Below are 71,708 nucleotides of genomic sequence, written 5' to 3' on the forward strand. Positions count from 1 at the left end.
AAATGTCACGAATGAATGCCAAGTGGCTGTATTTTGATCACGTGCCCGTCATAACTGTGAGGACCAGACAAAATACTTTTTTTCCAGTGCCGTTGTCACTTTGAAATGGTGGCTAAATGAATGCTTGTTAGATTGAAGACTATAATTGCAAGCTCCGCTTTGAAAGAATACCACTCTCCAAGAAAGCAGCCTTTGATTAGAGGAGCTCAAAATGCAACTTTGGGGACAGTGTGTCTCAGGATTGGCAACTTTAAGACTGTAGACTTCAACTCTCAGTTTTCCCCAGCCAGCCAGAAGAACTCTGGGAATTGAAGTCCACATATCTCGAAGCATACACACTGGGAAATTCTGGGAGTTGAAGGTCACATGTCTCAAAGCATGCTGACTGGGGAATTCTGGGAGTTGAAATCTATAAAAATCTATGGTTTGAAATCTATGATTTGCTCCGCCTTGACATCCAGTAAGGCCAGCATATAACACCAAGGCAGCCTGGCCATTCTGGAACCCGCTGACCTCAGCTGCAACCCGCAGGCCAGTTCACAAAGAGGGATTCCATCTCGGGCGGGCGGTTCAACTGCCGAGCTGGGCAAGGCTGTCATGCAAGGGGCTCAGGCCGGGACCTTCCGGAATTTCGACATGGATGAAGGCAGCTCAGGTCAGGGGGCTCCTCTGCCCATCAAAAGGGGAAGAGTGGGATGGTCAAAAACACCAAAGATGGCAGCCCAAATAGGCCTGGTTTTTATAAGCCATGATTACAGGCATAATAATAATAATAATAATAATAATAATAATAATAATAATAAAAATAAATGTTTATAACAGAACATTAGCAATAGCACATTTTAAAAGAGACAGCATATTGCCCTCATAATCTGGGCCCTCATTTTACCCACCTTGGAAAGATGGAAGGCTGAGTCAACCTTTGGGAATGGTTGAAAACAGGGAGCGTGGTTCGTGCCACCACCACCCCAGAAGGCATGACTTCTTTGGGGGAATCTAGGTTTGGGTCCACCTCATCCAGGGAAGATTACGGATGTCTTGCACCAGTCCACCTCGCAACGGTTGTTGGCCTGGATTCAAGACAGACAAAATAGAAACATAGAAGACTGATGGCAGAAAAAGACCTCATGGTCCATCTAGTTTGCCCTTACACTATTTGCTGTATTTTATCTTAAGATGGATATATGTTTATCCAGGCATGTTTAAATTCAGTTACTGTTGATTTACCAACCGCGTCTGCTGGAAGTTTGTTCCAACCATCTACTACTCTTTCAGTAAAATAATATTTAGTTCATTTGGAAGACAATTCAAAGTTTATTTGTTAAAATCTATTTTGTTCAACAGTTCTATCCCGGGCTTAGTCCCAGCAACAGGGATAGGTAGTCCTCCAGGTCAAAAAAGACAAGATAGCGGGTGGTGGGTGTGGCTATAGATGGGTGGTAGAGTCATGGCCATTTTTTTTATATATACTGTACTACATGTGCGACTCGTCACGCATTTAAAAGAACTAGAGCAGTGTTTCTCAAGCTCAGCAACGTGGGTGGACTTCAACTCTCAGAATTCCCTCAGCCCATGCTGAGATGCAGTCCCATGGCACCACTCCCCTTGCTCCCTTTTAGGTCACCTGTACATTTTTAGCCCCGTTCTCCAAGCGCCATAGATCCCTCAGCGGCGCTACACCGCCAATTGTCGCTGAGGGGGATGTAGCCTTATAAGGGGGAGGGCTTCCAGTGGGGATAGGAGCCAATCAGCGCCCAAGACGAAAAACTTTGTAATGAGGAATACGCCCAGTGCTGTGGCTGGGCAAGCGGAGAGGCGGGAGCCAATCAGAGCCGAGAAGCAGGGTGATGGCGGAGAGCGCGCGGCCGCCGGCGGACAGGAGGAATCTGGGCTAGCGGGGCGTGTCCCTGGCGGAGGCTTTTTAAGAGGAACATCCCCTGGGTGGGCGTGGCAAGGCGGATGGAGAGCGCGCGGCCGCCGCCGGGCAAGAGCCAATCGGAGCCGGCGGGGCGTGTCCCTAGCGGAGGCTTTGTAAAGGGCGCCGCCGCGGCGTGCGTGGCGATTTGCGTGCGGCGGGAACTGACCGGCTGTTTCCTCCGCACCAGGGCTGGGCTCGGCCATGTTCAGCTGGGTGAGCCGCGACGCGCGGCGGCGCAAGGAGCCCGAACTGTTCCGCACCGTCTCGGAGGGGCTGAAGCAGCTCTACGCCGGGAAGCTGCTGCCGCTGGAAGAGCACTACCGCTTCCACGACTTCCACTCGCCAGCGCTGGAGCCGGCCGACTGGGAGAGCAAGCCCATGGTGCTGCTGGTGGGGCAATACAGCACGGGCAAGACCACCTTCATCCGCCACCTGCTGGAGCAGGACTTCCCCGGGATGCGCATCGGGCCTGAGCCCACCACCGACTCCTTCATCGCCGTCATGGGCGGCGAGAGCGAGGGCGTCGTCCCGGGCAACGCGCTGGTGGTCGATCCCCGGCGCCCCTTCCGCAAGCTCAACGCCTTCGGCAACGCCTTCCTCAACAGGTGAGGGGCCGGCCCTCCGGCGGACGGGGGGAAGGAGGGGGAGAAGTTGAGCCTTGAGGACTAGAAACGCCGCTGCTATAGCTTTCCAGCTGCAAGAGGGGGGCGGGGCAGTAAGGAGGGCTGATCTTGAGGACTAGAACCAGTCTTCGGAAAGGGGCGGCATACAAATCTAATGAATTGAATTGAATTAAGCTTTCCAGCTGCAAGAGGGGGGCGGGGCAGCAAGGAAACGGAGTCTTTGCATCTTGGGGACTAGCAATACCGTTTAGGTTTTGCAGATGCGGGGTGGGCAGGAGGGAGGGCTGATCTTGAGGACTAGAACCGCTGTTTTAAGCTCTGCAGCTGAAAGGTGGGCGGAGAGGAAGGAAGGTCTTTTGACTCTGAGCTTTAGAAAGACTGCTGCTAGCTTTCCAGCTGCAAGAGGGGGCGGGGCAACAGGGAAGAGTCTAAACCATTTAAGTTTTGTGGATGCGGATGGGGTAGGTGGGCAGGAAGGGGGACTGATCTTGAGGACTATAGAACCACTGTTTTAAGCTTTGGAGATGCAGTGTGGGCATCTCCAAAGGAGAGTCTTTTGACTGATCTTGAGGACTAGAGCCACTGTTTTTAGCTTTCCAGATTCAAGGTGAGCAGGAAAGGGGCAGCAGGGAGGAAGGGAGGGTCTTTTGACTCTGATCTTGAGAACTAGAACTACTGCTGCTGAAAACCTTGGTGGCTTTAAGACTGGTGGACTCCCTAACTCCCAGAATTCTCCAGCCAGCCATGGAAAAATGGTCCCAAGTCTTTTCCTTTGCAGCCTAAAGAAGCACTTGGATGTCCTCTCAGTGCCAAGCTAGTGCCCAGGAGGTCAGGGCAAAGTAGAATGCAGCATTGCAGAGTTGGAAGGGCCCTCGGAGGTCTTGTAGTCTAACCCCCCCCCCCTTCTAGTCTAGCAGTCTGTTCCTAGAAAGTTGTTTATATATTTAATTTATATGCTGCCCACATTACTGATCAAGAGGCTCTGGTTTAGTGTAGAGCTGGATCAGAGGACAAGAAGAGGCAAAGGTGTGTCTCTATCCACTTACGGTGCCAGGCCAAGTTGACTTAAACCCAGTTAGTGGCTTAAAACTGTTCAGTCAATGGGGACATGTGAGTCATTGGGTTTGGCCGCCACAGCCTGAATAACTAGATTAACAGAGCTGGCAGGGACCTTTAAGGTCTTCTAGTCCAGCCCGCTGCTGAGGCAGGAGACCCCTATAGTGTTCTGGACAAAATGCCTGTGCAATCTCTCCTTAAAATCTTCACAACCTCTGCAGGCAAGCCCTGTTCCTTGGATTTAATTGTTCTCATGGTCAGGAAATTTCTCCTGAGCCTTGCCTGAATTGGCATTTGGAAAGGGGGGGTCAGAGGTCAGCAGGCTCTCTTGCAAAAACATCTTGAGTAATGCCAGCCCCCCTGGGTGGTGTAACTACACTGGAATTCTCTGCTCTCTGAATCACTGCAAACCATGGGTGTGGCTGCTTGCTGGAGCTTTGCTTTTTTGCTGCCAGCCTCTGCCCATCTCGGTGGCCGTTCGCTTGCACCATTGCAGGCATCTCCTGCCCAGCTGGAAGATGGATTCTTCTTTTTCTATTCGGCTTCATGCTTTGATTTCTCTCTCATTGGCCTCACCACATCCGGTGGCACCCCCACCCAAAAAAGCCTTTGCAAACTGAAAAAAAAACTAAAGAAAAACAGATATACAGTAGATCTTAAGTGGGCTTCCCTCCACATTGTAAAAAATCCATTATCATTCCTTTAATTGATGCAGGCCCATTAAAAAAAACTCTGCTTTGGAATGCAGGGTGCAAAAAACAAATCCTGGTGTGGGTTAAAAGTCTCATCCAGAGTTGGTCCATTGTTCTCTTTTTATTGCTGGTGCTCGGAGGCGTCTGCCAATTGTGTTGGCCAACCAGCGTCCTTAATTCACAAAAGAAAAAAAATCCCTGGAATGCTGGCTTTGCAGCTGTAGAAACATGACTTTTTAAGGAAGGAGGGGTTGGGGGATGGCTTTTTTTGAAGCTCTGGATATTTACAAATATTAAAAATAGCTCAGCGTGTTCTGAGCAAAGAGTCCAATGGAAATACATTTGCTGAGTGTTGTCAGGGCTTAAAATCAGGGATATAAGCCGGGGAAATGCAGGCCAACCCTGGCTTCCATATGAAAAGGTTTGCAACTTTTCTGCTGTGTCAGATAATTGCTTTTGTGGTCTGGAAAAGACTTTGCGGGCCTGGGATTAGCCCATCAATTCATGGACCTTTCTGAAGCTTAAATTCTTGAGTTGTGTTCACATAACACAAACTGAACCCATTTTTAAAATTGTTGCAATGCCTTAGACTGCTGCGTTTCAAAATTTGGCAAGTTTAAGATGGGTAGACTTCATTTCCCAGAATTCCCCAGCTGGCTGTGCTGGGAGTTGAAGTCCACTCATCTTAAAACTTGCTAAGTTTTTTTGGGGGGGGAGGGGGGGGGCTGCTTTGAATTACAAGTTGATCAAACTGTTAACTTTCTTCCACAGATACACCAGGGTTTAAAAAAAAGATTAATTTAATTTGTTTGACTTTTATGCTGGATAGTGTAAAATAATAAAAATGATAATACATATGAAAACAATAAACCCCCCTGCCAGCCTTAGTATGTTATGTGGGCACTGTATCCTTTTATTGGTGGTGAAACTCATCCGGCTGTTATGTTTGGAACTCAAAAGCACTTGGGCAAAGACCATTGGCCTTCTCCAGGTCCTGTCGACAAGACCGTTGGTCTTTTCGGGGTCCCGTTGCTCTTCCCCTGCGGGAGCCAGGGGAAGAGCCTTCTCTATGGAGGCCCCAGCCCTCTGGAATCAACTCCCCCCAGAGATTAGGACTGCCCCCGCCTTCCTTGTCTTTCGCAAACTCCTGAAAACCCATCTATGTCACCAGGCATGGGGAAATTGACATACCCCTAGCTGTTTCGATTTACGTATGGTTTGTCTGGATTGTATGACTGTTTTTCATAAGGATTTTTAAAAACTGTTTTAATATTGGATTTGTATATGTATTGCTTGTTGTGAGCCACTCCGAGTCCTCGGAGAGGGACGGCATACAAATCTAATAAATTATTATTATTCATTATTATTAGTATTATTACTTGGGTAGCTTCCCCAGGATTTGCAAAAGGCGAATTATGGTTTTTGGGACCTTTGCTATTGGGCAGAGTTTGCAAAAAATAATGTAAGGCAGCCTTCTCTCTCTCGTGGCTCCTGTGGGTTGGGCCATCTCGCACATACCAGTTGCTGTGCGTGTTAATTCACATTTCAGTCCTGGGCAGGCACATTTTTGCACCAGTGCGTGCAAGTGTCATTTCTACACCCTGTCCATTCATCGGGGAATGCCCGGCTTAAAGAGAAAGTGATGATTCTGACATTCTCCATGAGGCTCAAGGGAATGGAAACCCCCACTCTCCTCCCCACATTCAAGTCTAGAGCTCACAGAATCAAAGCTTTGGGTTTGGCCTGGTTAAAAAGTAGCCCCTGCAGATTGCCGCGACAATCGCACTTTATTGGACAGGGATCCCCAAACTTGGCAACTTTAAGATTTGCGTACTTCTGGCTGTAGAATTCTGGAGTTGAAGTCTACAAGTCTTAAAGTGGCCAAGTCTTCAACCTCTGTCTAAGGGCGATGTAAGAGAAATTGGAAAGCAAGCTCAGGTAAGAATAAAGGAGAATATTTGAACTCAGGGTTAAATTGAGGCAGCCGCTGTGCTCTCTGAGCTTGGTTGTTTTGCTACCCAACTAGAGAACATCAATGCTGGAAAGGGAGTGAGGTTTGCGAAGAGGGGGGAGGAGGACTTATGGGTCTTTGGTGTTCTCTGATGTTGGTCATTTTCTTGCAGATGTTTCATTACCCAACTAGGTGACATCAGGAGTAGAAGAGAATGTAGAGTGGAGGAGGAAGCGTAGTTAAGACGCTGAAGGCCATGGGGTCCTTGGTGCTCTCTGAGCTTTGGTTGGTTTATTGAAGATTTAGAATAGAAACATACCACCTGGTGTATCTCTCACCCTATGGAAAACTAACATGTGGAATTCATTGCCACTATATGTGACCGCTAAATTGGCTTGCATGACTTAAAAAAAAAAAGCTGGATAAATTTAAGGAGACAGATTCTTTATGGCATCCAGTTCCAGCACAGAAGATATAAAGAGGGTAGCTCTCAATTTACTGCAAGGCCAGTTGAATAAAATTGTGCCTGATTGAACAGCCGTGGTTGTTAATTAAATGAATCACATTTAGTAGTTAATTATGCAGTCATGAAGCAAATGTGACTTCCTCTATTGACTTTGGAAAGCCCATCAAAATCTTGAAGGCCCACCAGAGTTTCAGTTTAACAGAGTTGGAAGGGACCTTGTCATCATCTAGTCCAACCCCCAGCCCAAGCAGGAGACCCTACACAATTTCTGACAGAAGGCAGTCCAATCTTCCCTTGAAAGCTTCCAGTGATGAAGCTCCCACAACTTCCAAAGGCAACTTCTGTCCCATTGGTTGATAGTTCTCACTATCAGAAAATTCCTCATAATTTCCAAGCTGAATTTCTCCTTGGTCAGTTTCCATCCATTGTTCCTTGTCTGGCCTTTGAGTGCTTTGGAAAGCAGCCCGAGCCCCTCTTTTTTATGGCATCCCTTCAAATATTGGAAGATGCTCTCATGTCTCCCCCTGGTCCTTCTCTTTACTAGGCCAGCCATTCCCAGTTCCTGCAACCGTTCATAGTATGTTTCAGCCTCCAGTCCCCAAATCATCCTGGTTGCTCTTCTCTGTACTTTTTCTAGAGTCTCAACATAGAAACATAGAAACGTAGAAGACGACGGCAGAAAAAGATCTCATGGTCCATCTAGTCTGCCCTTATACTATTTCCTTTATTTTATCTTGCAATGGATATATGTTTATCCCAGGCATGTTTAAATTCAGTTACCGTGGATTTACCAACCACGTCTGCTGGAAGTTTGTTCCAAGGATCTACTACTCTTTCAGTGAAATAATATTTCCTCACGTTGCTTTTGATCTTTCCCCCAACTAACTTCAGATTGTGTCCCCTTGTTCTTATGTTCACTTTCCTATTAAAAACACTTCCCTCCTGAACCTTATTTAACCCTTTAACATATTTAAATGTTTCGATCATGTCCCCCCTTTTCCTTCTGTCCTCCAGACTATACAGATTGAGTTCATTAAGTCTTTCCGGATACGTTTTATGCTTAAGACCTTCCACCATTCTTGTAGCCCGTCTTTGGACTCATTCAATTTTGTCAATATCTTTTTGTAGGTGAGGTCTCCAGAACTGAACACAGTATTCCAAATGTGGTCTCACCAGCACTCTATATAAGATCACAATCTCCCTCTTCCTGCTTGTTATACCTCTAGCTATGCAGCCAAGCATCCTACTTGCTTTTCCTACAGCCCGACCACACTGCTCACCCATTTTGAGACTGTCAGAAATCACTACCCCTAAATCCTTCTCTTCTGAAGTTTTTGCTAACACAGAACTGCCAATGCAATACTCAGATTGAGGATTCCTTTTCCCCAAGTGCATTATTTTACTTTTGGAAATATTAAACTGCAGTTTCCATTGCTTTGACCATTTATCTAGTAAAGCTAAATCATTTACCATATTACAGACCCCTCCAGGAATATCAACCCTATTGCACACTTTAGAGTCATCGGCAAATAGGCAAACCTTCCCCTATGTCACTCACAAACATATTAAAAAGAATAGGACCCAGAACAGACCCTTGTGGCACACCGCTTGTAACCTGTCTCTGCTCAGAATACTCGCCATTAAGAATAACTCTCTGATGTCTATGCTTCAGCCAGCTTGAAATCCACTGAACTATCCAGGGATTAAGTCCAATCTTCACTAATTTATCTATCAGCTCTTTATGTGGAACGGTATCAAAGGCTTTGCTGAAGTCCAGGTAGGCTATATCCACGCACCACCTTGATCCAACACCTTTGTGACATAGTCAAAGAAATCAATGAGATTAGTCTGACATGATTTGCCTTCAGTAAAGCCATGCTGATTTGGGTCCAATAAGTTATTGTTTTTTAGGTGCTGATTTATCCTCTTTTTGAGTAGAGTCTCCATCATTTTAACTACAACTGATGTCAAGCTAACTGGCCTGTAGTTACCAGCTTCTTCTCTACTGCCCTTCTTGTGGATAGGCACAACACTGGCCATTCTCCAATCCCCAGGAACTTCTCCTCAACATCTATTTTGTAGTCTGGTGACCCAAACTGGATGCAGTACTCTAGGTGTGCCTTACCTAAGACTTTACAGAGTTGGGATTAGTACCTCACTTGATCTTGATTCTATCCCTTGATTCTATCTCTGTGAACGCAATCACCCCAAACAGGATCAAGGTACGTTTTTCTCATGCTTTCCAATTTCCCACGATGAAGTTCCTGAAACAAGGAGTTGATTTCTCCACTCCGCAACTTGGTTTTCTTGTAAGAAACGTATGGATTTGGTCATCCTTCCTTGGCAATTTTAAAAGGAAGGGAAGATATTTCTTCAGAAGCCAACTCAGCAAGTCTCACTTTCCAAAGTAAAGAGTGTTGAAAGACGCTGGCCTGGTCCCTGGGTTCTTCATTTCCACAGCTTTTGGGCCAAGGGGTGATTACAACCCCCACGTGTGGTGGACCACAGCTCCCACCACCTTTCCTGCCAGCACCAGCTTGGGGAAGGCAAATCTTCTGAGGGAAATGTCTTTTCCCCATCACCTCTGCTGCCTTTCCTAGCCTGAGTTTTTGGTCCGCCTCATAGGGGTTTTCGCGTGCAACTTCCCTTCTGCCGAAAACCGGAAGCATTTTGTAATCCCGCAAAGGATGTGGTTTTGTGGCTAACTGGGGGGGGGGGGAGTGGCGGACGATCCTACAGTGGTAATCCTGGACTTACGGACAGAATTGACCCCAGCATGTCTGTTCTTGAGGGTAAATGGTTGCTGGGTGAATTCTGCTCCACTCCATGTCTTTTTCCCCCCGCTATCGTCGTCGTGCGAGTGGCAGTTGTTTTAAGTTAGTGATGTTTTAAGTGGCTAAGTGAATGTGGATGCCCCATTGACTTCGCTTTTTTTCAGACAGTCACAAAACAGGATCATCATGTGTCCCCTGGACACTCCATAATACTGTCATGTGTATGAGCCAGGGCCAAGCATCTGTTTTTTCTGATCAGGTGACCTTGGGATTGGGAAGGGTTTTTTCAGTGGCGTCACTTCGAACAATCACTAAATGAATGAATGTAAGCCGAGGATTACTTGTAAAAAAAACCCCTCTCCAGACTTTCATCTCTTAAGAAAAACCTCCCTGGACGGTGTTGTGGTTCCGCCTGAAGCAGATCAAAGACCAGCTGCGTCTCTGCTGGCTCCATGCCCGGAGGAGGCTGACAGCGAAGAGGAGGGGTCTGGGCAGTCGGACGGGGGAGATTACAGTCAGGAATGTGACGAGGAAGAACAGCATGGGAGCCCTGGGGAGGGGCTCTCCCCAGCCAGTAGCTTTGAGTCTTTGGAGTCATTAGGTGACGAAGCACAAGCTGTCATTAACATGCGACAGAGACGTCTAGATCAAAGGAAGGCTCAATTGAAGAAATATTATCAGCATGGTGTGGTCCTCATTAGCAGGGAAGGGTTTATAAGGCAGGCAAGCTCTTGAAGCCATGTGGAGTGTTATCAGTTTGGAGTTGCTGTAACCTGCATTGTTTCTCGGCGTTTCTGTTCCTGGCTTGTGGCCCAGCAGTTTTGAAGACCCGTAGGAGGTGTATGTCTGTTATCTGCAGCCTCGTATTGGCAGCAAGGATCCTATATTTATGTTCCAGTGTTTTCCTGCTTTGTAAGGACATTTTCTGTTGGCTTCGTTTCTCTTTACAATTATAAAACTGTATTTGGATTCTACCGGTGTGTCTGGCTTATCTTTTTGGGTTGGTCATAGCTTCCGGAGTGACCCAGAGAGAACAGATGGGATTGGGGGAAGAGGTCTCGTGTCTGATCAGGCCTTGTTTGTAGGCAGGATGGACCAGTGGTTGGATCCACTGGCGGTGGCTGTCTCTGCTCCTCCGGAGGCTGGTTTCTCTGCTCTTTGAACCCGCTTGGCCTGCAATTCCTCTACACTGCTGCTTTTGCTAAATGCTTTTGCAACAGAGCCAGGAGCGCTCTGCTATGCCAGATAGCCTGGACTTGGGACCGGGAAGCAGAGAATTTGAAGAATGCCCAGAGCCCTCGAGGTTTCTCCTTCATTCTAGGTCAGATCTCTCTCCACTTCCCTCCATTACTTCTTAGTATCCTAGGACTATCGCTAAGGGTTGTATCTTATGATTCTTGATGAATGTACTTTTTATGTACAGTGAGAGTTTATGCCTCAAAGACTTTGCGTCCAGTCACATTTGGCCAATAAAGAGTTCTGTTCTGTTCTATTTTCTGTTCTACTTTCCGTTCTATTCTATTTTTTATTCTGCTTTCTATTCTATTCAGTTTTCTCTTCTATTTTCTTCGGTGTCCTTCTATTTTTTGTTCTGTTCAATTTTCTTCTACATTCTTCTGTTCTTTTATATTCTATTGTTTCATTTTCTTCTCTTCTATTTACTTCTGTATTCTATTCTCTTCTAATTTTCTCTTTTCTGTCAGTGGAAGCAATTAACCAGTGGAACAACTTGCCTTCAGAAGTTGGGGATGCTCCATCACCAGAGGTCTTCTAGAAGAGATTGGACAGCAATCTACTCCAATCTCTTCTAGAAGACCTCTGGTGATGGAAATGGTATAGGATTTCCTGCTTGATACAGTAGAAGAAATAGTTAAAGGAACTATGATAGCATGGTCACAAAATTTTGGATATACAATTAATTTAAATGAATGGGGAAAAATTTGGACTGTTAACTACAAACTAACGATGGCAACTTCATATAAGGAAAATCATTACAAAATGTTGTACAGATGGCACCTGCCACCTGCTAGACTTGCAAAAATGTATCCAAACTTATCACCACTATGTTGGAAGTGCAGGGAAAAACCAGGTACATACTACCACATCTGGTGGACATGTGAAACCACCCAAAAATATTGGTAGAACAAATCACCTCCCAGACCATCCATGCAAAACCTGAATTATTTTTATTAGGAATCATAAGACAAAACTTTAATAAAGAGAGCAGCGAGCTGGACTAGATGACCTCTGAGATCCTTTCCAGCCTTGAGAATCTATGTTCTATGTCTCAGCTCATTCTCTGGAGCGTGAAGCTTGCCATCTCAGGGATGTTTTGATAGTTTTAAAGGGTAAGGACCCTGGGGAGGAAGAGGAGTTATGAATGGGGCTGGGGTTGTACACATGTGCACACACACCTCACACACACAACTTGGGGTATCCTCCTTTCCAATGCAGAAGCAGGCCTTTTAAAAGAGACTCGTGTTTTCATGCCTTTCCAGGCATGAAAGGTTTGGCTCAGCAAGCCAAGAGTTTTCAGCACTTGACTAAGGAGATTATCAGTCATCCAAGGTCCAGGTTGTCCCAAAAGGTGTTTTGTTTAAGGGGCAACTGGGCTTTTTGGTTTTTCTTTGAAGACACTTTGCTTCCCATCCAAGGAGCTTCTTCAGCTGTGGCAGGATGGTCACGAATGGAAGGATTTATAATCCTTGCTGGTTATTTGCATCCTTTTAGAGAGGACACTTGGAGGTTTATCCGTGTCTTCGGGGGGGTCACCCAAGTAGTATAAATTGGCCGCTCTTTTGAAGACAGCAAAGTCCATATTTTGGAGAGAGAGGAGCACTGGTTTGAAAGAGGAGTCAAAGAGGCCATCTGTACCAACACTCTCTCAACAGGTACGGATATGACATTACCTACATGTGTTTCCCTGGAAATAAAACTGGGTCTTATATTAATTTTTGCTCTAAAAGATACCCTAGCCTAGGGCGTATTTTTCTGGTTAAGTCTTACTTTTAGAGACATATGGTACTCAATGCATCCATCTGGCTGATGATCTTAACGGGAGCTTATTTGGGGGATAGGATTTATACTCCGAGTCTACGGAGAGGGGTGGCATACAAATCTAATAAATAAATAAATAAATAAATCTTGGAAAAAATCATGCTAGGGCTTATTTTCTGGTTGGGTCTTATTTTTGGGGAAACAGGGTATCTTCAGTCTACAAAACAGTCCTTTTAGCAGTTCCACGAAGGCTCCACCCCCATTTGCACCACTCAGGTGACCGTGAGGACACAGGCAAACCTCCAAGTGGCCTCAACTGCCGTCTAAAAAGGTCGCAAATGACCAGCTGTCTGCAAGAAGTATCAATCCTTCCACTCTCCACCATCCAGTCAGAGCTGAAGAAGTTTTGTGGATAAGAAGCGAAATGTCAAAAGAAAAAACAAGGAAGGCCAGTTGTCTCTTGGGGACGAAGAAAGCACCTTTGGGTTTTCAGTTCTCAGTATCTACATGTTGTGGTTGGCTCTGGGCCAGCTCCTACAACGGGGAATTTGGATGTTGGTCTAGGGGAATCCTCAGGTCCACAGAGGCTTGTATTATTGCCAGCAGCTTCTGATAGTGAAGATTCATTGCCAAGGTCAGACGGTGGGGAAGCAGAATCAGATGGAGAGATGGGTGCAGCCAGCCCATTAGTTAATGACTCCATTAGTGAGACGTCAGGCTTGGAGGAGGATCGGTGGATAGATGCCCGTATGCACAGGCTCATGGCTAGAAGGGACCAACTGCGCAGGTATTGTCGGAGATAAGGGAGAACACCTGTTGCTGAGACAACTAGGTTAATGGGGTTGATGATAAATTACGGGCATTGGGAGTCCGCATGTGGGTGTTCCTTCATTTGGAGAAGGATCATTGCCAAGATTTGGACTATTCCAGGACTTCTGTTTGGACAATTCACAGTTAACTCTTGTGGACTCAAAGAAGGGGGAGCTGTGACGAATCACAGCTGCCTTAATTGCCCTCTTTTGTTCCTACTTTTGACTGCATTCCAGGACTGTTATCTGGGTGAGAGAAATTTGACTCTGCTTAAACCTGTGTGCTTTTAACACTGTTTCAGATAAACTACTTTTATTTCTTCTGAGCCGGCATGTGTGTGTTTGACTTTGCATTCCTCTCCCACTGTTAACGAGAAGCCCGGCATAACACTACGGAGATTTTGATGAGTCAATGGGAAGGCTTGGGGTTTGGGATCTCCAACCATGGCAACTTTAAGACTTGTGAACTTCAACTCCCAGAATTCCTCAGTCAAGCTTTTTTGGTTCAACCAACACGATTATTGTCTGGGGAATTCTGGGAGTTGAAGTCCATAAGTCTTTAAAGTGATCAAGGTTGGAGACCCCTGCTGTAAGTTTCAGGAAAAGAAGCAAGCAGCTGAAGCAGAAATAGCAAAAATGTCACCCTAAGGGACCCCATTTCTGCTCCTGCTTGGACCATCCGCCTCCTAATCCTGTCCCTTCCCTTCTTTGCAGATTTATGTGCGCGCAGCTGCCAAACCCCGTCCTGGACAGCATCAGTATCATTGACACGCCGGGCATCCTATCCGGGGAGAAGCAGCGGATAAGCCGAGGTGAGGCTTAGTGGAGAGTTAAAAGTCCTGGGTTCCCGTTTTTTTGTGGGAGGACGACTTCTACCCTCCACAAGAAAGAAGAAAGTAAATAAATAAATACAGTATAGGTTTTAAACATAGGCAGTCCCATATTTAGTGACAGCCCACTTAGTGCCCGTTCACAATGACCATTCAGAGTTACATCCCTGGGGAAAAAATGATTTACGGTCATTTTTTACACTTAACGACCGTCGCAGTGTCCCCCTCGATTTGGATATTTGGCAAGGGACTCATATTCACGGGGTGGGCTGTTGGGGGTTCGCAGCTAAAATTCTGTGCAGTTCGAAGAACCCCCAAATCCCACTCCTGGCTGGCCCCACCCACCACGGCCCTCCCAGGAGTATCCACGTGGCTCATTTTGTAAGTGCCGGGTGTGTGTGGAGGCTTGGGGAGAGTGAAAAATGGGCCGACTGGAACTTCGGGAAGGCCAGAAATTGGCCTGTTTCCAGCCTCTGGATCCTAAGGAGGCCGTTTCCGCCCTTCCAGAGGCTTGAAAAAAGCCTCCAGAGCCTCGGGAGGGCAAAAACACCCCACCTCCCTGCCGGTAGGGCAACTAGGCCATGGCCACCCAGCAACTGAGTAGAGAAATCCTTGCTAAAATATTTGAAGCCCGCCTCTGCTCATATTTATGATGGTGGTAGGGTCCCATGGGGTCATGTGATCTGTTTGTTCGTTTGTTTATTTGATTTTTATGCCGCCCTTCTCCTTAGACTCAGGGCAGCTTACAACCTGTTAGCAATAGCACTTTTTAACAGAGCCAGCCTATTTCCCCCACAATCCGGGTCCTCATTTTACCCACCTCGGAAGGATGGAAGGCTGAGTCAACCTTGAGCCAGTGATGGGATTTGAACTCCTGACCTACCGATCTACAGTCAGCTTCAGTGGTCTGCAGTACAGCACTCTACCTGCTTCGCCACCCCCTCTCTTTTTGGCCACCTTCCGACGAGCAAAGCCAATGGACAACTTAGAAACCAGGTTGAACAACAGCAGTGATTCACTTAACAAATGTGGCATTTTACATGTCAAGGTTCTAAGTAAAGAGCCGGGGTGGTACAGCGGGTAGAGTGCTGTACTGCAGGCCACTAGATCTGCAGGTCAGCGGTTCAAATCTCATTGCCAGCTCAAGGTTGACTCAGCTTTCCATCCTTCCGAGGTGGGTAAAATGAGGATCCGGCTGGCTCTGTTCAAAAGTGCTATTGCTAACATGTTGTAAGCTGCCCTGAGTCTAAGGAGAAGGGCGGCATAAAACTCAAACAAACAAACAAATAAATAAATAATAAAATCCAAATTTAAATCAGAGTCCAAGTTAAGGCATTCCTCAAAGTTCCAATTTATTTCTGGAGCTAACCTGGCACCTCCACTGGGGAACCCGAATCTGAGCTTCCCACCCAGTCAAAAGTTCACATGCCTTGCCCATTATTATTATTATTATTATTATTATTATTATTATTATTATTATTAATTGGATTTGTATGCCGCCCCTATCCGCAGACTCGACACAACACAACATTGCCTACTCTGGTTGCCTACTTGAAAGAATGCATTGTGGCTGCATCTGTTCCCTCATGAAAAATCACTCCTCCCAAGTTCCCATAAACATTAGGCCTTCTACAGTTGGTTGATTTTTCACCAATTTCTGCATTGGCTTGACATTGTGTTTTACAAATGTAAACTCGCTTAACAAACATCTCGCTTAGGAACATAAATGTTGGACTCCGTTGTGGTTATAGGTTGAAAAGTGACTTTTGGTAATATATGAGAAAGACCTTAGACCTTAGGAGATGGATGGACACCTAGGGCAAGGGTCGGCAACCTTAAACACTCGGAGAGCCATTTGGACTAGTTTCCCACAGAAAAGAAAACACTGGGAGCCACAAAACTCTTCCCGTGGCTGACTATATCCTGAGCGGCCACAAAACATGAATATATAGTAATCCCTCACTACTTTGCGATTCATCTTTTGCGGATTCGCTATTTCACGGTTTTTTTCAAAAGGAAAAGAACGCCAGGGCAGGGACGGTTAGTGTGTGTGTGTGTGTGAGTGGGAGAACTGCAACAGCGGCCTCCTTCAGCCCGTGCGGTAGCTGAGAGAAGCTGGTCTCTCTCAGCGGTCAGCAGCGGTGGGTTGTTAACAATACAGGGAGGGTTTAAAGTCCAAATACTCATTAAATACATTAAAAATACCTACTTTGCGGAAATTTGTTTTTCGTGGGTGGTCTTGGAATGCATCCCCCTCGAAAAGCGAGGGATTGCTGTACAGTTGAACTAAAGATTCTGTTTTCTTCTGAAATTTTTCTTTTCTTTGATTTATCCATGATTGTCCCACCAGGGGTCTAAACTGTTTAATAAATTGTCACTGACTGCTGCACATTGTAATGCATATTTTGAGCAATGGAGCCATAGCAGAGGGATGAAAGAGTTGCATGCGACTCCAGAGCTACATGTTGCTGATGCCTGGCCTAGGGAATAAGAGACCTTTCCTGGCTGGAAAGGAAACAGCGAGAGATTTGTATTTTGTGATGTGATCTGATCACCCAGAGCCAGCTTCTGATAATGAGGGAATCCAGATTTGCTTAATGAGGGAATGAGGGAATCCAGATTTGCTTAAAGACCATACAGTTCGCTTAATGGCCACATGAGTCCCTTGCTTAGGGTGGCCCCTTTACCTTATCTTTTAGCGATATCACTCACCCGCTTCAGTTTCTTCACCTCCCCAGCAACTAGCTTTAGTTTTTCCTTCCCTGTTGACTCCAATCTCTCAGTTCAATCCTTTCGAAGTGACCGTCGCAGCTAGGACAACATTTAAGGTCATTCCGATGCCGCCAGCCGAAGAGGCTGAGCTGGCTCCCTGGGGGGGAGGGGGTTTTCATAAACCCCAGCCCACCGGCAGGTGCTCCTCTTCTCCCCCACCCCTATAGGGTGGTTCTGACCTGGTTCTGGACAAACTGGGTTTCCAAATGAGATGAATATTGGGGTTCCCCTACGGAGTGAGGGGAAATTCCATGGTGCCACGGCAATGGTCTTGCCTTTCTGCCTAAGTATACTAATAAGTATCAAACCCAGAAGTCGTCAGTTCTCCCTCCCCCCCATTTCCTCCAAAAAAGTCTCCATTTCCCACCTCCCCCTTCCCAACTATCTGGGAGCAGAACACATTGGAAGGGGGGACCTTGAAGGTCTCCTAGTCCAACCCACTGCTGAAGCAGGAAACTGTATACCAGTTCAGACAAATGGCCGTGCATTCTTCTTTTTTTTTAATTGTCTATCCACAACTTTTGGAGGGGAAGATGAATTGCAATGTGATTATAAAATAAGCGAGAGCTGAAAGGGCCTTGGAGGTCAACTAGTCCAACCACCACCACCACCCCTGCTGAAACAGGAGAATCTATACCAGTTCAGACAAATGGCTGGCCACCCACAATGTCTTGGAAACAGGTTGTTCCACAGATTGAGCACAGGGATAGACTTTAAGACCTCTGAGGTCCTTTCCAACTTCTGTTATTCTTTGTTCCATGCCTGGGGTGGGTGGGGGAAATGTAGTTTTCCATGTGGTGGGGTGGATGAAGTACATATATATGATACAGACAATATGCTCAAAACAAAAATCAAGAATAATAATTAAGAGAAACATAACAGATAAATTTAATATTGCAGAAGGAGTGAGACAGGGCTGTCCGTTAGCCCCCTTGCTTTTTATATTCGCGATAGAACTGCCATTACAACAAATTCAGAAAAATCATCATCAGAATTAATTTCTGATGATTTTTCTGATGAAAAATCATCAGAAATTAAACAGATCAGGAATATAAATTACAGGCCTTCACCGATGATTCTGTTTTTAACATAGAAGACCCAATAGAAACAGCACCAAAATTAATAGATGAAATTAATAAATTCGGAAAGGTGGCGGGCCTAAAACTTAATAAAAGAAAAACTGAAATCATGACTAAAAACCTATCAAACAAATACAAGAATTGGAAGGTAAATTGGGAATTCAAGAGGTAAAAAGAATCAAATATTTAGGGATAAATTTGATGGCCAAGTGTATTACAATTAAAGAAGACAATTAGGAAGAACTACTTAAACAGAAAGAAATCTAAATACAGTGGTACCTCTACTTAACAACTTAATTCGTTCCATAACCAGGTTCTTAAGTAGAAAAATTTGTAAGTAGAAGCAATTTTTCCCATAAGAATCCATGTAAAAGCAAATAATGTGTGCAAACCCATTAGGAAAGAAATAAAAGCCTGGAATTTGGATGGGAGGAGGAGGAGGAAGAAGAGGAGGAGGAGGACAGTCGCTGCCCAGAGCGAAGGGAGTGTTTCTTTTCTCTGGGCGCTGACAGAGGTTTATTCCCTCTCCAAGTGCCCAGAGAAAGCCCGAGATGACCGGGATTAAAGGGGGAATGGCAGGAAACTGGCCAGGCCTTCGTGCCGCTCTCAAATTTCCTGGAAAATTTTTGCGGGCTCGAGTTCTTAAGCAGAAAATGATTATTGAGAAGAGGCAAAAAAATCTTGAACACCTGGTTCTTATCTAGAAAAGTTCTTAATTAGAGGCGTTCTTAAGTAGAGGTACCACTGTAATTGGAATAAGATGCAAATTTCTTTAATAGAATCAATCAAAACCACAATCAAAAGGTCAATTTTAACCAAATTTGTACACTTATTTCAAACTGTATCAATAAAACTAGATAAAAAAAAATACTTTGATCACTTAATATAGTAATGAAATTTATTTGAGCTGGGAAAACCCTCTGAATAAGATTGAAATACATGCAAGACACAAAATACAGCACCAGCCAAGGACTTGATCGGATAAAAATAGCTGCCAGTTCTTAAATGCTTTTCCTTCCTTTTGACGGATCCTGGCAGTACTCGTCGCTTTGGGGTGGGTGGGGGGGGAGCCTTCCCATCCCATCCCAAGTTCTCCATCTGTGCCCTCTTAACGCATGCACATACACTCCAGCCACCGTTGGGGACACCGAGCGGTGCATTCCTGACTGCGAGAACTCAGGATGGGAAGTTTCCTGGCTGAGTCCAAATTGCCCGGTGCAGGCAGGAAACCCTGCGATCCATGATAAGGCCTGGCTTGACCCCGGCAGGCGAGGAAACTTGGGTGTGGTGCCCAGTGAAATTCCGCGCGGGAGATTTGGCTGTGTTTGAAGCCCACGATTAATCAGGCACCCCTCTGCTCCGCCGGGCTCAATACCCTCTCCTGGGTGGTGGAGAAATGCATGCACTTATTTCCCCAGTGAGCATTTGGCCCCCTTGGGATCTGCCTTCGGACATTCTTCGGACACCCATGGCGCCAAATAAGGGAAGACGTGAAATGCAAACCCTGGTGCAGTGTGTTTTTTTTCCAGGCGGAGGGTGAAGGAGGATCCGTTCTCCTGGAAACAGATTAACAGAGTTGGAAAGGATCTTGTAGGTCATCTAGTCCACAGGTGAGCAACCTGTGGTCCGTGGACCACTGGTGGTCCGAGAGAACATTTTGGTGGTCCATGGAGAAATCTTGGCCCCTGGGCTGGATATGGCCAAGAGTAATTAATCCAGTCCAGGAAGAAGAAAGGACAGGAAAGGAGGAAAGGAAAGGAAGAAGAGGAAAGCAAAGGAAAGAAAGGAAAGGAAAGACTACACCTTCCACTTTGGAATATGGAACTGACTTTCCCAATGCCACTTGGCGGGACCCAGGGGAAGAGCCTTCTCTGTGGCGGCCCCGGCCCTCTGGAACCAACTCCCCCCAGAGATTAGAATTGCCCCCACCCTCCTTGCCTTTCGTAAGCTACTTAAAACCCACCTCTGCCACCAGGCATGGGGGGAATTAAGACTTCTTCTCCCCCTAGGCCGTTACAACTGTATACATGGTATGTTTGTATGTATGTTTGGTTTTTATATATTAAGGGGTTTTAATTTGCTTTTAGTATTGGATTTTATTGTATATTGTTCATGATTGTTGTTAGCCGCCCCGAGTTTTCGGAGAGGGGCGGCATATAAATCCAATAAAAGTTGAAACTTTCCCAACATCAGCAAGCCACCGTCAAATAAGCTTCAATTATTTTGTAATAATTACATTAACCTTAATAATGTTGTTACAATTAAACAAGCTTTAAATATTTTGTTATTCAATAAGCATTTATGATTTTGTTACAATTAAATAAGCATTTATAATTCTTTTATGTTAAATAGGTGCATTTCACATTAATAAAATGGGAATTCTCTTATCATTATTTTACAAATATATTTATCTTTAAAAAAAATATATATTAGTGGTCTGCGGGATTTAAAAGTATGACCTTGGTGGTCTCTGAGGTACAAAGGGTGGGGACCCCTGATGTAGTCCAATCCACCTCCACCCCAGCAGGAGACCCTACAACATTACTGACAGATGGCAGACCAGTCTCTTCTTGAAAGCCTCAAGTGATGAAGATCCCAGAACTTCTGAAGGCAACTTCTGTCCCATCAATTGATTGTTCTCCCTGTCAGGAAGTGTCTCCTTATTTCCAGGTTAAATCTCTCTGGTCAGTTTCCATCCATTCTTCCTTGTCTGGCCCTCAGGGGCTTTGGAAAATAGCTTGACTCTGTTACACTCTGGGGCAGCCTCTCAAGTATTGGAAGATGCTCTCCTGTCTCCCCTGGTCTTTCCCTTCCCTAGGACCAGCCAGGCCCAGTTCCTGCAATGGTTCTTTGTATAGTTTTAGCCTCCATTCATCCTGGTTGTTCTTCTCTGCACTCTTTCTAGAGACTCAACATCTTTTTTATAGTTTGAGCTGTGATGACCAAAACTGGATGTGGTACTCTAGGTCAGTGATTTTCAACCTTTTTTGAGCCGTGGCACATTTTTTACATTTACAAAATCCTGGGGCACACCACCAACCAAAATGACACAAAATGACACTCTAAGACATTCTCCTCTCTTTTTCCATCCCTGTTTCCTCCCCCCTTGTGTGTGTGTGTATACACACTCTTGAACCATTTCCAAAAACAGGTGAGGGCTGGGTTTTTTCTCTCTCTTATTCTTTGGGTGCTTTTTATCATATGCTTTAAATCAAGAGTCACTTCTCTCTCTCTTTTGTTTCTCTCTCTTTCCTCTCATTCTCTGTCTCAATCGTTTTCTCATTTCTCTTTTTTCCTCCCCTTTTTGCTCATTTCTCTGTCTCTCTCTCTCTCCCTTCCTCTCCTTTTCTCTCTAGCTCTCTCTTGCTTTCTTTCTCTCTCTTTCTCTCTCTTGCTTGCTTTCTCTCTCGCTTGCTTTCTCTTTCTCTTTTCTTTCTCTCTTGCTTTCTCTCACTCTCTTTCTTTCTCTCTCTCTTTCTTTCTCTCTCTCTCTTGCTTGCTTTCTCTCTCTCTTGCTTTCCCTTTCTCTTTTCTTTCTCTCTTGCTTTCTCTTTCTCTTTTCTTTCTCTCTTGCTTTCTCTCTCTCACTCTCTCTCTCTCTTTCTCTCTTGCTTTCATTTTCTCTTTCTCTCTCTCTTGCTTTCTTTCTCTCTCTCACTCTCTCTCTTTCTCAGCAAAAAGTTGCAAGACTGGAACCTGAGCTTCCTTCTTCGCGGCACACTGGTTGAAAAACACTGCTCTAGGTGTGGTCTTACTAAGGCTTTACAGAGTGGTGTTAGTACCTTCCTTGATCTTGATTGCTCTAGCTTTGCATGCATGCCAGAAGTGTCCTTTTTCACACGCCTGCTTAGACTGCTTGGCTTGCAGACGTCCTCGGTGTGTATCTCTGGGTATGCCCACATCACACTCAAATGTGGTTGGTCTGGGTCCATAAACTGGGAAGGATTGTGCTTCGGCCAAGCAATAGGATGATGGTAAGTTTAGAAAACACATTTTTTTAATTTTTAAAAAAAAGTTGGGAAGAGAAGTGGAGTTGGAAAGATTTTCGCCACCTCTGGCATTGTTTGCATGGGCTTAGGGTTGCTCCCATCATCCCTTACGCTGTCCTCCCACCCAGGCGATGCAAGGGTGGTGGAGTATTCATGCTGGACGATAAAACACTGGCCAGAAAAATGTTGCTTTTGAGAATTGCAGGACCCACGGTTTTTTAAAAAAAAATTCTCGACCAGTGTTGCGTGAATAAGATGCATGAAGTTCAATTCCCAGAATTCTAGGAGTTGAAGTCACCCATCTTAAAGCATTCTGGGAATTTGAAATCCACCCATCTTAAATTTGGGCAACTGCCTTAACCTCACCATTACTGAAGACAGATTGGGCATGTTCAGTGTTGAAGCAGTTTAAATAACTGCAAAATCAGGGTGTAGCCGAACCCCTACCCATATTTATTTATTTATTTATTTATTGGATTTGTATGCCTCCCCTCTCCAGAGACTCGGGGCGGCTAACAGCGACAATAAAACAGTGTACAATAGTAATTTGGTATTGATGATTAAAAATCAATTAATATAAAAACCAAACATACATTCATACATACCATGCATAGAATTGTAAAGGCCTAGGGGGAAAGAGGATCTCAATTCCCCCATGCCTGGCGGATATGTCGCCTGTCTTTGAAAAAGACCAATTTGGGCGATGCATTTAAGTGATCTATGAGTTTGCTTTGTTCTTCACTACAACTTGGTGTGTGTGTGTGGGGGGGGGGAATCAGTGTTCCATTGGCTGACTTTGAATAAATGCTTAATCCAAGCCAAGCTGGATCCTATTATGGCTTATTTGTTTTATTTAAAATATTTATATGGCTTAAAATATTTACATGGGGAAACAGTCGTAAGTCACTTTTTTCAGTGTTGCTTTAACTTCAGATGGTCACTAAAATGGTTGAAAGTTGAGAGCTGCCTGTAAAAATCACAAAAAACCAATAAAACTCAAAACCTTTAAAATGAAATATTTTTTTTGCATTGTTATTGCAATGTGTGAACTGGGCCATAGTAGATTAGAGTGGTTGTTGTAACCCAGTGAATTTTTGTTACCAAATACTCTCCTCGTGGGAGGATCTTGGAGTCTTACTGGGCAACCAGCTAAATAGGAGCCAGCAGGGTGCAGTGGCAGTGAAAAAAGCTAATGCAATCCTAAACTGCATTAACAGAGGGATACAGTCAGTATTAAATGAGGTAGTAATTTCACTGTATAAAACCTTAGTAAGACCACACCTAGAGTACTGCATCCTGTTTTGGTCACAGACACTATAAAAAGATGTTGAGGCTCTAGAAAGAGTGCAGTGCAGAGCAACCAGGATGATGAATAATGCACTTGGGGAAAAGGAATCCTCAATCTGAGTATTGTATTGGCAGTTCTGTGTTAGCAAAAACTTCAGAAGAAAAGGATTTAGGGGTAGTGATTTCTGACAGTCTCAAAATGGGTGAACAGTGCAGTCAGGCGGTAGGGAAAGCAAGTAGGATGCTTGGCTGCATAGCTAGAGGTATAACAAGCAGGAAGAGGGAGATTGTGATCCCGCTATATAGAATGCTGGTGAGACCATATTTGGAATACTGTGTTCAGTTCTGGAGACCTCACCTACAAAAAGATATTGACAAAACTGAACGGGTCCAAAGACGGGCTACAAGAATGGTGGAAGGTCTTAAGCATAAAACATATCAGGAAAGACTTAATGAACTCAATCTGTATAGTCTGGAGGACAGAAGGAAAAGGGGGGACATGATCGAAACATTTAAATATGTTAAAGGGTTAAATAAGGTTCAGGAGGGAAGTGTTTTTAATAGGAAAGTGAACACAAGAACAAGGGGACACACTCTGAAGTTAGTTGGGGAAAGATCAAAAGCAACATGAGAAATTATTATTTTACTGAAAGAGTAGTAGATCCTTGGAACAAACTTCCAGCAGACGTGGTAGGTAAATCCACAGTAACTGAATTTAAACATGCCTAGGATAAACATAGATCCATCCTAAGATAAAATACAGAAAATAGTATAAGATGGACCATGAGGTCTTTTTCTGCCGTCAGACTTCTATGTTTCTATGAGGGGGCTGGACGCTAAAACAGACGATGAACGGTTGGAGGAATTGGGCAAGGCTAGTCTTGGGAAAAGAAAGACCAGGGGAGACAGGAGAGCATTGTCCAATATTTGCATGGCTGCCCCAGAGAGGAATGGAGTCAAGCTATTCTCCAAAGCACCTGAAGGCCAGACAAGGAATAATGGATGGAAACTGTGATTCAACCTGGAAATAAAGGAGGAATTTCCTGACAATCAGCGAATGGAACAGAAGTTTCATTCTGAAGTTGTGCTTCTGAAGTTGTGCTCTTCAAGAAGAGACTGGACTGCCATCTATCAGAAATGGTGTAGTGCCTCCTGCTTGAGTAAAGGGTTGGATTAGATGACCTACAAGGTCCCTTCCAACCAATAACCAATCTATAAAATCTGTAAACAATTGAGGGAACCAGGAATATCTAGCATGGTAGAGAGAAGGACAAGGAGTGACATAATAAAATCTTTTAATATTTGAAGGAGATCACAGAGAAGAGGGGGTCAACGTATTCTCCAAAGCACCTGAAAGCAGAACAGGAAGCAGTGGATGGAGAGATCCAATTTAGAACTAAGCAGAAATTTCCTGAGTGGTGCAAATCAATCAATGGACCAGCTTGCCTTCAGAAGTTGTGTGAGCTTCATAACTAGAAACTTTGACAAAGAGGCCGGACTGCCATCTGTCAGAAATGGTGCAGCGTCTCCTGTTTGGGCTGGGGGTTGGACTGGGTGACCTCCAAGGTCCCTTCCAAGTTCCTGTAAACTACCATCAGATACCCAACTCAACTCCGTTACTAGATGGGAGATTTACATGCAATAGTTTTGCCTTCCAAGAGGGATATTTTTTTTCTCTGCTGTTGCTACAGTTTTCCACAGGAAAATGTTTGGCTTTTAAAGAGTTTAATTGTTCTATAATTTGAAGCTTGGCATAGATGAAGGGTTTGGAGTGTCTGGGGTGGGTAAAAAATTGTAAGCTTTGGGTGTTTTTCCATGTAGCTGTTCTTTTTTTATAAAAAAAAAAACCTTGCATATTTATGCAAGTGTAAATCTTGCCTGCTAAAATTGATGCCTTTGTGTTTTTCTTTCCTCAATTTTCCATGGCCATTGTGTAAATACTGAGGCATAAGCATGAGCATAAATCTGCAGATGGGTAAAAATATAGCCCTTTATTTTCTGAGTTGTTTGGTGACAGCAGAGGTCTTCAAACTTGGCAATTTTAAGACTTGTGGACTTCGACTCCCAGAATTCTCCAGCCAGCTAATTCTGGGAGTTGAAGTCCACAAAGTCTTAAAGTTGCCAACTTTGGGGTTACAGCATTCTAAAAAAAATAGTACTTTGTGTTGGTTGAAACCCTTGCAATTGAAATGGTCATAAAAAGTGGTCACAAGCCACTCCATCCCAGTAAGTTGGTTTCTGTAATTCAAGCAGGCCTCCACTTAAGACCACACAATTTTGAACCCAATGTTTATGTCACTAAGTGATAATTTTGTTAAACGGGCTTTGGCACTTGTTGAGGATGCCACAATTGTTAAGAGAATCCCTGCAAGTTGTTAAATCAGTAACCCTGGTTGTTAACTTGATTTTGAAGGTCGCAATAGGGGATCACGTAACCCTGGGACACTGTAACTGCCATAAATGTGAGTCGCCAAGCATCCAAATTTTGTTCATAGAAATAGAATAAAATATCAAAATTTGAAGGGACCTTGGGGGTCTTCTAGTCTGACCCCCTGCTTGGGCACGAAAGCCTACACTACTTCAGACAAATGGCTGTCCAATCTCTTCTTAAAAGCCTCCAGTGTTGGAGCATTCACAATTTCTGGAGGCAAGTCATTCCACGGATGAATTGTTCTAACTGTCCGAAAATTTCTCCTTAGAGAGAAATGTACCTCAGGGAGGCTACGTCCTCTTCTAACGTCCTCCACTGAACTATCCAGTCCAATCTTCACTAACTTATCTAAAGAGCTGATAGATAAGTTAGTGAAGATTGGACTTAATCCCTGGATAGTTCAGTGGATTTGCAGCCAGAAGGTGGTTGTTAATGGCAAGTATTCTGAGCAGAGCCTGGTTACAAGCGGTGTGCCACAAGGGTCTGTTCTGCATCCTATTCTTTTTAATAGCTTTGTGAGTGACATAGGGGAAGGTTTGATAGGGAAGGTTTGCCTATTTGCCAATGACTCTAAAGTGTGCAATAGGGTTGATATTCCTGGAGGCGTTTGTAATATGGCAAATGATTTAGCTTTACTAGGTCAAAGCAATGGAAACTGCAGTTTAATGTTTCCAAACTTGGGGAAAAGGAATCCTCAATCTGAGTATTGTATTGGCAGTTCTGTGTTAGCAAAAACTTCAGAAGAGAAGGATTTAGGGGTAGTGATTTCTGACAGTCTCAAAATGGGTGAACAGTGTGGTTGGGCGGTAGGAAAATCTCGGTTCCGGTGGGCAGTCGGAAGGAAACTAGAAGGCACCGCTCCGCCGGAATACGGCACAACATCAAGAAATAGACCATCTAGTTTGAATTGGGACAGCATATTTTGGTGCTGCCTGGCGTGTGAGAGTCGGCGGCTGAGTTTGCGGCTTTTGGAGGCTCTGTTTGAGGCGACTGGGGCAGTAACGAGGAAGAGAACCGGTGAGATCAGCTGCTAGGCGGAAGATGGCAGCTGTCTTTGGGTGCCAGCCCTGCTTCCGTCTTTGCCTCCATCTCCGTCTTTGAGGCATTTGTTGCAGTGTTTCCATGACTCTGTTACCTGAAGTACAGTTGGAAAGGTCTGGGGAACTATGTCTTTGTCTGGGCTCCGTGGCTGTGTTGAGGCTACCATTATAACATCGTATTGTAATCATCATATTGAGGTCGTGGGGGCTGGGGTGATCTAGCAGCCAAGTTGGTGGAATTTCGACTGAATGGAAGCGAAGTGAGCATTGAGGAGGGTATGCGGAACTGAGTGGAAATGAAATGGATGGAAACCAAACCGAAGACTGAAGGCTGCCAGATGAGATTGAAGGTGGCTCGATGGCCCAATGCTTTTGGGATCCAGCTGGTGAGAGCGAGCGGACCTGGGGTGCTGGTCAGTGGGAGTGACCAGCACTGGAAGATCTGTGAAATGGAGCAGCCAGGACCGGCATTTGGAAAAGGAGTTGGCGAGGACAGTGGCCAGTTATATCATGGCCTTTTTAAGTCTCTATGGACCACCAACATTTTATGGACTATTATGTCGTTTAACTGGAAGCTTGAGCCAGAAACTGAGGTGAACCCCACCCCCCTGCCCCCGGCCCATTACTATTGGAAGACAGTCCTTTTCCCCTTTCCTCTTTCCTGGAGAAAACTTACGGTACTCACACACACACACACACACACACACACACACACAGAGTGGGAAGAATTGTGTCTCAACTGTTTCTCTCTTTGAAGGATTGATTAATGAACTGGTCTATCCTGTATTTTAATATTTTAAATATTTTAAATATTTTTGATATTTCTTAACAACTAATTTATATACTTTTAAATATTGACTAATATTAAGTAATATTAATTTTAGAGTACATTTTAGAATTAATTGGGGGGTTTCTTAAATTGATGGATAATTGGGGCGGGTGCGATAATATGTATGAAATGAGTGATTGTTATGGGTGGGATGGGTTGGGTAGGTGGGATTTTGGTATGGATGAGATGAATGCAAATGGTGTGAATTATTTAACTGGCCTACCTGACACTGGAGAGGCGGGAGGGGAGGGGGCACCGATCTCTGGGGTGGCAGAGGGTCGGAATATTCCGGTGTTGTTGGGGAGAGGCAGATATGGCGGGAGCCATAGAGCTAGCCGTTCCAGGGGAACGAGAGATCGCTGCTTAATAACGATTCTAGCTCCATGAGCTCAACCCAGGGCACTGGTGACGAGTGTAATTCTGGCTCTGCTACTCAATGCCAGGTCGGTGGTAAATAAAGCTCTCCTCATCTGGGATTTGATCCTGAATGAGGAGGCCGACCTAGCATGTGTGACTGAAACCTGGCTGGGCCTGGAGGGAGGAGTTCCTCTCTCTGAAATTTGCCCAGCCGGGTTTCAGATCTGGCATCAACCTCGACCCCAAGGAAGGGAGGGGAGGAGTGGCTATTATAGCCAGGGAGAGCTTTTGCCTGCATAGATTCATTGCTCCAGAGATTGCGGGTTGATAGTCCCCTCTTGGTGAAGTGGGACTTAGGGGTTCAGGTGGGCTTGTTGCTCACATACCTGCCTCCCAGCTGCGTGTCAACAGCCCTGCCTATGCTGCTCAAGGAGGTAGCCGGGCTGGTGGTGGGGTTCCCCAGACTCATTGTCTTGGGGGAATTCAACCTACCGTCGCTCGGCAAAACCTCTGGGTTAGCACAGGAGTTCATGGCCACCATGGCAGCCATGGACCTGACTCAAGTAGTACAGGGTCCAACTCATGAGGGGGGGCACGCATTCGACATGGTATTCCTCTCTGAGCAATTGAGTAATGGTCTGAGACTAAGGGGCTTAGAAGTGTTGCCTTTGTCATGGTCAGACCATTTTCTATTGCGGTTTGACTTCCTGGCTCCAATCCTTCCCTGCAGGGAGGCGGAATCGACTAGGTAGCGCCGCCCCAGACGCCTGATGGACCCAGAGGGCTTGCAGAGGGCGCTTGGGGTTATGTACTCGCCCACAGTTCGACAGAGTCTCTTGCTGAGGCCTGGAACAAGGCTGCAGTGGAGGCTCTTGACCGGATTGCGCCGTTGTGACCTCTCCGCAGCACTAGACCCCATCGAGCTCCATGGTTCAATGAGGAGCTCCAGGAGTTGAAACGCCAGAACAGACATCTAGAAAAGCGATGGAGGATGAGTAAATCCGAATCCGATCGAACACTTGTAAGAGCTCATATTAAGACTTACAAAGTCTTACAAAGTCTAATATGAGCTCAAGGCGGCAAGATGCGCGTATCATGCCACCTTGATTGCGTCAGCGGAATCCCACCCGTCCGCTCTGTTTAGGGTGACCCGCTCCCTTCTTAACCAGGGGGGAGTTGGGGAGCCCTTACAGAGTAGTGCCGGGGATTTTAACACGTTTTTCGCTGATAAAATCGCTCGGAACCGGGCAGACCTCGACTCCAATTGAATAACAGAGTCGACTGACAATGAATCAGTCGAGGTGACTGGGGCCCGTACTTGTCCATCTGTCTGGGAAGAGTTTGATCTGGGTCCCTCCCGTTTTTTCCCACCCTGTCCTGCACCTTTCTCCTCTCTTGATCTCCTGCACAGGGTGGGAAAAAACGGGAGGGACCCATGGAGATCAAGAGAGGAGAAAGGTGCAGGACAGGGTGGGGAAAAACGGGAGATTTCACAATCTCTGCAGGCTTTCTGTTCCACTGGATTGCTCTGACCGTCAGGAAGTTCTTCCTTATTTCCAGGTTGAATCTCTTCTTGGTCATCTTCCAGCCGTTGCTCCTCATCCAGCCCTCCGGTGCCCTGGAGAATAGAGTGACCCCCTCCTCTCTGTGGCAACCCCTCATATACCTGTATACAGCTATCATGTCCCCTCTGCCCCTCCTTTTCTCTAGGCTACCCATGCCCAGTTCCCGCAATCTCTCTTCGTAAGTCTCGATTTCTAGTCCCCTAATCATTTTGGTTGCTCTTTTCTGCACTTTCTCCAGAGTTTCAATGTCTCTTTTGAAGTGTGGTGACCAGAACTGGATGCAGTACTCCAGATGTGGTCTGACCAGGGCGTAGTGGTATTATTACTTCCCTGGTTTTGGAGTGTATTCCCCTGTTGATGCAGTTTAGGATCGTGTTGGCTTTTTTGGCCGGTGCTGCACATTGCTGGCTCATGTTTAGTTGATTATCCACCAAGACTCCAAGATCTCTTTTACAGTCGCTACTGCTAAGTGGGGTTTCTCCCAGGCTGTATGTGTGTCTAGGGTTTTTTTTTGCCCAGGTTCAACATCATTTTTGTCCATGTTGAACATCAGTTTGTTAGTGTGGGCCCGTAGTGTTAATCTGTCTAATTTACAAATTAGTACACCCTGATTTGGTGGAGGGACTGAATGTATGTTGTTGGGTGGCAGGAGCACACTTCACTGTACATTGTTTTGTGTTGTGTATATTTGTATACTATAAAAATCGATAAAAATTTATTTAAAAAGAAAAGAAAATTCCTCCTTATTTCCAAGTTAAAAATAATAATAATAATAATAATAATAATTTATTAGACTTGTATGCCATCTCTCTCCGAAGACTTGGAAGATGCTCTCATGTCTCCCCTGATCCTTCTCTTCGTTAAACTAGACATATCCAGTTCCTGCAACCATTCATTGTATATTTTAGCCTCTAGTCCCCTGATCCTCCTAGTTGCTCTTCTCTGCCCTCTTTCTAAAGTCTCGACATCTTTTTTATAGTGTGATGACCAAAACTGGATGCGGGATTCTAAGTGTGGCCTTACTTTACCTAGTGGAGTTAGTACCTCCCTTGATCTTGATTGTATTCCCCTGTTAATGCTGAGAATTGCTTTTCTGGCTAATAAGATGATTAAGGGACTGGAGCCTAAAACATACGAAGAACGGTTGCAAACCTTTTGTTATTTAGTCTAGAAGTTGCAAGTTTGGAGACCTCTGGTGTAGTCAAAGATGAGCAATATGAGTGCCGCCTTAAAGTGCATTAGACCTTTTAAAAGCACACTTAGAAACATTTTAAATACTGCACTGGAGTGTCTCTGAAAAGCATTAAAGGATTTTGATGGAAGCAGCATAACAAGAGAAATTGCAAGTAACTTAGAGGTGGGGAGGGGAAAGGTTGCTTCGACAAGAGTTGTGACAGGTTTAGCAACACACAAGGACAAAATTTTGGGTTTCCCCTGCAGGAAGCTGTAACAGGAAAACATTGAACTGCTGAGATCAGAAAAACCGGGTGGGAAACTGGGCTACACAGCCATCAGAGCCTACGAAATGCTGATGCTCTTTTTCTGGCCCTGAGAAAATTGTGAATATTTTTTTTTTTAATCCTTATGCATTTTGTAGATTTGCTTTAAAATTTCCTTTGTATTTCTGGTCTGCAAAACGGAGATATTTAATTGGGTTTTTTTGTCCAAGCCTCTTGAAACGACTTTCTTTCACTTCTTCTTCAAGTCCTGAATCTGAAATGACAGATCTTGATACAGTACAGTATTTGTTCAGCTTTTGAGGAGTGAAACTGAAAGTCCCAGAACTGCATTTGATTCTTGGAATTCGGTTTCCGACAATGCCGAGTGGTCCTTGACTTATGACCACAGTTGAAGCCAGTTTTTTGTTTAGGGTTATTAATATAGAAACATAGAAACATAGAAGACTGACGGCAGAAAAAGACCTCATGGTCCATCTAGTCTGCCCTTATACTATTTCCTGTATTTTATCTTACAATGGATATATGTTTATCCCAGGCATGTTTAAATTCAGTTACTGTGGATTTACCAACCACATCTTCTGGAAGTTTGTTCCAAGGATCTACTACTCTTTCAGTGAAATAATATTTTCTCACCTTGCTTTTGATCTTTCCCCCAACTAACTTCAGATTGTGTCCCCTTGTTCTTGTGTTCACTTTCCTATTAAAAACACTTCCCTCCTGAACTTTATTTAACCCTTTAACATATTTAAATGTTTCGATCATGTCCCCCCTTTTCTTTCTGTCCTCCAGACTATACAGATTGAGTTCGTTAAGTCTTTCCTGATACATTTTATGCTTAAGACCTTCCACCATTCTTGTAGCCCGTCTTTGGACCGTTCAATTTTATCAATACAGTGGTACCTCGAGATACGAGTTTAATTCGTTCCGGACCTGGGCTCTTAAGTCGAGCAGCTCTTATCTCGAACGACTTTTCCCCATAGGAATTAATGTAAATAATTTTAATTGGTTCCAGCCCTCAAAAAACTCACAAAGTTAGTCTAAATTATGCAGAAAGACATGTTTTTAATGAAGAAATGTACATGTACATATAAATGAATAATGAAGTTTCTTTCACTTAACTTGTAAACTTTCTTAAACTTTTAAATTTACATATGTTCAACTTCTCTGCCACCCAATCCTGTAGGACAGAGGTCCCCAACCCTTTTTGCACCAGGGACCGGCTTTAAGCGATCAAGAGAGGAAGATGGGTGAATGAATGGACGGAGGGTGGGAAGGAAGGAAGGAAAGAGGGAAGGGACAGGAACAGAGGAAGGAAGCAAGGAAACTTATGAAAGGGGAGAGTAAGAGAGGAATGAGTGAAGGGAGGGAGGAGGGAAAAAGGTGGAAGGAGAAAGAAAGAAGAAATAGAGGAAGGGAAGGTAAAAGAGAGAAAGAAAAAGAGCAAGAAAGAAAGAAAGAAAGAAAGAAAGAAAGGGGGAAGGGACAGGACAGAGGAAGGAAGCAAGGAAACTTATGAAAGGGGAGAGTAAGAGAGGAATGAGGGAAGGGAGGGAGGGAAGAAGGTGGGAAGGAGAAAGAAAAGAAGAAATAGAGGAAGGGAAGGTAAAAGAGAGAAAGAAAAAGAGCAAGAAAGAAAGCTGCAAGCCCCCCCCCCCGAGCCCCCCAGCCGGCTGCAACCTTTTAAAACACGCGCGCCGCTTCGCAGCTGTCTCCTGAAGCCGAACGCGGAAGTTAGCGTTTGGCTTCAGGAGACAGCTCCTTGGCGCTTGTATCTCGAATTTGGGCTTGTAAGTAGAACAAAAATATCTCTCCCCTCCCAGCTCTTATCTCGAGTTGCTCTTAAGTAGAGCAGCTCTTATGTCGGGGTTCCACTGTATCTTTTTGTAGGTGAGGTCTCCAGAACTGAACACAGTACTCCAAATGTGGTCTCACCAGCGCTCTATATAAGGGGATCACAATCTCCCTCTTCCTGCTTGTTATACCTCTAGCTATGCAGCCAAGCATCCTACTTGCTTTTCCTACTGCCCGACCACACTGCTCATCCATTTTGAGGCTGTCAGAAATCACTACCCCTAAATCCTTCTCTTCTGAAGTTTTTGCTAACACAGAACTGCCAATGCAATACTCAGATTGAGGATTCCTTTTCCCAAAGTGCATTATTTTACATTTGGAAACATTAAACTGCAGTTTCCATTGCTTGACCATTTATCTAGTAAAGCTAAATCATTTACCATATTACAGACCCCTCCAGGGAATATCAACCCTATTGCACACTTGAGTCATCGGCAAATAGGCAAACCTTCCCTACCAAACCTTCCCCTATGTCACTCACAAACATATGAAAAAGAATAGGACCCATAACAGACCCTTGTGGCACACCGCTTGTAACCTGTCTCTGCTCAGAATACTCGCCATTAACAATAACTCTCTGATGTCTATGCTTCAGCCAGCTTGAAATCCACTGAACTATCCAGGGATTAAGTCCAATATAATTTTGTATTGCTTTTAATTGTTGTTATTAATGTATATAGTAGTTTTATATTGCTTTTTAACTGTTGTTATTTTGTAAGCAACCCCGAGTCTAATTGGAGTTATTTATCTAAATAAATAAATCCAATTTTCTGTTGCTATGTCAAAAAGATGTTGAGACTCTAGAACAGTGGTTCTCAACCTTTCTAATGCTGCCACCCCTTAATACATTCCTCATGTTGTGGTGACCCCCAACCATGTCTAGCATCAATTCTCCAAACAGAGCTTTAAGATGATTGGCAGGAAGGTCAGAAGAACACCCCACTGTAAATGCCTGATTGGTGAGTTTCTAAAAATGTGTTCCAAAGTGTCAGAATAGAAGCTTTAGTACCAAACATCATGGGAAATTTGTCTTTTCCCGTGGTCTTAGGTCACCCCTGTGAAATGGTCATTTGACCCCCAAAGGGGTCCCGACCCCAGGTTGAGAACCACTGCCGTAGAAATAGTGCAGAGAAGAGCAGCCAAGATGACCAGGGGACTGGAGACTAAAACATATGATGAACGGTTGCAGGAACTGGGCATGGGCTGGTCTAGTGAAGAAAAGGACCAGGGGAGATAGGAGAGCATCTTCCAATATTTGCAGGGCTGCCAGAGAGAGGGGGGTCAATTTAACTTCCAAGGCCGGATAAGAAATAATGGATGGAAATTCTTTTTGGAAATAAGGAGAAATTTCCTGACAGCAAGAGCAATCGATCAATGGAACAGAAGTTGCCTCTGGAAGTTGTGGGAGCTTCATCCCTGGAGGCTTTCAAGAAGAGACTGGACTGCCATCTGCCAGAAATGGTGTAGGGTCTCCTGCATGGGTGAGGGGGTTGGACTAGATGGCCTCCAAGGTCCCTTCCAACTCTGTTAATCTGTCTCCTTGATAGCAGAAATGTTGGGCTCAATTTTCATAAGTCGAGGACTGCCCAGACATCGATAAAGTCTATCCTTATGTGCCCGGCTGACCCTGCTCCACATTCTTGGCACATTTTGTGTGACCAAAGTGGATCTGTCCACCGTGAGTGTTTTTTCCTTTCTTCAAAATGACTAACCTCTGGGCGAAACTTTGGAGTTTTCCTGTCGCGCGGATCTTTGGGAGGGGTGCAGTTAAGTGCATGCATCAAATTTTTTCCCCCTGCCTCGAGAAATTCTCCCTGCATCTCCCTCCTGAACGCATATTTCCATCATTCGCAAATAGGTTTGAGAGCCAGAAATGATTTCGACATGGAGCCATTCTCCGTCCCGCCCCGCTTCTGAGAAGACTGGCTTGTGCAACCTTAGATATTTTTTCTGTCCTTTGCCTTCCTGGATTTGAGACAAAAGGCATCGTCTTTCTTCCTCTCTTGTGGCTGTCATAAGCTCTCTTCTGCTTTGGCGTAGCAGCAGAGAAAATAAAGGTCCTAGTCCTCAGAAGAGATTTGGACTTAGTGCAAATCCGGGCAAGGATGGAAATAGCATGGATGGGATTCCCCAAACTTGCTCAATTGATGGAATTTGCAAGAAATGGCTCGATTAAACTTCTTTTGTTTAGAGAGGAAACAGTCTCTGCATTTGTGGCCAAGTGAAAATCCCATAATAGACATTTTTGCAGAAAATGGAAAAAATGCACTAGCAATTTGTGGTTTTGGTGAGTAGAGGAAAATATGGAGAAAACAGGGAGCTCTTTTTTGTAATGTTAGACTAGAGGAAGAGAGAAATTTGAATTTTGGATTTGCTGCAACGAAAATCCCAAACTTGCTTCTTTCCCCCCCTCTCCCTCCCCCCTTTTCCTTCCTTCCTTCCCTCCTTCCCTGCCTCCTTCCCTCCCTCCCTTCCTCCTTTCCCTTCCTGTCTATCTCTTTTCCTCCCTCCCTGCTTTCCTTCCTTCTGCCCTTCCCTCCCTCCCCCCTCTTCCTATCTGTCTCTCTCAAAGATGAGGGGGCTCCACCTATTCTCCAAGGCACCCAAAGGCAGGACTAGAAACAATGGATGGAAACCGATTGAAGAGTGATTCAACCTGGAATTAAGGAGAAACTTCCTAACAGTGAGAAATAATGTTCAGTAGAACAGTTTCCCTCCAGAAGTCGTAGGTGCTCCAACGCTGGATTTTTTGTGAATTTTTTTGCCTCCCCGTACGAACTTTTTTCACCTTACGAACCCGCTGCCGCCAGGATGCCCCACCTCCGGACTTCCGTTGCAAGCGAAGCGCCCGTTTTTGCGATCCTAGGATTCCCCTGAGGCTCCCCTCCATGGGAAATCCCACCTCCCAGGATCGCAAAAACGGGCGCTCCGCTGGGCGCCACTACCCAGCTGTCACCTTCCGAAACAGCCGGGGCGGTTCTCGGCATTCTCCCGAATGCCGAACCCAGAAGTCCAGCAAAAGTTCGGGTTCGGAAGAACACCAAGAAGCCCCGCCGCCCGGCTGTCACCTTCGCAGAAGAGCTGTGGAGCTGTCGGCCGGTCGGGAGGCTCAAACGGAGGTGGGGGAATCCCAATAGGGAATTCCAGGGGCAGAGCTTTGACGTCACGGAGACGTCCTTCCTGGCCGGCCGAAATGTGGACTCCAGGAAGGATGTCTTCATGACATCAAAGCTCCGGCCGACAGCTCCACGGCTCTTCTGCGAAGGTGACAGCCGGGCGGCAGCACTTCTCAGCGTTCTCCCGAACCCAAACGCCGAACCCAAACTTTTGCCGAACTTTTCAGGTTCAGCGTTCAGGAGAATGCCGAGAAGCGCCCGGCTGTTTCAGAAGGTGACAGACGGGTAGCGCCGCCCAGTGGAGCACCGTTTTACAATTTTTTTGGGGGGGGGGGGGCTTGCTTGCATTAATCGGTTTTCCTTTGTTTCCTATGGGGAAACATTGTTTCGCCTTATGAACTTTTCACCTTACGAACCTCCTCTCGGAACCAATTAAGTTCGTAAGACAAGGTATCACTGTATTTCAATTTATATAAAAATTACGCTGTTAATTTCAAAATTACATACTTGTTTTTAGTAAAATGGATTTCTTTCATAAAATTAGTTGTCTGGCTATCATGTGCTTGCTTTTCAAAAGGATATTCCCAATATTTCTAATCAAATCTATATAAAAAGTGAAAATAATGGCACACAGCAAGGCCGAGGGGGTGGCCCTTTTGTGAGCAAAATAAACAAATAAGCATCATTTTTTTCAGTTCATTTCTATTTTTCATACGATCAGGAATATTCAATTTAGTATATCAAAACTTTTGAGGGGAAATTCCTTAGAGATTTGTAGCCTAAAAAATATAAACAAAATGCTTAAAAAAATGGGGGGGTTTGATCAAAATAAAAATATAAGCATCAATCTTTTCAGTTCAATTTTCATATCATTTTGTTCAGTAATGTTCAAACTAGTTTCCCAGTGAAAAAAGTTTTCAAAAAGACCAGATTTAAGTACCTAAAAAAATATTTTGGGTACAGGTCGTATACGACCCGAAACAGACTCAATATGAGTTTTTTCCCCCAGAAAAAAGTTAGTCCCCAACTCCCCCAAAATATTTTTATGATGATCAACAATGTTAAATTTAGTAAATCAATGCCTAAGATATTTAAAATATTTTGGATTTGGAGCCTAAAAAAAAATTAAAGTGAAAATGGTTGCAAGCAGCCGGGGGGGGGGGGGGGTTATTTCTGATTTAAAAAACCAATAAGCATAATTTTTTTCAGTTCATTTATATTTTTCTTATGATCAGGAATGTTCAAACTAGTAATCCCACATCAAATATAGTAAAATTGTACACATTTTTCAGGCTAAACTATCTATAGTGAAAAAAAAATTCACAAAAAAGGGGGGGGATTTTATGAGCAAAATAAACCAATAAGCATTATTTTTTAATTTCAATTTTCATTTCATTGTGTGCAGAAATGTTCAACCTAGTTTCCAAGGGAAAGAAGTTTTCAAATTGACCAAATATAAGCACTTAAAATAAAGAATTTTCGGTTCGAATCACACAGACTCGAAAACAGTACTCGAAAAAAGTGTGACTTTTTTTGCACAGCAAAAACACAGCCCCCAATCCCCCCCAAAAATTATCATAGAGAGAACCCCTGAAATGATGAAAAGTCATGAAATTTCAAGTTTCAGAAATGCAGGGAAATTTTTTTTACAGGGTCTCAAACTTCGATTTTGAGTCTCACAGACTCGAAACATAGCACCAGGGTTAAAAAAAAGAGGGACTCTGAAGCGGCGAGGAGGACCATGCGCCTCCCATACACCCGGCGCAAGGCTGCCTCCCATATAGAGAAACCCAGGGGGGATGGCAGAAAACTGGTTGGGCCTTCTTGCTGCTCTCAAAAATTTCCTGGGAAATTTTTTGGGGCTCAGGTTCTTAAGTAGAAAATGGTTCTTAAGAAGAGGTGAAAAAATCTTGGACACCCGGTTCTTATCTAGAAAAGTTCTTAAGTAGAGGCATTCTTAGGTAGAGGTACCACTGTATAGGGTCATTAAAAGAAGTTGATGATCCTGGCAGGGACTTGAACCATCCTGGGTTGCATGCCAAGTTTGTGATTTTTGATTATCCAAAATCGGAACGAGTTGACCATATGAGTTCAGCTCCTCTGAAACGAGTTGGACTTTCCCAACAGGGCTGGCCAGGCGTCTCCAGCACGCTGACCTCTGCATTGATTTCTCCCGCAGGTTATGACTTTGCCGCCGTGCTGGAGTGGTTCGCGGAGCGTGTCGACCGCATTATCCTGCTCTTTGACGCTCACAAGCTGGACATCTCGGACGAGTTTTCGGAGGTAATCAAAGGCCTGAAGAACCACGAGGACAAGATCCGAGTGGTGTTGAACAAGGCGGACCAGATCGAGACGCAGCAGCTGATGCGAGTCTACGGGGCCCTGATGTGGTCGCTGGGCAAGATCATCAACACCCCAGAGGTGGTGCGCGTCTACATCGGATCCTTCTGGTCGCACCCGCTGCTCATTCCGGACAACCGTAAACTCTTCGAGGCGGAGGAACAAGATCTCTTCAAGGACATCCAGTCGCTGCCCCGCAACGCCGCCCTTCGGAAGCTGAACGACCTCATCAAGAGAGCCCGGCTGGCCAAGGTCAGTGTTTGGTCCCAGTTCCCCAAAGACGACAAACCCTGACGCCAATGATTCCTTTATTAGGAGCGCTAGCCCCGGCAAAGAAATTAATAGTTGTCTGCCACACCTATTAATCCCTGCCCCTTGCCTTTTATCCGCAGAGCTAGGGTGGGGCTTTACTAGCAGTGGTGGTTCTTCTGTCCCATGACCCAGCCCATAGATTCCCACTGCTCTCCTCTATCTTCTGTACATCTGGGCATCAGACACAGGACCCAGCTATTCCTCCTCTTGCTCATCAGCCACCTCCAGACCTGGAGGTTGTTGACTCTATCTGAGGGCTGGCGGACAGCCCAGTTCTGTGCAATAGGGTTGATATTCCTGGAGGGGTCTGTAATATGGTAAATGATTTAGCTTTACTAGATAAATGGTCAAAGCAATGGAAACTGCAGTTGAATGTTTCCAAATGTAAAATAATGCACTTGGGGAAAAGGAACCCTCAATCTGAGTATTGCATTGGCAGTTCTGTGTTAGCAAACTTCAGAAGAGAAGGATTTAGGGGTAGTGATTTCTGGCAGTCTCAAAATGGGTGAGCAGTGTGGTCGGGCAGTAGGAAAAGCAAGTAGGATGCTTGGCTGCATAGCTAGAGGTATAACAAGCAGGAAGAGGGAGATTGTGATCCCCTTATATAGAGCGCTGGTGAGACCACATTTGGAATACTGTGTTCAGTTCTGGAGACCTCACCTACAAAAAGATATTGACAAAATTGAACGGGTCCAAAGACGGGCTACAAGAATGGTGGAAGGTCTTAAGCATAAAACCTTCCGGTTTTATCAGGAAAACTTAATGAACTCAAGGAAAAGGGGGGGACATGATCGAAACATTTAAATATGTTAAAGGGTTAAATAAGGTTCAGGAGGGAAGTGTTTTTAATAGGAAAGTGAACACAAGAACAAGGGGACACAATCTGAAGTTAGTTGGGGGAAAGATCAAAAGCAACGTGAGGAAATATTATTTCACTGAAAGAGTAGTAGATCCTTGGAACAAACTTCCAGCAGACGTGGTTGGTAAATCCACAGTAACTGAATTTAAACATGCCTGGGATAAACATATATCCATCCTAAGATAAAACACAGGAAATAGTATAAGGGCAGACTAGATGGACCATGAGGTCTTTTTCTGCCGTCAGTCTTCTATGTTTCTATGAGGACTACCCATATTCCAATTCATAGTTAAGTTCTAGCGAAGCTGATTTTATTGCTCTTGCCTACACAAAAGAGTCTCAGAGGTTAGCAGAGGAGGAATTCAACAGAATTTAAACCGTTGGTGAGAACATACGATTCCAGGCGAATTCCTTTCTTGACACCACCACCCCCAGTCTCTACCCGTTCTTCTCCTTATACAGGCAGGAAGGCAAGCAGGACCCTTGCCAATCCCCTCAAAGCAGGGTGGTTAAACTCACAACCCATGGGCTGGAGGTGTCACCCACAGGCCACACGCACACCCGGTTTAGCGAAGGGAGGAAAGTCCCGATACATCTCAGGACAACACGAGTTTGACACCCCTGCCCTAAAGCCAAGGTCTCTAAACATAGCAACTTCAAGGCGCCATACTGGCTGGGGAATTCTGGGAGTTGAAGTCCACAGGTGTTTAAAGTTGCCAAATTTGGAGATTCCCCCACCCTAAAGCACCCCATTCTATGGAGAGCAGACTGGTCTCCCAACCCTTCCTGTAAATACAAGTAATCCTTGATTTATGACCATGATTAGGACTGGTATTTCTGTCACAAGTCAGGGCAGTCATAAGCGAGTCACCAGAACTGATTTGACCGCCATTTTGTGACCTTTTGTTGTTGTTTGCCAAGGTGGTTAAGTGAGGAAGTCAAAGACTTTTAAAAAACTTTTCAAAGACTTTTCAAACATTTTTAAAAACATTTCTTTAAATGTCCAACAATTACCACTGACTTCTTTATCCCCACACCCCAAAGTTTTAAAGAAAGTTTTAAAGTTTAAAAATTAGATGTGTGTGTGTATTTATTCTTTCGCTGTGGGCCTGTACTGGCTCTGTTCATAGAAAATGTGGCCCTTGGGGCTGGGTATTAATTCCCAAAAGCCGAGACTGTAGGGAAGGCTCAGAAAATTTCCCACCAAATGCATCCTATTTTTAGTATTGGGCTGTTTTTGCAAACACATAAACACACTCGGAGCAGAATCCTTCTAGGGCACAGCTCTCTAAAAAGCTCCCTTTGTGGAAACACACAAATTTTCCAACAGACGATCCTTTAATATGGAGCGGGAATCTGCGTTAATGACCCCCTTGAGGAAAAATGATTGTTGCACCTGGGTGAGTGGAATTTCCTGATATTGGGGTTTAAAATTTAAATTTAACTCAGACCAGAGGTGGGTTCTTACCAGTTCTAACTGGTTCTAAAACGGTTAGTAAACCGCTGATGATGTCATGGAGCCATTTCCATTGGCGCTGGTCTATGGGTGCCGCCATCTTGGTTTTTTTGCTTCTGCGTGTGTGCAGAAGCTTGGTTTTTGGCACCGTGCATGCGTGGCAAATCTGACAGCGCGCAATACATGTGCCCACACAGCGTGGGAGGGAACGAACCAACGGCGAAGTGAATTAGAACCTACTCGTACCTTAAATTAGCCTTTTGTTTTTGCAGCAGCAACATTCACATGTACGCTTCAAGAGGCATACTAAAATTACCTGCAACCAAAAGTGACCATATTTTTCAGAGTAGAAACATAGAAACATAGAAGACTGACGGCAGGAAAAGACCTCATGGTCCATCTAGTCTGCCCTTATACTGTTTCCTGTATTTTATCTTACAATGGATATATGTTTATCCCAGGCATGTTTAAATTCAGTTACTGTGGATTTACCAACCACGTCTGTTGGAAGTTTGTTCCAAGGATCTACTACTCTTTCAGTAAAATAATATTTTCTCATGTTGCCTTTGATCTTTCCCCCAACTAACTTCAGATTGTGAGTATAAGACGCACCTTAGTTTTGGGGAAGGAAAATGGATCCTTAATCTGGGCAGGTTCAGCACATTATTTTATCCCCTGGTTAGGGCTTTAAAAAATACCTTATTTGGAGCAAATAGCAATGAAAAAAAGCCTGCAAAGACTTAGGGCTGGAAAAAAAACCCTTAAAGCTGGGAAGATCGTTAGCACTTGGTTAAGGCCGGGGGGAAAAAGCTTAGAAGAAGCTACATTCGGGTTATAAGAGGCACCCAAATTTTCAGCCTCATTTAAAGGAGGAAAAAGGTTCATTTTATATTCTGGAAAATATGGTATTTATTCTGGCTCACTAGTGGAAGTTGAGTTTGACTTTCCAGGTGAGGTTTTCAAGCCTTTCTGAAGTTATATACCATTTTCCCTGGGCAATCCATGTCTTCCAGCATCGGGGAAGAATCTCAAGCAAAAAAATAATAATTCTTTTTTGCAGGTGAGGGGGAGGGTTATTTTTTTTTAAGGCATGATTAAGGTGCATCTTATACTCTGAAAACTAAGGTAACTTTTGAACTTTGTAACGCACAACCACAGGAAAGGGAGAACTTATTTTTTTCTTTTTGCCTTTCCCCAAAAATGTTTGATGTGCTAAAGTTGAAAAAAAAAAACCAACCCTTTTTCTGAAAGAGTTTTCCAGAATCACAAAAAAAAAACCCAAGAAGACAGTGTGTGTTTTTTAAATAAATGCATCCAATTGAAAGGAGAAGTCTCTCTCACACACAGCAAAATCTGATCTTTGTGAAAGCTTTGAGGGAATTAGAAAAATTTCCAGAAAACTCCCTGTCTGAGTTCCTGATCCAGATTCTTGTCAAGTTCCATAAAACTTCCTTTGTGTGTTGCAAAGGTTTTAGGAAGTATGGACTACACCTCCCAGAATTCCCCAGCTGAGGTTAATAGACACTACCATACAGCAATAGGAGAATTCCTTATCTCAATTGATATAGTCCTCACCGTAATAACCGTTTCTTCATCAGCCATTCAAAGTTACAACCGGGAAGGGGGGAGATTCACAAGGCGATATAAGTAGTCTTTCAATTACAACCATTAGTTTAGTAACTGTTTGAATTTATGGGGGCAACTCTAACGACAAAAAAGTTACTTATGACTAGTCCTTGCATTTGTGACCGTCACAACATCCCCCACATCACATGATCAAAATTCAGGCCCTTGTAAATTACACCTGTGTGAATTTACAACAGTTGCAGAGACCTGGGGTCGCTTGACAAAGTCACCGAGTTAAGTTAAGTTGCTTAATAACTCTGGGATTCGGTTAATGACCATGACAAAAAATGTTGTAAAATTGGGCACAGCTCACTTAATGCTTCAGTTAAATTGTTCCCCAGTTTAGTAAGTTAAGGGCTTCACATAAAGCTAAGCAGGACTGGATTTGTATTTCTTGGATGAGACACCACCAGGAGATGCCAAAGCTATATATTAGGTTTTTTTTAAATGGAAGAAGGTGATAGCAAACCATTTTTTCTTTAGTATCACTGGCAAGAAAGTTAAGAATCAGATTTGACTTGAGATTGCCTTTCTTCATGTTTCTGAAAATTAAAATTATGTTTCTTAACCTTATTAGACAATGCTGGCTGTGGAATTCTGGGAGTTGAAGTCCAGATCTCTTGAAACGGTGATGATTTGGAAACACTGGTTTAAGGGTTTTAAGCCAATTTGGATCTGAATTAATTTTTTGACCCTTTCAAATTTTGTAATCCCCTGAGAGCCGCATGGGAAGACGGATTGAGGGCACATTTGTCAACATTATTGCACTGGCAGGTTTGAAGGGCTGTCCCCTCCTTCTGTTTATTTGTTTAATTTATTTTTATAACAGGCCTAGATCCAATCCAGTCTGAAACGCTGGGCCTTATCCAACAAATTCTTTGGTGAGAAAAGCAAAGTCCTACACTAGGCAATGTTGTGTTTGGGCCTGGGCCAGCCGTTGCCCCCACAGATGGGGAGACGTGGCACACAGTGACTGTGAAAGCCTGGCTGACAGCCAGGAAGATGTAGCAGACAGTCAGGAAGATGTGGCAGAGAGCCAGGAGGATTCAGCAGACAGCTCAGGGGATTTGGCTGGCAGTTCTTCGGACAGTTCGTCTGCAGGGCAATACATTAATTTACGCAACCGAAGGGCCTTACAAAGAAGGGATCGCTTTAAGAAGTATGATAAGGCATGATAGGCGCACCTGGGCTGGGTGTGGCTCCCTTAATGAGGGCTAACGGCATAAAAAGGGAACAGAAGCCAAGGCAAACTGTGGCTGTTTATCTGGGTGGTTTGTGTGGCGGCGGCGTTCCTGCTTTGAAGTTTCTGCTCTTGGATTTCAACTCAGCGTTGTGGGAGTTGAAAACTCTGGGACAAGCTGCTGCTTTTGTGCCGTGAGAATTCAGAGACCTCTTGGAACATTTATGCTACGTGACTTTTGTATTTGTTTGCTTTTTCATGAACTTTGTAGCTGGCTGAATTTTCAACTCAACCTGTGTTTTACTCCTGAAAGTAAGGACCGTTTTCTTTAGACTTTTTTTTTTCTGTTTAATACAAGTTTGTTGACTAACTATGCACGTGTGTGTCTGACCTTCTTTCCTGGACCGTTAATCATTGCTTGAGGCCGGTCAGGCAGAACAGGCAAGACAAACTAAAAATATACATATAGACTGGATGAGACCAGGCGTGACTGTGAGAGGGATCTTGGAGCTAGCAGCGCGGCAGCAGCCAAAAAAGCCAATTCAGTCCTAAGTTACATTTACAAAGGGATAGAATTAAAGGAGGTACTAATACCACTCTATAAAGCCTTAGTAAGACCACACCTAGAGTACTGCATCCGGTTTTGGTCACCACACTATAAAAAAGGTTGACATTGAGACTCTAGAAAGAGTGTAGAGAAGAGCAATCAGGATGATTAGGGGACTGGAGGTTAAAATATATGATGAATGGTTGCAGGAACTGGGCATGGCTGGTCTAGGGAAGAGAAGGACCAGGGGAGACAGGAGAGCATCTTCCAATATTTTAGGGGCTACCACAGAGAGGAGGAAAGGGGTCAAGGTATTTTCCAAAGCACCAAAAGACAGGACAAGAAGCAAGGGATAGAAACTCATAGAAACATAGAAGTCTGACGGCAGAAAAAGACGTCATGGTCCATCTAGTCTGCCCTTATACTATTTTCTGTGTTTTATCTTAGGATGGATATATGTTTATCCCAGGCATGTTTAAATTCAGTTACTGTGGCTTTATCTACCACGTCTGCTGGAAGTTTGTTCCAAGGATCTACTACTCTTTCAGTAAAATAATATTTTCTCATGTTGCTTTTGATCTTTCCCCCAACTAACTTCAGATTGTGTCCCCTTGTTCTTGTGTTCACTTTCCTATTAAAAACACTTCCCTCCTTTAACCCTTTAACATATTTAAATGTTTCGATCATGTCCCCCCTTTTCCTTCTGTCCTCCAGACTATACAGATTGAGTTCATGAAGTCTTTCCTGATACGTTTTATGCTTAAGACCTTCCACCATTCTTGTAGCCCGTCTTTGGACCCGTTCAATTTTGTCAATATCTTTTTGTAGGTAAGGTCTCCAGAACTGAACACAGTATTCCAAATGTGGTCTCACCAGCATTCTATATAGCGGGATCATAATCTCCCTCTTCCTGCTTGTTATACCTGTAGCTATGCAGCCAAGCATCCTACTTGCTTTCCCTACTTGCTTTCCCATCAAGGAAGCAATTTGGAATTTAGGAGAAACTTCCTAACAATGAGGACAATTAACCAGTGGAACAGCTTGCCACCAGAAGTTGTGGGTGCTTCACCATTGGAGATTTTTAAAGAAGAAACTGGACAGCCACTTGTCTGGAACAGTATAGGGCAGTGATGGCGAACCTTTTTTTGGTTTCCATGCCAAAAGAGTGTGTGCGGGTGTGCTAGCCTGTGTGCACATTCCCTCACCCCCACGCATGCGCAAACCACCACCCCCCACGTTGCCCCCCACGCATGCGCACAGGTCTTTCTGAAGCAAGATAGGTGAAAAAAAAATGCCCAAATGGGCAAACCGGAAGTTTGGGAAAATGCACTTCCAGTTTGCCCGTTGTGCTGTTTTTCATTCTCCGGGACTTCAGGAAGCTTCCCTGAACCCTCCGGAGTGCAAAATCCAGCACAACGGAAAAACGGAAGTGCGTTTCTCTGAACTTCCAGTTTGCGATTGGGCGATTTTTTTTTTATACTCTGGGGCTTCAGGGAAGCTTCCCTGAAATGTCTGGAGAGTGAATTGGCCTTCCCCAAGGCTGAAAATTGCTGGAGCTGACTCAGGGCAAAGTCTCACGTGCCCTCCAATATGTCTTGGCATGCCACCTGTTGCAGGTGTGCCATAGGTTTGCCATCACAGGTACAAGGTCTCTTGCTTGAGCTAGAAGACCTCCCAAAGTCTCTTCCAGTTCTGTTATATTCTGTATTCTGGTTTCCCCTACTTTGAGAAGGTTGCAAGTGGTGTTCGTGTGACTGCAAAGATGCCGCAACTATCATAACAGTTGTTGTCAGTTGTCAAGCACCCAAACTTTTTATCCCATGAGCGTGGGATTGGTGCATTGGTCATAAGGGTGAAAACCAGTCGATAAGTCCTCTTTTTTCAGTGCCTCGATGTTCTGTTGGGCTCTCTGGTAGGAGCCTCCCGAAAATTCAAGGATACAAATTTCAGACACACACACGTTTGAAAATTCAAAATAATGTTCTTTATCACAAAATTCAAAATAAACTGAGCACTCTTTTTGTATTGCAAAGAGCACTCGTCCCAATTTCCCTTAATCAGTCTTTAAATACTTAGCTAGCAGCTGTGAAGAAACTTCACACCCCTTCTTCTTCCACGAAGTGAAACACCCACACAGTTTGCGTTGGTTTCAAAGACGTGAAAAATCAACAAACAAAGTCAAGGCACGATTCCTGAAGAACTGCGATCAGATACTCTTCCACAATGGCCAAACCCACACGCTGCTATTTATAGCAGCAGCCCTAATTATTGGAGCCCCACCCAAACACAGGTGGCCTCTCTTATCTCCTGTAATATGTCCTTACTTGGCCTCTTCTACGCATAATTCTGCACTTGCGTGGGTCCAAGATGTCTTCATCTGAATCAATGGAAGATAATGGAGATTGACTGCCTGGGCTGTGTGCCAAGCCCCCCTCTTCCAAGTCACTCCCACCTTCTTCTTCATCCGAGGAAACTAAACTCTGAACTGACTCTGTCGGCAATAACACAGGCCTGTGACATGTTGAAGTTTCCCCACTGCTCACCCATTTTGAGACTGTCAGGAATCACTACCCCTAAATCCTTCTCTTCTGAAGTTTTTGCTAACACAGAACTGCCAATGCAATACTCAGATTGAGGATTCCTTTTCCCCAAGTGTTTACATTTGAAAACATTAAACTGCAGTTTCCATTGCTTTGACCATTTATCTAGTAAAGCTAAATCATTTACCATATTACAGACACCTCCAGGGTTTTGTACTGCTTTTTTACTGCTTTTTTTACTGCTTTTTTATATTGCTGTTTGCTGCTTAGAGTACGTGGGGAGTTGGGCAGCCTACAAATCTTATAAACAATAAATAAAGGGACCAAGGTTGGAGATCTTTGTTTCTAAGGCTCTTTCTGCCAGTCCATCGTGACTCGGTCCAGAGACCCCTTCCTCAACCCTGTCTCTTTCTGCTTCTTGGTAGGTCCACGCCTACATCATCAGCTCTTTGAAGAAGGAGATGCCCAACGTCTTCGGCAAAGAGAGCAAGAAGAAGGAACTCTTGAACAACCTGGGTGAGATCTACCTGAAGATCGAACGGGAGCACCAGATTTCACCTGGAGATTTTCCCAGCCTCCGTAAGATGCAGGTAGAGACTTGGGTCAAGACCCAAGGGGGGGGGGGAAGCTGGCTGGGAAGAGGGTTCACCCCAGTGGTATCACACATGGTCATATTATCCATGTACAGGTGGTCCTTAAATTACGGCCAAAATTGCTAAGCGAGACAGCTGTTTAAAATTCTTGTTTGAAATTGTTTAAAACAATTGTTTAAAATCAACAGTGGTTTCAAGTTGAGTTACGCCCTGTTTTACAACCTTGCTTGCCACAGCTGTTAAGGGAATCCATACTGTGGTTGTTAAGTGAATCTGGCTTGTCACAAGGTCGCAAAAGGGAATTACATGAGACCAGGACCACTGCAACTGTCATAAATATGTTGCCAAGCCATCCGGATTTTGATCACGGGTCTGTGAGGATGCTCCAAAGGTCATACGTGTGAAAAATGGTCGTAAGTCACTTTTTTTCAGTGCAGTTGTAACTCCGAATGAAACTGTTGTAACTCAAGGACTATCTGTACTTTTGGGGACTAGGCAGGCGGGATATAAAGACTGTAAGAAAGCTGAATGCTAGAATTTGGGCTGGCATGAAAAGACACCCATAGCAATCAAAACCCCGAGGCAGGTAGATTCCTCAAAGAACAGATTTATTGGACATGTTATATTGTCACCACCTGACTCTAAATGTTCCCGTAGTTTTCATTTAATTAAAAGTGTTTCTCCCAGCAATCAGTCCAATGGCCCAATCAGGATACATTCCAGTTGCTATGTGACTCCAGTCCCTTCCCTCCTGGTGGGTATGTCCTTGGTTCCCCAGAGAAAGAACCAACCATCTCTGCTCCCTTCTGCCTTTCCCACAGCACTAAAGCCCCAAAATGGCCACAGCCAAGTCAGCTCCAGGGTTGACATGCTGAGATGTTGCTAAGCTGTGCCTGGTCTGTTTTCCTTGCATTTCAAGAATTGGAGCCAGAAATTCCAACCGGACTTTTAAATGGTCACTAAATAAACACAAACAATCGTGGCGGCACAGTGGTTAGAGTGTGGTACTATAGACTCCTTCTGCCAACTGCCTGCAATTTGGCAGTTCAAATCTCAGCAGGATGACTTCCATCCTTCTGAGGTGGGTGAAATGAGGACCCAGATTGTTGGGGGCAAGAGGCTGCTCAGAGAGGGCTAGAAAGGCACCGTGAAGCAGGATATAAGTGCTATTGCTATTGATAAATTAAGGACTGCCAGATGATGATGATGATGATTATTATTATTATTATTATTTATTGGATTTGTATGCCACCCCTCTCCGCAGACTCGGGGCGGCTAACAACAGCAGTAAAACAGTACAACAAAATCCAATACTAAAAAAGCAGTTAAAACCCATTATATAAAGACCAATCATACATACAAACATACCATACATAAAATTGTGAAGGCCTAGGGGAAAGTGTATCTTAGTTCCCCCATGCCTGGCGGCAGAGGTGGGTTTTAAGCAGCTTACAAAAGGCAAGGAGGGTGGGGGCAATTCTAATCTCTGGGGGGAGTTGGTTCCAGAGGGTCGGGGCCGCCACAGAGAAGGCTCTTCCTCTGGGTCCCGCCAAACGACATTGTTTGGTTGACGGGACCCAGAGAAGACCCACTCTGTGGGACCTAACTAGTCGCTGGGATTCATGCGGCAGAAGGCGGTCCCTGAGATATTCTGATTGTTTCCCACCAAACCCTTGTGAAGGGCAATTACAGCTCCAATCTCCTCCCAGTCGGGCCCCTGTAGATTTGGGGGTGAGAAACCCTGGAGTTGACCTCTAACTGCTCGACCCATCCTGCTGTGGTCTCTTGGCCCAAAAGTCACAACATGGTGTGTTTGTGTGTCCTCAGGAACAGCTCCTGACCCAGGACTTCAACAAGTTCCAGCCTCTGAAGCAGAAATTGCTGGACGCGGTGGATGACATGCTGGCCAATGACATCGCCCGACTGATGGTAATGGTGCGCCAGGAGGAGTCGCAGATGCCCTCCCAGGTGGTGAAGGGCGGGGCGTTTGAAGGCACCATGAACGGGCCCTTCGGCCACGGTTACGGCGAGGGGGCCGGCGAGGGCATCGACGACGTGGAGTGGGTGGTCAGCAAGGACAAGCCCACTTACGACGAGATCTTCTACACCCTCTCACCAGTCAACGGCAAGATCACCGGTGCCAGCGCCAAGAAGGAGATGGTCAAGTCCAAGTTGCCCAACACCGTCCTGGGCAAGATCTGGAAGCTGGCGGATGTGGACAAAGATGGGCTGCTGGACGACGAGGAGTTCGCCTTGGCCAACCATCTCATCAAAGTCAAGCTGGAAGGACATGAGTTGCCAGCCGAACTCCCTTCCCATCTGGTGCCACCTTCCAAGCGCAGGCATGAGTGATCCCCACCACCACCACCTCTGGACGGACAGGCTGAGCGCAGCAACGCACTCTGGGTGGGAGATGCCCGCGTGCTGCCCGCAGGGGGGACCGACTTCAAATCTCCCTGCTCTATGCGAAGCCGAGTCGCCCAGCCTTTCTCAAATGTACAATGCTGTATGTTCTGATATATATGTATGTATATATATATATATACATATATATACATATACATATATATAGATATATCTATGCTTGGATAGATATGTCTGCATATATATGTGTGTGAGTTTGTCTCCTGGAAGAAAGTGTAATACAATGTTTTAAGGCTGTAATCTTCTCTGGTGCTGCAGGAAAAAAAATGGCTTGCATTTTTATTTTAGCCGGAATATAATCCTGGGATTCCTCGCGGGATCCAGGAAGCGGGGATAACTGAGCCCACATTCTTGCCATCCTTTGATAAGGGTGTGTTTTTATTCCTACAAGCCAGACAGCTGTCCCAGGAAGGCACACACATGGGACCCTCTTTTCCCAGGAGAATCGGTGGTCTTTATCCTCTTTTATACCTATCTGTTTTCCTGGCCCCCCTTGCCAAAGAGGAAAATTGGATGACCACTGAGCACATTTCCTCACTGCCCACAAATGTCCACACTCACCACATCTCTGCTGGAAGTCTCTCTTCTCTTCCTTTCTTATCGGCAGTTTTAGCCCTGTTTTGGAGGAGCGATTCATATTCTCGGAACCATTAGACACATTTTTGGGCCATAAGTGCTACCAGGCAGCCAGGCAGGGTTCCTCCCAAGTGGCTATAGCATCCTTGGGCACAAATTAGCACCGAGGACATAGTTTTGGTAGAAGCCAAAAAAGGTTCAGCAAATAGCAGAGCTGTTTCCCAACTTTGGTGATGGGTTTCAACTGGCTGGGGAATTCTGGGAGTTGGAGTCCTCTGGTGCATAGGCAGGAGATGGGCGGGCAGCACTTGGAATGAGCATTGAGGCAAAGCAGGATGGACCCCTCCCCACCTCCCAGTTCCTTGTATGGCTGACCCTGTGGGCCTCCAGACCCGATTAACTAGCCCCGTACAGAGTATGGAGTCTCAAAGGGGACACATTGCTAAAGCTCACAATCACCCTACCTGGGAAATAAAATTAGGGATGGGATTGGGAATCTTCTGGTTGGCTGGAAGGAAAGGTTCCTCTGGGTTTAACTGCTTTCCTGGAGCAAGCAAGGAAGCCTGGCTTAGTTTCCCAGAATCCCAAGGGCAGGAATCCCCAAACTTGGCAACTTTAAGACTAGCGGACTTCAACTCTGGAGAATTCTGGGAGTTGAAGTCCACATGTCTTAAAGTTGCCATGTTTGAAGACCCGTGCCCTTGAGATATGGGCATTGCTGAGAATTGTGGGAATCGGGCTATTTATCAGCCTGACACGTTTGGGTGTCGGGTCAAAGCTATCGTTTGAGTTATGGAGGGTGTCTTGTTTAGGATGGCTGGTTTATGAGCGGCTTTCAGTCTAGAGTGTACCCCAAAATGGGAGGGGGAGCAGCTGTATTTTTGCTACCCTCATTGCAAAAGGGGGGGGGGTTGAAGAGGAATAGAACACATCCTATTACTTCTGACCATAAGTCCCAGTTAGTCTCTAATCTCGAGTAGGGGGGACAGTTAAAACAGCCCACCCTTTACGTCCCGCATTAACAGCTGAATTCAAGAGTTCTGGGTCTGGATGTTTCGCTGTCCCATCGTAGCCAAAATCCAGAGCTTGTCATATTGTGCATCCATTTTCGACCCCGCAGATGCTTCCCTGTCTGGCGCTTCATGGAATTTTTTTTAAAATTTCCCTGCTGGGCCTCGTTTGAGGACTAGAAACTTGGGTTGCAGTTTGCTTTTTTCTTTTCCAAGCATGGTCAGAAATTCCAGCTGGTGCCAAATTGGGCATGATGGTGAGGTGGATCCCAAAAGCAGGGAAGATTTTGATGGTTTTCTCCCCCCTTTTCGGTTTTCAAAATTCTGCCATTTGTTCGACCTCCTGAAACTTGGAAAAGCTGAAGAGTAAAGAAATTCCTCACACCCTCCTAGGAGCTTGTGTTTTTGCACAACCGTGGTTTTGCACACTTCAAACCCTTGCCCGTTTCTCATCCGTGATCGATCTGCTTCAGGGGTGGGTTCTAACTTACCTGGCTGCCGATTCGATTCGCTTTCTCCCACGCAGGCGCGGTGCCGAAAAATCTGAAAAAATTTCAAAAGAAAAGGCAAAACCAAAGATGGCAACGTGTTCACAGTGCCAGAAATCTGGCTTCTGTACATGCACAGAAGAAAAAGAAAAACAAGAAAAAAATACCAAAAAAAGAGAAAGATGTCAGCGCCCATGGACCAGACCAGGTGGGGGTTCCTCATCTCCGGCGCTATTGGTGTGCCCCGGAGACTGGCGTGGGTACATGTGCATTGGCGCAAGATTTGGTTTCGGTGCATGCGTTGGAAGCAAAATCCCACATGAGGACATTCGTGCGCATGAGATTTTGATGATTTTTGGCATATCTTTCCTTCACGGAAGCAAAAAATGCCAAAAATTGGTGAAATCTCGTGTGCGTGTGTGCATATTGGGGATGCAGAGCTGAGTGCACAGCTCCATTTTCCCTAAATTTTTCTTCAAACTCAAAAGCATTCACTGCATTGCAGAATTTTTCTTTAAAAAGCACATTTAAACACACACACATACACACACAAAACCCATAACGTTCTCACTCTCTTTACAAACTCTTTGGAAACTTTTGGGAAAAAATAATTTATGGTCTGGTTTAAAATAGGAGCATCTGTTTGTCAAAGACACAATTGATTTCAGTCACTCCTTAGCATGGAGACCTACTTCACTCCACTTCCCATATTTACAGTACTTTTCCACTGAGCTCACTGGGGATAATAGGAATTGTAGTTCCTGGTTAAATGTTTGGGCTGGAGACTGATATTTGGAGATACAGACAACTGTAGCTTGCAGTGCAATTGTATTCACTCTGGGAAAACGTGGGTGTGGTTTCTAAGCACTTTCCAAACAAGCCATGATTAAGGTTTAACGTGTTGGATCCTATGATGGGTCACCTCCTGTGTGAACGCAGCCTGCCAGCGTGAAGAGAATAGGTGCTCTGGACCTGATTGATGTTTAATTTATCATGGTTTCGTTAGCTTAGTACCTGGAACTAAACAACACACCAAACCAGAAATTAGATCTTTAACAGATTAAACAGAATTGGAAAGGACCTTGTAGGTCATCCAGTCCAACCCAAATCTTTGGGTTTAGGTTCTCACAGCTGCTTGGAAATAATGTGATGGCGGAAGTTTTGGTTTAGTGCAGTTTTCCAAGCTTAGCAACATTTTAAGATGCATGGGCTTCAACTCCTAGAATTCCCCAGCCAGCGTGATTTAAAAGTGGACCTCAACTGCATGCTGGCTGGGGAACTCTGGGAGTTGAAGTCAACGCATCTTAAACTGTTGCCAAGCTTGAAAAACACTGGTGTAAAGTGTTGTGTTATATTTATATCCTTTTTTTGTCCTCTGTTGTATGAAAGAGGTACCCTCTGGCTCTCCACAACAAGCAGGGCCAAGACAAGGCTTAATTTTGATTTATAAGATTATTCCTTATTTATTTGGGTTTTTTCTTCATGATATTCTTTTAAATATTTCTTGATATTAATATTTAGATTAGATTAGATTAGATTTATTGGATTTATATGCCGCCCCTCTCCGCAAACTCGGGGCGGCTCACAACAATAATAAAAACAGTACATAGTAACAAATCCAATGCCCACCAATCTAATTACAATTTTAAGTTTAAAAATTCATAAAACAATCCCAATATATATAAAAACAGGCACACAGTCAATCAATCAAACGGCAAAACAACATGGGCAAGGGGGAGATGTTTTAGTTCCCCCATGCCTGACGACAGAGGTGGGTTTTAAGGAGTTTATAAAAGGCAGGGAGGGTGGGGGCAATCCTAATCTCAGGGGGGAGCTGGTTCCAGAGGGGCGGGGCCACGACAGAGAAGGCTCTTCCCCTGGGTCCTTTACCAAGTGGGGTACAGTTATCAATGATGGGAGGCTATGGTTAATCCTTGACTTTCGAGCACAATTGGGACCAGAATCGTAGTCACTTAAGTGATGCAGTCATTAACTGAGTCACATCTGATTTAACCACCTTTTTTTCTCAGCTGGTGCAGCAAATGCGGATAATGCATGCTGGTTGCTTAAAGTGCATGGATTTTGATCACCTGCGCAGGGATAATTCTCTGAGGGTTATAAGTGCAAGAACGGCCATATGTGTGAGGACCAGTCCCGAGCAACTTTCCGCAGCATTATCCTAACTTCAAATGGTTGTTAAACAAATGGTTGTAGGACAAGGACTTAGCTATATCAAGGAACTCGTGGAGATGGAGTAGTTGGAAAATTATCCCTGGGAAAAAGCAAAATGTTTTAATGCTAAAGTCACCAAATCTTTGAAGGCAGCTGAATTTTGCCTCTGAAAAGTAGGGCTGGAAGGGTTCTTAGAGATCTTATAGTCCAACCCCTGCCCAAGAGGGCTGGAAGGTGGAGGTCGTCTGTTCCAGCCTCCTGCTCAAACAGGAAACCTTATATCATTCTGGACAAAATGCTCTCAAATCTCTTCTTCAAAGCCCCCACAGGTTGTGGGTGTTGGAGCACCCACAACTTCTGGTGGCAAGTTGTTCCACTGGTTAATTGTTTTCATTGTCAAGAAACTTTCTTGACAATTCCAGCTTGCTTCTATCTTTGGTTAGTTTCCACCCATTGCTTCTTGTCCTGCCTTCAGGTGCTTTGAATAATAATTTGACCCCCTCTTCTCTGTGGCAGCCCCTTCTCAAATACTGGAAGATTGCTGTCGTGTTTTTAAGCCACAGTTTTGCTGAGCCCAGTTCATTGCATAACTAGCCACGTGTTTCTGGGATACATATTCTGCACGTGTTCTGTGTCCTGCCAGATACAGAATTTGGTCACTTTTTAAAGTTACATTTAGAAAGTTTCAGTATAAAATTGAATTGACAATGCTGATGATTAGATCAAGCTGGGGGTCTCCAACTTTGGCAAATTTTAAATCTAACCCGTGGACTTCCAACTCCTAGAAGTCCTGAGCCAGCATGACTGGCTCAAATAATTCTGGGAGTTGAAGTCCGTAAGTCATAATTCCCCCCTCCCCCCTTTATACCATGAGAGATGGCATAGAATTAAATGACAGCCAAACGTCTGTCGAGGCTGGAATTTTCCACGGAGTCTGCTTCAGGGAAGAGGGCTGGGTAGATGGAGCATAAGTTAAAGCTGCTTGGGGTTTGACCAGGATCTGCCCAGTTTCCTCCTTGCCAGGAAAGCCCAGATTCCAGGCCATGGTCGCTGTGTGAGTCATTTCCCATCTACCCAATCGATGCATAGCCTGGGTTTCCTGCATTCTTGTTTAATGCCTTTCTTGGTTACTTGGCTATTAAGCTTCAATCGTCAGTTCTAGCACTGAACAGAGAAAGAAATAGGAAATGGGTAGAGTCAGGTGCCTAATTTGGGCAGCCGTTTCTTTAACCTTGGCCACCGGAAGATGGGTGGGCTTCAATTCCCAGAATTCCCCAGCCAGCATGCTTTTATTTTTTTAATAAAAGGTTTTTTTTACATTTTTCTCCACCTTGAAAACATACAAGACATCACATATGCCTTCAATATCAATCCATGTACATAGTATAATTTCTTATATTTAATAATTATAACAAATCACATTCTAAATTTTAATTTCTACTATTCAATCTGGTCCTGTATTTCCCCACTCCTCTCTTTCTACCTCAGGTGGCTATTCCACCTCTGTGACCTACGATACTTATATCTCTCACCTTTTCTACTACCCTCTTCCTCCTTCCTTCCTTTCTTCTTTCTTCTCTTCCTTCCCTCCTACTCTCGCTACACTCTCCTTCTTCCCTACGTCCTCCTACACCTCTACAAACCGTCCCTAAGTGGCTAATTTAAATTCTATTAAATGACATTAAATTATTAAATTAAAAGACGGGTGAAATTTCTACTTAATCACAATCTTGAATCTTTATTTCATGATCAATTATATTATATTTTAACTTTAGGTATATGTTATTTATCCAATGCTGCCTCCTAAAACCTAGTTTTGTCTCCTGGGATCTACCACCATTAAATAAGCACCCCAAACTATAACTTTCAAATCATCTTATACACTGCTCAAAAAATAAAGGGAACACTTAACACAATGTAACTCCAAGTAAATGAAACTTCTCTGAAATCAAACTATCCACTTAGGAAGCAACACTGACAATCAATTTCACATGCTGTTGTGCACATTCAACTTTATACAGAACAAAGTATTCAATGAGAACATTTCATTCATCCAGATCTAGGATGTGTTATTTAAGTGTTCCCTTTATTTTTTTGAGCAGTATATTAATAACAGTATGCTTTGGGCTTCGTGGCTGGCTGGGGAAATCTGGGAGTTGAATACCACAAACCTTAAAAGTTTCCAAAGTTTGAAATCCCTGCTTTACATTTTCACAAAGCAAGACACTGAAGGGGGGGGGGGGGAGTTGTTTGTGAAATAATCCTTTATGGCTGCATCTGTTCCCTCATGAAAAAAACCCCCTCCCAAGTCCCCATAAACATCAGGCCTTCTATAGATAGTGTGGCAAGCCGTTAATTTATCACCAACTTGTGCACCAGCTTGACATCTGGAAGTTGAAGTCTAGAAGTCTTAAACATTGCCTAAATTTGGGGACCCCTGGTTTAAGGAATGGTCAAGTTTAGATTAGATTATTAGAGCTGGAAGGGACCTTGTAGGTCATCTAGTCTAACACACACACACACACCGCTCAAGTAGGAGTCCCTACAGTATTTTAGACAAATGCCAGTCCAATCTCCTGTTGAAAGTCTCAAGTGTTGGAGCTCTCACAACCTCTGCTGGCAAGCTGTTCCACTGGTTGGTCGGTCACACCGTCAGAAAGTTCCTCCTTATGTACATATGTATCTATGTGTGTGACTATATGTGTGTATGCACACACAACACAAAGAGAGACATAATGAGACTTGACAGGGTTCTGTATTGAAAAAGTCTTATAATCCCTTGGTTTTCGTTTTTTAGTATGGAGGTTTCATTGTACTAGGCCAACTTTCTCATAGTGAAGGGCCTTGTATTCCATCAAACCAGCTGAAAACCACATTTCTGTTCTGGAGGCAACATATGTTAGATCATCATTTTTATCTGGCAGATTAAAAAGCAAAAACAAAGGAAGGATTTTATTGTTATTAAATAGAAAACACTTTTAAAAAGTTCCTCCTTATTTCCAGGTTGAATCTCTTATTGTTCAGTTCCCCTCCATTATTCCTTGTCTTGCTTTTGGGTGCCTTGGAAACAGTCTGGCCCCTTTTCTGTGTGGCTGAAGAATCATTACCATTTTTAAAAGAACAGCCAGGGGTGTCTAGTGGAGGAACCCAGTAAAAGATCTAGAAGCGAGTAAAGTAATAACTAGCAGCCAGCAGGAGTTTGTTTCAAAACAGTTGGTGCCAAACCAATTTTATTTCATTTTTCAACATAGTGACTAAATTAGTAGGCCAGCGAAATACTGTGGACATAATACAGTGTTCCCTCGATTTTTGTGGGTTCGAACTTCGTGAAAAGTCTATACCACGGTTTTTCAAAAATATTAATTAAAAAATACTTTGTGGGTTTTTTCCCTATACCATGGTTTTTCCTGCCCGATGACGTCCTGTGTCATCGGCAAACTTTCGTCTGCCTTTAATAAATATTTTTTTAATAAACTTTAATAAATAAACATGGTGAGTAATAATCTAAATGGTTGCTAAGGGAATGGGAAATTGCAATTTAGGGGTTTAAAGTGTTAAGGGAAGGCTTGTGATACTGTTCATAGCCAAAAATAGTGTATTTACTTCCGCATCTCTACTTCGCGGAAATTCAACTTTCACGGGCGGTCTCGGAACGCATCCCCCGCAAAAATCGAGGGAACACTGTATACTTAAGATTTCAACAAGGCATTTTGCAAAGTTGACCACAACCTACTTGTAAACTAGAAAAAAGTGGGATTGATCGCATCACCACCAGATGGATCCTACATGGAGGGAAGCAAGCAGTGGGGTACCACAACATTTGGTCTTATGCCCAGGACTCTTCAATATCTTCATAAATGACATCGATGAAGGAATACAAAGGGAACTTACTAAATTTGCAGATGATACTAAGCCAGTAAGAATAACTAACATCCAAGAGGGCAGGCTCAAAATCCAGATTCATCTTGAAAAACTTGAATAGCATTAACATTAACATTTAGACATAAACTGCTTCATGTTGTTTTTAGAAACATAGAAGTCTGACGGCAGAAAAAGACCTCCTGGTCCATCTAGTCTGCCCTTATACTATTTCCTGTATTTTATCTTAGAATGGATCTATGTTTATCCCAGGCATGTTTAAATTCAGTTACTGTGGATTTACCAACCACGTCTGCTGGAAGTTTGTTCCAAGCATCTACTACTCTTTTCTCATGTTGCTTTTGATCTTTCCCCCAACTAACTTCAGATTGTATCCCCTTGTTCTTGTGTTCACTTTCCTATTAAAAACACTTCCCTTCTGGACCTATTTAACCCTTTAACATATTTAAATGTTTCGATCATGTCCCCCCTTTTCCTTCTGTCCTCCAGACTATACAGATTGAGTTCATGGAGTCTTTCCTGATACGTTTTATGCTTAAGACCTTCCACCATTCTTGTAGCCCGTCTTTGGACCCGTTCAATTTTGTCAATATCTTTTTGTAGGTGAGGTCTCCAGAACTGAACACAGTATTCCAAATGTGGTCTCACCAGCATTCTATATAGCGGGATCATAATCTCCCTCTTCCTGCTTGTTATACCTCTAGCTATGCAGCCAAGCATCCTACTTGCTTTCCCTACCGCCTGACTGCACTGTTCACCCATTTTGAGACTGTCAGAAATCACTACCCCTAAATCCTTTTCTTCTGAAGTATTTGCTAACACAGAACTTTACGGCCCTCTCTAGGCGGTTTATAGAATCAGTCTCTTGCCCCCCACAATCTGGGTTCCCATTTGACCCACCTCGGAAGGATGGAAGGCTGAGTCGACCTTGAGCCGGTGGTGAGATTTGAGCTGCTGAACTAGCAGTTGGCTGAAGTAGCCTGCAGTGCTGCACTCTAACCACTGCACCACCCTGGCTTGAACCCTGGACCCTATCTAAGAAAATGAAATTCAACCCGTAAAGTCCTACATGATTTAGGGCCAGATTATGTACGGGGCCGTAGCCTCCTCTAGGTCCTGTCAACTAAGCAATGCAGGTTGGCGGGGCCACAGGGGAGGGCCTTCTCTTGCTGCCCCAGCTCTATGGAACCAACTCCCCCCACCCATAAACGTATTGCTCCCACCCTACTGGCCTTCCGAAACGCTGTGAAGACCTGGCTTTGCCAGCAGGCCTGGGGACCATGAAATTGACATCCATCATAGCCAAACTGTAGGTATGCATGTGTGCTGACTTGATTGTTGAGTTGTGGGTTGGGTCTATAGTTTTAGATATTTATGTTTGACTTCTTTTTATTGTATTTGTATCTTTTTTATATTGTGAGTGGCCTTCAGTCCTTGGGGTTTGAGTGGCATAGAAGTTGAATGGAAGGAAGGAAGGGAAGGAAGGAAGGAAGGAAGGAAGGAAGGAAGGAAGGAAGGAAGGAAGATTTTACACTTAGGCAAGACAAACCAAAAGTGTATATATAAACTGGGTGAAACCAAGCTTAACAGCAGTGGCTGTAACAGGGATCTTGGAGTCTTAGTGGTCAACCAATTACAGTGTTCCCTTGATTTCCACGGGGGATGCGTTCTGAGACCACCCGCAAAAGTTGAATTTCCGCAAAGTAGAGATGCGGAAGTAAATACACCATTTTTGGCTATGGACAGTATCACAAGCCCTCCCTTAACACTTTAAACTCTAAATTACCATTTCCCATTCCCTTAACAACCATTTACTCACCATTATTACTGGTACTCACCATTGAATAAGGCACTTAGTGATCCTGATATTTATAAACATAATTATTTATTAACAATTTTTTTTGGTTATTTATTTGCAAAAATTATTAGTTTGGCGATGACATATGATGTCATCGGGTGGGAAAAACCATGGTATAGGGAAAAAACCGCAAAGTTTTTTTAATTAATATTTTTTTAAAAACCGTGGTATAGGCTATTCACGAAGTTCGAACCCGCGAAAATCAAGGGAACACTGTATATATGAGTCAGCAGCGTTGCGGCAGCAGCCAAAAACGTTTGTGATAAGTAGTTCTCAACTTACAACCGCAATTGGAACTAGCATTTGTATGACCTTGGAGTCGTAGTGTACAATCACTTGAATATGAGCCAGCCATGTACAGCAGCAGCAGCAGCCAAAAAAACTAATACAATCCTGGGTTGTATAAACAGAGGCATACAATCAAGATCACGAGAAGTATTAGTATCACTTTACAAAACCCTAGTAAGGCCACATCTGGAATACTGCAACCAATTTTGGTCACCAGATTACAAAAAGGATGTTGACATGCTGGGGGGGGGGAATCAGAGAAGAGCAACTGATGATCAGAATCCTGGAGACTAAACATGTGAAGAACAGCTGCAGGATTTGGGTCTGGCTAGTCTCAAGAAAAGAAGAATTTGGGTGTGACGTGATGGCTATATTACAGTATTTGAGGGGCTGTCACAAAGAAGAGGGGGTTAACCTATTTCTTAAAGCACCAGAAAACAAGAAAAAATGGTTGGAAACTAATCAAGGAGAGAAACAACCTGGAATTGAGAACTTTGCTAACAGAATAGTTAACCGGTGGAACAGAAATTGCCTCCAGAAATCATGGACACTCCATCGCTGGAGGTTTTAAAAAGGAGAATAGACAGCCACTTGTCTGAAATGGGATAGATTCCCCTACTTGAGCTGGGGGCTGGACTAGAAACATAGAAACATAGAAGACTGATGGCAGAAAAAGACCTCATGGTCCATCTAGTCTGACCTTAGAAGACCTCCAAGGTTCCTTCCAGCTGTGTTCTATTCCAATTCGTATTGCTATTCTATTCATTTCTGTCACTCAACTATATGGTCTGCGGAACTGCATGCACTGTGATACAAGGAACCATTAACAAGGCGTCCTTGATTTACGACTTATAACTGGTACTGGAATTCTGGTCATAAATAGTTAAGGTTGTAAATCAAGACACCATGTGATGGGATCTGATTTATTTATGTTTTTAGGGGTTTTTTTTAAGTACGGAAGATTTGATTTATTGTATTTATTGGATTTATATGCCGCCCCTCTCCGCAAACTCGGGGCGGCTCACAACAAGGTAAAAACAATACATAATAACAAATCCAATACCCACCAATTCAATTACAATTTAAGCTAAAAAATTCATAAAAAACAACCCCAGAATATTAAAAAACAAGCACACAATCAATCTAACACCAGAACAACATGGGCAAGGGGGAGATGTTTCAGTTCCCCCATGCCTGACGGCAGAGGTGGGTTTTAAGGAGTTTGCGAAAGGCAAGGAGGGTGGGGGCAATCCTAATCTCGGGGGAGCTGGTTCCAGAGGGTCGGAGCCGCCACAGAGAAGGCTCTTCCCCTGGGTCCCGCCAGACGGCATTGTTTAGTCGACGGGACCCGAAGAAGGCCAACTGTGGGACCGAACCGGTCGCTGGGATTCATGCGGCAGAAGGCGGTCCCGAAGATATTCTGGTCCGGTGCCATGAAGGGCTTTATAGGTCATAACCTATCAGAAGCTGAATACACTTTTCTAAATGGCCGTTTGTTTTTTTTGTTAAATTCCTGACTGTAAATTGAGGATTACCTGTACAAGAGTCTTTCAACAGGGAATGGAACTTGGGATAGAGGACTTCTGAGGTTCTTAACAACTCCAATTCTAAGACATTGCTCTCTCTTACTTTAAAAAAAAAACAGTGCCATCCAACAGAATGATTGGCCAAAGCAATTTCTCCACAACTGTGAGCAGAAATGAGTCTTCTCAGATTTAAGTCCCAGGTGTATTTGGTGCTCCCAATATTTCAGATCTCTGGCAAATCCCATTCCCCTTTTGCACACAGATTTCCCAAATCCGATTCAGTGGGAAGCAGATTGCGGTGGCCAGCAGGATTTCGGAAGTGCAAAATGACTCACCATGATGTCACCTCCAAATGGGTCTTCCTTCCCCCTTCCTTCGTACGAAAGGAAACTTAAATTACCAGGAAGAAATAGTTGGATGTGGAAACCTGGCTGAAATTCTTGGCTCAGGACTGCTGTCAGCCCGAGGCTAAGTTTATACAACACAAACTCACCAGGCAAGGGGTCAAATAAGTTGTGTTTTAACAGCGTATCAAACAGACACTTTTTTAAAATCAAAATTTAGGATATAAAGCCATGTTTCTCGATTCACAAGGCGAGTCCACCAATAGATCAATTCAGCAACCAAGTAAAGCATTTATGAGAATTCTACCCTTCAGCCAATAGGCCTGGATAGGCGTTTCTCAACTTCTGCCACTTTAAGATAGGTGGACTCTCAAATCCCAGAATTCCTCGGCCATCCACGCACTTCATGCTGGCAAGGGAATTCTGGGAGTTGTAGTCCATTCATCTTAAGACATGCTGCCAGGGGAATTCTGGGAGTTGAAGTCCGCACACTTAAAACATGCTGGCAGGGGAATTCTGGGAGTTGAAGTCCACACACTTAAAACATACTGGCAGGGGAATTCTGGGAGTTGAAGTCCACACACTTAAAACATGCTGGCAGGGGAATTCTGGGAGTTGAAGTCCACACACTTAAAATATGCTGGCAGGGGAATTCTGGGAGTGGAAGTCCACACACTTAAAACATGCTGGCAGGGGAATTCTGGGAGTTGAAGTCCACACACTTAAAACATGCTGGAAGGGGAATTCTGGGAGTGGAAGTCCACACACTTAAAGCATGCTAGCAGGGGAATTCTGGAAGTTGAAGTCCGCACATTTAAAACATGCTGGCAGGGGAATTCTGGGAGTTGAGGTCCACACACTTAAAACATGCTGGCAGGGGAATTCTGGGAGTGGAGGTCCACACACTTAAAGCATGCTAGCAGGGGAATTCTGGGAGTTGAAGTCCGCACATTTAAAACATGCTGGCAGGGGAATTCTGGGAGTTGAGGTCCACACACTTAAAACATGCTGGAAGGGGAATTCTGGGAGTGGAAGTCCAGATACTTGAAACATGCTGGAAGGGGAATTCTGGGAGCTGAAGTCCGCACACTTAAAACATGCTGGCAGGGGAATTCTGGGAGCTGAAGTCCGCACACTTAAAACATGCTGGCAGGGGAATTCTGGGAGTTGAAGTCCGCACACTTAAAACATGCTGGCAGGGGAATTCTGGGAGTTGAAGTCCGCACACTTAAAACATGCTGGCAGGGGAATTCTGGGAGTTGAGGTCCACACACTTAAAACATGCTGGCAGGGGAATTCTGGGAGTTGAAGTCCGCACACTTAAAACATGCTGGCAGGGGAATTCTGGGAGTTGAAGTCCACATACTTGAAACATGCTGGAAGGGGAATTCTGGGAGTTGAAGTCCACACACACGAAACATGCTGGCAGGGGAATTCTGGGAGTTTAAGTCTGCACACTTAAAATATGCTGGCAGGGGAATTCTGGGAGTTGAAGCCCACATACTTGAAACATGCTGGCAGGGGAATTCTGGGAGTTGAAGTCCGCACACTTAAAACATGCTGGCAGGGGAATTCTGGGAGTTGAAGTCCACATACTTGAAACATGCTGGAAGGGGAATTCTGGGAGTTGAAGTCCACACACACGAAACATGCTGGCAGGGGAATTCTGGGAGTTGAAGTCCGCACACTTAAAACATGCTGGCAGGGGAATTCTGGGAGTTGAAGCCCACATACTTGAAACATGCTGGAAGGGGAATTCTGGGAGTTGAAGTCCACACACACGAAACATGCTGGCAGGGGAATTCTGGGAGTTGAAGTCCGCACACTTAAAACATGCTGGCAGGGGAATTCTGGGAGTTGAAGTCCACACACACGAAACATGCTGGCAGGTGAATTCTGGGAGTTGAAGTCCGCACACTTAAAACATGCTGGCAGGGGAATTCTGGGAGTTGAAGTCCGCACACTTAAAACATGCTGGCAGGGGAATTCTGGGAGTTGAAGTCCGCACACTTAAAACATGCTGGCAGGGGAATTCTGGGAGTTGAAGTCCGCACACTTAAAACATGCTGGCAGGGGAATTCTGGGAGTTGAAGTCCGCACACTTAAAACATGCTGGCAGGGGAATTCTGGGAGTTGAAGTCCGCACACTTAAAACATGCTGGCAGGGGAATTCTGGGAGTTGAAGTCTACCTATCTTCAGGTGGACAAGGTTTAGAAACACTGCTTTAGAGACCATGCTGCAAGAATTAGGTTGGGGCATTGCTCACTGCCAGCCAAAGCTACTGGGTGTTGAGGGCAGAGGGATATCCCAGCCCTTTTGGGATGCTAATCATGGTTTATGGCTGAGAGCGAGTGTGGGAGGAAAGTGTTAGACCTTGATGGTAAAAAGCAAACAACCCCCCCCCCAACAGAAATTAGGTGAAATAACTCTTCAATTCATCTTACAATTCTGCCTTTTCATCACACTTGTAAATTGGAAAATACTTGGCAGGCTGATAGGGTGAATCCCTTTTATCAGTGTTGCTGTTGTTTCACTCTAAGAATAACCCCTCCTACCTGACTCAGAGTTTGAATCATTCAATCACAGGGTTACAAGGGACCTTGGGAAGTCTTGCAGTCAAACCTCTCCCACTGAAGCAGGAGACCTTGCACTGTTTCAGACAAAGGGCTGTCCAGTGTCTTCTTGAAATCCTCCAGTAAGGGAGGCCCAAAACCTCGGGGCATCAGAAAATGTCTATTCCATTCTAGGTTGGATTTCTTTTCTTTTTTTAAAGTTTTTTTTTAATTTTTCTCTAGCTTAAAAGTGTACATACAGTGGTGGGGGGGCGGCATACAAATCGAATAATAAATAATAATAATAATAATAATAATAATAATAATAATAATAATAATTTAGTCAGACACCAATTGTGCAAGTTCTCCCACTTAAAAAGATGAGAGAGGCCTGTAATTGACATCATAGGCAGTGTTCCCTCTAATTTTTTTTTGGGGGGGGGGCGGAAAAGTATAGTGTCTGAGCGGTAGTCCCTTCGGGACTGGGCGGCACACAAATAATTAATAAATAAATAAATAAATAAACAAACAAACAAACAAACAAACAAACAAACAAATAAAAAACCCACCCTGTTTTGCCTCAGAGAATTTCAAAATAAAATACTGTACTGTGTGTCTATAACAGTGAGCTCATAATAGGGCAACTCTATCAATATCAAAATGCCACTTAAATAGTTGAGCTAGTTTCAAACTAGATTTTGATTTTCTTTCTCTCTTCCTTACTCCCATTCTTTTTCTTTCTCTTTTCCTTCCTCTCTTTTTTCTATCTGTTTCTCTCTCTTCCTCTCTCTCTCCTTCCCTCTCACTCTTTCCCTCTCGGCTTCTGGGCAGGTTTGGAAAACTCTGAGTTGATGATGATTTTTAAGTGAGCGATTGCTTACTGCTCAGCTTAGAGGGAACTATGATCATAGGTAGACTTCAACCATGAGAGACAACATGAGAAAACACATCCGATAATCACATTGTCTGATTTTTAATGAATTTCTTTCCAAATTATGGTGGAAAATAAGTATTTGGTCACCTACAAACAAGCAAGATTTCTGGCTGTCACTGACCAGTAACTTCTTCTTTAAGAGGTTCCTCTGTCCTCCACTCATTTCCTGTAGTAATGGCACCTGTTTGAATTTGTTATCAGTATAAAAGACACCTGTCCAGAACCTCAAACCATCACACTCCAAACTCCACTATGGTGAAGGCCAAAGAGCTGTCGAAGGACACCAGAAACAAAAATTGTAGCCCAGCACCAGGCTGGGAAGACTGAATCTGTAATAGGCAAGCAGCTTTATGTGAAGGAATCAACTCTGGCAGCAATAATTGGAAAATGGAAGACATACAAGACCACTGATAATCTCCCTTGATCTGGGACTACATGCAAGATCTCATCCCGTAGGATCAAAATGATCACAAGAATGGTGAGCAAAAATCCCAGACCCACATGGGGGAACCTAGTAAATGACCTGCAGAGAGCTGGGACCAACGTAACAAAGGCTACCATTAGTAACACCAGGGATTCAAGATTCTGCAGTGCCAGATGTGTCCCCCTGCTTAAGCCAGTACATGTCCGGGCCCGTCTGAAGTTTGGAGCATTTGGATAATCCAGAAGAGTATTGGGAGAATGTCAGGTCAGATGAAACCAAAGTAGAACTGTTTGGTAGAAACACAAATTGTTGTGTTTGGAGGAGGAATAATAATAATAATAATAATAATAATAATAATAATAATAATAATAATAATAGTGAAGAGTCCAGAGACAGGAGGCTAACAAGACGGTTCCTTTATTTCAGCTCTTTAAGACAAGTGACATTCAGCTGGAACGCGTCTGCCTTTAACAGAGAACAGGTGCTCCTTTTATACTTTTGCGGCTCCCGCCAAAAGAGAACTGTCAGCGTCTGAGCCAATCAGGCGCGACTTCTATTTTTACACAGCTTGCATAGAGACAGCATTTTTTTTACATAGGAGCAACTATTTACATAGGATTCAACAAATAATAATAATAATTTATTAATAATAAATAATAATAGGATGCTGAGGAAGGATGCTGAGTTGCATCCAAAGAACAGCATACCTACTGTGAAGCATGGGGGTGGCAACATCATGCTTTGGGGCTGTTTCTCTGGAAAGGGACCAGGACGACTGATCCGTGTACATGAAAGAATAAATGGGGTCATGTATTGTGAGATTTTGAGTGCAAACCTCCTTCCATCAGCAAGGTCACTGAAGATGTAACGTGGCTGGATCTTTCAGCATGACAATGATCCCAAATACACCGCCAGGGCAACGAAGGAGTGGCTTCATAAGAAGCATTTTAAGGTCCTGGAGTGGCCTAGCCAGTCTCCAGATCTCAACCTTATAAAAAACTTTTGGAGGGAGTTGAAAGTCCGCGTTGCCCAGTGACAGCCCCAAAACATCACTGCTCTTGAGGAGATCTGCATGGAGGAGTGGGCCAAGATAGCAGCAACGGTGTGTGCCAACCTTGTGAAGACTTACAGAAAATGTTTGACCTCTGTCATTGCCAACAAAGGATATATAACAAAGTATTGAGATGAACTTTTGTTATTGACCAAATACTTATTTTCCACCATAATTTGTAAATAAATTCATTAAAAATTGGACAATGTGATTTTCTGGATGTGTTTTCTCATGTTGTCTCTCATGGTTGAGGTCTACCTATGATGTCAATTACAGGCCTCTCATCTTTTTAAGTGGGAGAACTTGCACAATTGGTGTCTGACTAAATACTTTCCCTCTCACTGTATATAACAATACACATACCTTCAATGAATAATCATATGATTATAAAATATCTTATATAAAAAGGGTAAACTATCCTAAATCACATTTCAAATCACAAATTATATCATCTAGGAGAAAAGAAAACCTAAAAAGTTGAAATATAATTTCAATAGCTAATTTTAATTTAATGAGCGACAGACTCAGCCATTTTTCTTCACTTTTCAAATCTAAAATCATATTTTTAAACCTTAAATTCCATTTCCAATCTATTCTAGTTTAATTTTAAGCATATGCTACATATTTATCTAATGCTGCCTCCTTTTCTCTTTTTGTCAATCAGATTCTCTCAATCATATTTCTCATTTCTTTCTTAATTATTTATTATTCGATTTTTTTATGCCACCCTTCTCCTTAGATTCAGGGCGGCTTACAACATGTTAACAATAGCACTTTTTTTAACAGAGCCAGCCTATTGCCCCCACAATCCGGGTCCTCATTTTACCCACCTCGGAAGGATGGAAGGTTGAGTCAACCTTGAGCTGGTAATGAGATTTGAACCGCTGACCTACAGATCTACAGTCAGCTTTAGTGGCCTGCAGTACTGTGCTCTACCTGCTGCGTCACCTCGGCTCTTGCAGGGGAATTCTGGGAATATCTCCTTTATATCTCTTATATTACAGTTCTAGGTTGGTTTCCATTTTAATGATCCTGCTAGATCTAGGATCACTGAAAGCTTCTAAATGCACTAAAAATGACAAGACTGTGGCTGATTTGAAAGAAGGCAGAGTCTGTTATCTGCACTGGTTGTGTAAAAATATCGTACATCTCAATTTTATTTTTAAGAGCCCCACTAGGGGGCAGCAGCTAACCAATCTTGGCTGATCTTTGGAAAGAAACAACAAAAAACACCATCTGGACTGTAAATGCAAAGAAAGGGGACCATCAGGAGATGCCAGCGGGGGGGGGGAGGGGGGAAGCCCAAAACCATTTGCAAGAAAACCACTTTTACTGCCAGAGCAACTTGCATAGGTCGATTCAGACAGCCTAAGTCAGGGTGAGGGGGGGGTGGTAGTAGCCAACTTTGATCAATTTGCAAAGATGAATCAAGATCAGCTTATTTAACTACTACCAGCGAATAATAATAATAATAATAATAATAATAATAATAATAATAATAATAATAATAATAAAAATAAAAATAATAAAAATAATTTATTAGATTTGTATGCCGCCCCTCTCTGGAAACTATGAAAATATATTACGTATAGCAAACCATACGGAAACAAAGAAATTGATTGTCAAGAGAATTTACTGTAAGATACCCATAGCAGTATTTGTATAAATGTAAATGCGACAGTTTATTTTGTCTTATTTAATGTTTATTTTTTTAATGTATATAATTCAATAACAACTATTTTTTTTATTTAAAAAAAGAATCAGGGTCGGCTTACTTAACTATTACCAGCGATGAAAATATATTATGTATAGTAAAACATACAGAAGCAAAAAAAAGGTTTTTATCTATTTATTCGAATCGAAAGGGACTTTGTGGATCATCTAATCCAGTGATGGCGAACCTATGACACGCGTGTCAGCACTGACACGCGTAGCCATTTTTGGTGACATGCCGCGGGGGCGAGAACACCGCCTCCCAGCTGGGCGCGCCTGCGCAAAGCGCAGGCTCGCCCAAACGCTGCCTTTGGCAGCACAAGCATGCCTGTCCGGCCGGGGGAAGAATCGCCCCGGTCGGACGTCCGTTTCAGCTGGGGGGGGGTACCGCCGCCTCCCAGCTGATTGGCGCGGCGCCAAGCGTCGGAGCCCACCACGAACGGTGGTTGGCTCGAAGGGGCCGCTGGGAGCAAGGGGAGGGGTTGCAGGCCTATTTCAGGGTCTGCACCCCTCGCCCTCGCCCCTCTGCTCCCTGCTCGCCTTCCAGAACAGTGTTATAAAGGGAGACAGGGAGAAAGAGAGGGAGGGGAAGGAAGGAAAAGAGAGAGAGAAAGAGAAAAAAGTGGAAGGAAGAGAAAGAAAGGGAGAGAGAGAGAGAGAGAAAGAGAAAAATGTGGAAGGAAGAGAGAAGGAAAGAAAGGAAGGGAGAGAGAGAGAGAAAGAGTGAGAGAGAGAAGATAGGAAGAGAGAGAGAGAGAAATGATAGAATAAAGGGGAGAAAAAAAAGAGAAATGAGAAAATGATTGAGGCAGAGAATGAAGTGGAGTGTTTGGCATAAGAACTTTACAATCCTAAAAACTCATTATTGCCTTTAGTTACAGTACTTAGCATTTTCTTTGGAAATTGGGCAGCATATCAATATAATACATTACTATTTTTCCCAATTAGTTTGTGCTTCTTTATCAAAGTTGGGGCAAACATTTATTTATATGCAACAAGTTATAATGTCACTAAATCAGTGATGGCGAACCTGTAGCAGTCCAGCTGGACTGCCACAGGTTCGCCATCACTGGAAGAATTCCCCCTCCCCCTCACTTATCTTAGTTCATGGCACCCCACACAAGTTAAATAACAGCAAGACCAACAAAAGAAACCAACTGACAGATTAACGAAGAAGTCACTAAGTAGGTAAGTTAAATAATTATGCATATTTGTTATTTAAACTATAAATATCACAAAATTATGGTTTTTTCTCAAGGTGACACACCACCCGAGTTATGCTCAGTTTTTTGGCGAATTTTGACACACCAAGCTCAAAAGGTTGCCCATCACTGATCTAATCCAACCCCACGTTTTGTTTGGTTCAATGTTGGTTTGTCTTTTTTTTAAATGCACGTAATTCAATAAAAAAACATTAAAAAAAAAGAGAACGAGGATCGGCTTGATTCCTATTTAGCGGCGGAGGGGAGGAGCGGGGGATCCCCCTCCGAAGAAGGCCCGAGCGGAGCGGCTCCTTTACAGAGCTTGCAAAAGCGCGGAGTTGCAACCGGACGCCCGCTTCAGCCGAGGGTCCCGGGGCGGGCGGGCAGAAGGAGGCGCTGCGGAGGATGGGCGCTGGAGTCCGGGCGGCGCGCCCTCCTCTCTACCTAGCCCAGTGTCGGGTTGCGCCCAACCCCCGAGCACCGGGGCGGGGCGGCCGGGCTGGAACTGCTGCTCCCATTCTGGGGCTCCGCAGAGGATCCGGCCCGGCGCCCGCGTCCTCCTCCTCCTCCGGCAGCCACCATGGGCAGCCCGGTGGAGCGGCGGCTGGGCGGGCTGCGGGCTCTGCTTGGCGGCGAGGGGGCGGCGGCGGGGCTGGAGGGGCTGCTCGACCTCCTGCTCTGCCTCCACCAGGAATGCAGTGCGCCGCCTCTGCGCCGGGAGCGCAACGTCCAGCAGTTCCTGGAGTGGGGTGAGTCCCGGGGGGGAGGGAGGGGAGGCGGCTTCTGGGCACGTGCAGAGTGCTGCCGACCCTCCAGCCCACGAGCCTTCTCGGGCGCGAGCCTTGGAGGTCAGCTGAATCTGGTTACTTAACGGGTTCGGTGGAAGGTCGAGAGAACTCTGGGGTGGGGGTCTCCCTAGTTTAGCCCACCCCGCTTTTGCGGGAAGGAAGTCAGCCCCAAGGGGGGAGGGGTCTTCGTTGGAAGAGATCCTTCCTTCCTTCCTTCCTTCCTTCCCTTTCTCACTCCCCATCTCTGCAAATGACTTTCTCTCTTTCTTTCTTTTTCTCTTTCTTTTTCTCTTTCTCTCTTCTTTCTCTCTTGCTGCCATTTCTGCAAATGACTTTCTTTCTCACTTTCTTTCTCTTTCTTCTGCTCTCTTTCTTTCTCTTTCTTTCTTCTCTCTCTCTTGCTGCCCATCTCTGTAAATGACTTTCTCACTTTTTTCTTTCTCGCTCTCTCCCTCCCTTTCTTTCTCTCTCTCTCCTCTCTCTTGCTGCCCGTTCTGCAAATGACTTTCTTTCTCTTTCTTTCTTCTCTGCAAAACTATCTATCTATCTATCTATCTATCTATCTATCTATCTATCTATCTAATCTATCTTCACACTCTTGCTGCCTATCTCTGCACATGACTTCCTCCCTCCCTCCCTCCCTCCCTCCCTCCCTCCTTCTTTCCTTCACCTGGTTTCACCCCAATTCTTGCAAGGTTTCCCTCAAATCTCCCCACCACCACCACTAGCTGAATTCTGGGGGGTAGACATGGGCAAAGGAACTCTCCTGGGTGCCATCAACCCGGAGTCAAGGGATCCATCCAGCCTCCTCAATCTTTCCCAGCAGGAGTAGCTTCTTTGGGCGCCTCCCTCCCTCCCTCCCTCTGGATCTCCTTCAAGCCTTCTACCTGTTGCCTTTTTTCAGGAACTGACACTTTCTCCTCTCTTGGAGCAAAGGAAAATTATTTATGTCCTGTATCTGTGGAGGGCTTTTCTTTTCCTCCTCCCAATGAAGGAGTGCTGGGAAAAGTTGAGATCACTGTGGAATTCATTGCCACTGGGGCTTGAGAGCTGCAAAATAAGCTGCTTGGTGAATCTTTTACCAGTGCTGAAAAATAAGAAGCTGGTAAGGCAGCACCGTTTTTCAAACTTGG

General features: G+C 44.3%; 2 protein-coding genes across 2 annotated transcripts in view; both read left to right on the top strand.

Moving 5' to 3' along the window:
• Positions 1-1,949: 1,949 nt before the first annotated feature.
• EHD1 (EH domain containing 1) lies at positions 1,950-51,744 on the top strand. Its single transcript, XM_070766615.1, has 5 exons — positions 1,950-2,523; positions 14,001-14,098; positions 38,072-38,484; positions 47,178-47,342; positions 49,173-51,744. The coding sequence occupies exons 1-5, from the start codon at positions 2,120-2,122 to the stop codon at positions 49,695-49,697; spliced, it is 1,605 nt and encodes a 534-aa protein (XP_070622716.1). The 5' UTR covers positions 1,950-2,119; the 3' UTR covers positions 49,698-51,744.
• An 18,529-nt stretch (positions 51,745-70,273) lies between these two features.
• Positions 70,274-71,708, top strand: part of CDC42BPG (CDC42 binding protein kinase gamma) — a 118,777-nt gene continuing 117,342 nt past the window's right edge. The window contains exon 1 of the mRNA XM_070766526.1: positions 70,274-70,536. Coding sequence (XP_070622627.1) covers positions 70,368-70,536 — 169 coding nt within the window. The 5' untranslated portion in view covers positions 70,274-70,367. The remainder of the gene's footprint in view (positions 70,537-71,708) is intronic.

This window comes from Erythrolamprus reginae, chromosome 13, assembly GCF_031021105.1.
Source record: "Erythrolamprus reginae isolate rEryReg1 chromosome 13, rEryReg1.hap1, whole genome shotgun sequence".
Classification (NCBI taxonomy): domain Eukaryota; kingdom Metazoa; phylum Chordata; class Lepidosauria; order Squamata; family Dipsadidae; genus Erythrolamprus; species Erythrolamprus reginae.

Bases quoted from the DNA above. Each gene is read 5' to 3' on its own strand.
- EHD1 (XM_070766615.1), top strand. From the start codon at position 2,120: ATGTTCAGCTGGGTGAGCCGCGACGCGCGGCGGCGCAAGGAGCCCGAA. The intron at 14,099-38,071 runs GTGAGGCTTAGT...TTTCTCCCGCAG, and splicing joins GAAGCAGCGGATAAGCCGAG to GTTATGACTTTGCCGCCGTG. The intron at 38,485-47,177 runs GTCAGTGTTTGG...GCTTCTTGGTAG, and splicing joins AGAGAGCCCGGCTGGCCAAG to GTCCACGCCTACATCATCAG.